Source organism: Leucoraja erinacea, chromosome 7, assembly GCF_028641065.1.
Source record: "Leucoraja erinacea ecotype New England chromosome 7, Leri_hhj_1, whole genome shotgun sequence".
NCBI classification, from domain to species: domain Eukaryota; kingdom Metazoa; phylum Chordata; class Chondrichthyes; order Rajiformes; family Rajidae; genus Leucoraja; species Leucoraja erinaceus.
Window position 1 is genome coordinate 5,060,296 of NC_073383.1, and position 72,089 is coordinate 5,132,384.

The 72,089-nt window shown below is 45.4% G+C and overlaps 1 protein-coding gene across 1 annotated transcript; it reads right to left on the minus strand.

Moving 5' to 3' along the window:
- Positions 1-10,029: 10,029 nt before the first annotated feature.
- On the minus strand, positions 10,030-43,575 carry cops8 (COP9 signalosome subunit 8). The gene is made up of 7 exons (XM_055637676.1): positions 43,421-43,575; positions 42,379-42,449; positions 30,914-30,962; positions 25,392-25,524; positions 13,444-13,551; positions 11,248-11,310; positions 10,030-10,267 (listed from the first exon to the last, which is right to left on the minus strand). Exons 1-7 carry the CDS (start codon positions 43,499-43,501, stop codon positions 10,188-10,190), a joined length of 585 nt encoding a protein of 194 aa, XP_055493651.1. The 5' UTR covers positions 43,502-43,575; the 3' UTR covers positions 10,030-10,187.
- Positions 43,576-72,089: the final 28,514 nt, after the last annotated feature.

Below are 72,089 nucleotides of genomic sequence, written 5' to 3' on the forward strand. Positions count from 1 at the left end.
ATCAATATAAGAATATGTTTCACCAGAGGATTTTTGAAATCTCAGTTTGTGGATTGTCTTCCTGAAGATAACACCAGGAGAGTAAACCGTAAACTCTAAAGTTTGAGAACACTGCCCTCTACATCTCACCTATATATAATTACTCTCAAACCATGGAAGAATGTTTTTTTTAAAAGACGCAATGTGCTAGAGCAGGGGAACCTGCGGCCTTTAGACCGCATGCGGTCTTCTAGGCCATTAAGTGCGGCCTTTTGAATGAATCCAAATTTTTTAGAACAAATCTTTTATTTTTATTAATATGCTTTTGTTCGTCTTTTATTATTTTTATTTTCATCTTAAAATGAACGTATTTAAAATACCAAAGAGTAAAAGAAGATTCAACAAAATAATCCTACATCCCAATTGAAGTTTCTTGTAATGCAGCCTTATTAGATTACAGCTAACTTAATGTGGCCTTCCAACATGCAAAGGTTCCCACCCCTGTGCTGGAGTAATCCCAGCACTTTAGAAACATAGAAACCTAGAAAATAGGTGCAGGAGGAGGCCATTCGGCCTTTCAAGCCAGCACCGCCATTCATTGTGATCATGGCTGATCGTCCCCTATCAATAACCCGTGCCTGCCTTCTCCCCATATCCCTTGATTCCACTAGCCCCTAGAGCTCTATCTAGCTCTATCCAGTGACTTGGGGCTGGGAATTCCACAACTCTCTGAGTGAAAACTTTTTTTCTCACGTCGGTCTTAATTGACCTCCCCTTTATTCTAAGACTGTGGCCCCTGGTTCTGGACTCGCCCAACATTGGGAACATTTTTCCTGCATCTAGCTTGTCCAGTCCTTTTATTATTGTATATGTTTCTATAAGAGCCCCCTCATCCTTCTGGCCTGTGTCACTGTTTGCAAATGAATACATTTGTGTCACTGTTTGCAAATGAATACATTTGTGTCACTGTTTGCAAAGATACTAGTTCAGATAAATGTTCCTTGCAGGATTGTAGTGATCTCCATAGATTTATCATTATGATACAGGAAACATTTAGTTGAAAGTACTCTGACAGCGGCCTCATTGCTGGTCCAGCTGGAATCAAAATAAAGACAGCGCAAGTATGAGAAATAGGTCTCTCAGATTCCAGCGGGGGTGTGCAAATATTGTGCTGTTTGGATGAAACACAGAATGACAGGGGACAGACATGGAGGCTTCCCTGGTATCATTGTTATCTGGTGAATGGTATTCAATCCCAGACAAACTCATTGACTTGGAACATTTAAAACTTGCCAAAAATTAGAGTCAGCAGGGATTTATTAAAGGGAAATCATGCTTGACCAGCTTTTAGTTTACTTAAGTTTAGTTTAGAGATACTATAAAATCATGAGAGATGCGCAGAGTCTCTTGCCCAGAGTAGGGGAATCGAGGACCAGAGGACATAGTTTCAAGGTGAAGGGGTAAAGATTTAATTGAAATCTGAGGGGTAACTTTTTCACACAAAGGGTGGTGGGTGTAAGGAACAAGCTGCCAGAGGAGGTAGTTGAGGCTGGGACTATCCCAACCTTTAAGAAACAGTAAGAAAGGTACATGGATAGGGTAGGTTGGGGGGGATATGGACCAAGCACAGGCAGGTGAGACTAGTGTAGTGGGGACATGTTGGCCAGTGTGGGCAAGTTGGGCCAAAGGGGCTGTTTCCACACTGTATCACTCTATGACTATACAGCGTGGAAACAGCCTCTTGGGCCCACCAAGTCCATGCCGACCAGCAACCCCCGTGCACCAGTTCCATCCTACACGCTAGGGACAATTTACCTACAAACGTGCACGTCTTTGGAATGTGGGAGGAAACCAGAGGACCCAGAGCAAGCCCATGCAGTCACAGGGGGAACAGCCAAACTCCACATAGACAGTACTCATAGTCGGAATCGAACATGGGTCTCTGGCGCTGCAAGGCAGCAACTTTACCACTGCGTCACTGTGCTGCTCATTTGATGAAGTAACAAAAAGTGTGAATGAGGTCTTGGCAAAATATATAAGACTTGTTTGCAAAGTTGAACCCCATGGCAAAGACAGCAGATGTGAACAAACAGAGCAATGTTAATCAGATGCTTTTCAGAATGGAGGAAAGTGTTGCCTCCACGGACTGCAGTCTCTGCCATTTTTTTGTTCAACATTAATTTTTTCCAAAGAGCCATGGCAAATAGTGAAGGTGTTGGTGACAGATGTGATGATAGACTGGAGACAATTCACAATTAATATAGAGAAGTGTGATGTGATACACATGGTAAGAAGAATAAAAGAATATAAACTAAATAGTACAATTGTAAAAGGGTGCAGGGTTGGAGAGACCTGCAAGCATATGCTGTACAAATATTTAAACATGGCTGGAAATATTAACAAGGCTGTACGCAAGCAAGGAATTTCACTGGGACTTGTTACATGTGACATTTAAGTAAAGTATTAATTCATTAAAAAATACAACAAAACTCTATTATTCCAGCACAATTTGGAATTTACTGGTGTCAGGAAAACAAAATATTCAACTAGTCATATCTTCTCCTTCTTTCGTGTGGCGTGCACAGCCTAAAGTTGTTGGACAACTTGTTCGATTTGATCTTCCGTTTGTGCAAGTCGAGTTGATTGCATTAGTCGAAACAGGGCGGACCACGTGAAGGTTGCTATCTTCCACCCCAACCAGTCATATGTTATTCTATCACATTTCTAATTCACCTTTTTTTAATGTAACACAATAGAAAGGCCTAATGAACCACCATAGCCTAAAATATCCATCAGGCGGGAATGAAATGCTCGGAGAAGGAGAAAGAGGTGCAGCGCACAGGCCTTGAACCTGGTGAGACGCAGGAGGAGCCCGGCCAGGACTCACCCCACAGAGCCCAGTCCCTCCACACACTAGAGTCTCCCAACCCCTGCAGAGTGGTTATTAAGATGGCTGATCCGTGGGCGGTTGCTGCTGGGACACAAGTCGGGGCCTGATCAACCCCGGCTGGGTCGCCTGGGCGAGGCTGTCTGATGTCGTGAGACCCGAAACACACGATGACCCCAGATCACATCACTGAGGATGCGTCCCAGCGCATCTAGAAGATGTATATTTTGCACATTAATTCACCTTTTTTTTAAATGAAACTCAATAGAATGATCAATTCTAATGTGAAGAAGAAGTTGATCATGCTTGCAGCCAGGGCAGGAGTTAGGACTTTGTGTTGCAACTATGCTTGTCATTGGTGAGACCACACTTGGAGTGTTAGCCAGTTACAGTCGGCCATCCATTGGATGGATATCGGACTGCCTGGTTTGTGTTATAAAGAAAAGCTGGACAGGTTGGGACTATTTTCCCCCAGAACGTCTGAGGTTGTAGGTGATGTCTGTAAAATCAACGGGTAAGATGGATCGCCAGTCGTTTTCTCAGGGTAGGGATATCACTGCACCATCTCCAGCTGATTCACATCCGTTGTGCAGTGTGGTTACCAATATTGAACACCATACTCCAACTGGAGCCTAACCTAACCTTTGTGCCACTGTAACATGTCCCAATTCCTATACTCAATGCCTTGGCCGATGAAGGCAAGTGGGCCTTACACCTTCCTCACCAACCTGTATTGTGTTCCCATTTTCAGGAAACGATGTAACATAAGTGACTGTGTTCCACAAGTTGTCCGACGTGCCAGTCTGCATATGCCGCGGCTGGTTTAACTTTGCATAATTTCTAATTCCTTCTTCCATTCTCTTGCCCACTTTCCCAATTGATTTGGGATCCTATTGTAACTCAGCAGGTCAGGCAGAGAGATTTTCTTTCTCCTCTCCCACCCGACCCACCTTACAATCAGCCCGAAGGTTTGTGACCCAAAACATCATCTATGTTCTCCCGAGATGCTGCCTTACCCACTGCGTTACTCCAGTGCGTTATGTCCTATTGTGTAAATCAGCTTCTGTAGTCGTTAGTTTCTGCAGACTACATACAAGGTCACAACTGAACAGGAGTGTGTGTGTGGCATGCGGGTGAGACACTCTCCTGGCTGCACTACCGGCTCACCTCTCTTTCCTTTACATTCTGTTTATCCATCAACTATCCTTTGACTTTTTCCCACCATTATCCTCCGCTTCAGTTTCAGAGCTGACAGAGTTTTTTTGGAATGCAGAAGAAAATCACAGATCCCAAAGGAAACATTCATCATGGAGAGGATGTGCAGACTGCAGATGGACAGACTTGAGGTCAGGCTGGAACCTGGACCCTGGAGCTGTGTGGGAACAGCACTAACTGCTGTTCAACTGTGCCATTTGGAATTGGAGTGGGCAGGCAAGCACTGCAATGTTAAATTACAGCTGTTTGCCTATTCAAATGTCAGTACATTTAACCTGGAGGAGCAGTCTGTCTGCAGAGTGTGCACATTTTCTCCCAATCCCCTAATCCTACTCAGTGATGCCTACATTAATGCAATAAAGATCCCTTCTCCCTTCAAGTTATTGCACTTCACAGCAAATTGGAATCTTTATTTCAAATTGATTAGTAGGACTGGATTTTACAATCCCTAAGGTTTTTCACTACAATTGATATTCTTGGGGATGACCACTAGATGATTTTGTTACCCATCAGACACATCTTCAGTTGCGTACCTCAACGTTACTGGGTGTTTCAGCCTTTTATCACAAGACACCCTCAGTCGAGGCAGGGCCACCACAGTGAGATCAGACCTTGGTGTGTGTCTTATGGTTAGCCTCTAGATGGTCACGTGGCAGCCCAGACAGCATCCGATAGATAGACACAAGGAACTGCAGATGCTCGTTTACCAAAAAAGGCCTTAGTGGTTTTTATCTTTAAAATCATGTTAGTCTCCTGTTAGGCAAAACAGACCAATTCTTAATGATTTGATCTTCTTTTATCGACTTTTTACAAGCATATGGTGCAACACAACCTTAGAAATTAAACATTTCAGAACCGGGTGAAGGGTGGATAAAGATATTAAATAGGTATATCTCTCTCAATCTCTTTATTTTTATTTCCTTTCTGTCTCTCTATGTCTTTTTCTTTTTCTTCTCTTTTTTCTACTCTATCCCCTTCTACCTTGTCTTTGGGCTTTCTTTACTATCCTACAAACTAACACTACGGCTTATGATATTCTTTTCTCCTCTATCTTGTCTCATTTTCTGCTCTATTCTGCTAAATTTGAAAATAGAAGTTGTACATGAACTGTATTATCTCATTATGTATTAGATACAGATGTACTACATTATTGTACTTCTAATAATTTTTTTTTTTTAAATCATGTTAGTGGCATTTAAGCCACTTCTGGATAGGCTATATATAAAGTATATATACAGTGAATAGACAATAGGTGCAGGAGTAGGCCATTCGGCCCTTCGAGCCTGCACCGCCATTCAATGTGATCATGGCTGATCATCTCCAATCAGTACCCCGTTCCTGCCTTCTCCCCATATCCCCTGACTCTGCTCATTTTAAGAGCCCTATCTAGCTCTCTCTTGAAAGCATCCAGAGAACCAGCCTCCACCACCCTCTGAGGCAGGGAATTCCACAGACTCACCACTCTCTGTGAGAAAAGGTGTTTCCTCGTCTCCGTTCTATTTAACACTAGAGGGATATGGATTATTTGTAGGCACATGAAAGCTGGCGCTGGCATCATGCTGGGCACAGATATTGTGAGCCATTGTGTACAGCACAGGAACATGCCCACAATGTCTGTGCCCAAACGTGATGCCAAGACCATCACTTTATCTGCATGTAACCCTTAACGCAATATTTTCTGCATATCCATATGCCTATCTAAAATGAATGCCGTTATGTATCTGCTTCAACCACCATCCCTGGCACCAGGCACTCACAATCCTCTGTATAAACATACTTACCTCACACATTTCCTTTAAACTTTACCTCACCTTAAATCTATGCCCTCTACTCTAGTACTTGATTTCTGTAATCTTGGAAAAAGCTTATAACTATCTACCCTATCTACATCAGATCTCCCCGCAATCTCTGGCAATGCAGAGAAAGCAATTAAAGTCTGTCCAACTTTTTGTTGGGATGTTTTTCTTTCCAGATAGCGGTGGTGGGGTCCTAGAATGCACTGCCAGGGGTGATGGTAGAGGCAGATTACATAGTGACATTTAAGAGGCGTTTAGATAGGCACATGGAAGTGCGGGGAATAGAGGGATACGGATCACTTGCACGCAGATGAGATCAGTTTAACTTGGCATCATGTTCGGCACAAACATTGTGGGCTGAGGGGCCCGTTCCTTTGCCTAACTGGTCTATATTCTATAACTAAATTAATAGACGAGTTTTAAAAAGTTTTTAAATTCAAATTTTAAAAGGGGTGCAAGAACAGAAAGAGCTCCTTGTCCGTGTTCACAATCCATTTAAAAAGAACATGGAATTCTTGTCTTAAATTGAAACGATTTCCTTATTAGAATCAAAAAAACTGAAGTTGCTGGAAAAGTAACTTTTCCAGAAACTCCCCCCACCCCCTCCCCCCTCCATTTGCTTTTTATAAAACATAGGCCTCAGCTTGTGCTGAATAGGTATGAAGGGACTGCCCCACTTGGGCGACCTAATTAGCGTGTTTAGAACAGTTTAGGAGAGTTTGAAAAAATAACATGTTGAAGATTCAGATTCAATTCAGATTCAGATTCAATTTTAATTGTCATTGTCAGTGTACAGTACAGAGACAACGAAATGCATTTAGCATCTCCCTGGAAGAGCGACATAGCAAACGATTTGAATAAATAATAATAAGTGTCCGGGGGGTGGGGTGGTGATTGGCAGTCACCGAGGTACGTTGTAGACCTCCTACGACTACGTTGAAGACTAACTACGACTAACTTCGGGAAAACCGAATTGTGGACAGTGAAGATGATCTCCTTCGACCTCCCTTCGACTATGAAGACTATCTACGACTACCTTCGACTACCCTCGATTACCTGCGACTAACATGCCGATCTACTACGACTAAACCTACGAGTAAAAAAAGTATCGATATTTTCCATGGCGACCTTTTTTAACATATTGAAAAAACCGCCGCGACCTAGCTGAGGCCTCGAGTATGCAGAGACCACTCTCGAGCATGAAGGAGATTTACGAAGACCTCCTACGACCTTGTGTCAACAATTCTGCGAGTATGAGTCGCGGGTAAACTCGCGGATTAGGTCGCCCAAGTGAGACTGGCCCTTAAGGCTTCAGGATGCCAAAGTCATGTAGAGTGCAAGTTAGCACAAAATGTGACATATATAATGTGTGTGACTAAAGATTTTAGCTTCTGGAGAGTGTGAAATAGCTGGGGTTATCATCCCCAAAGGGAAAAGGGTTAAGAGAAAATTGAACAGAGATCGTCAAAAACAATGCGTTTAATAACGAGCTACTATTGGGGGCAGAAAGCTTAGTAATCAGTGACAAGCAAACGGAATAATCTAGAAACATAGAAATAAAGTTACAGGAGCAGGCCATTCAGCCAGCCGCCAGCACCACCATTCAATATGATCATGGCTGATCATCTAAAATCAGTACCCCCGTTCCTGGTTTCTTCCCATATCCCTCGATTCCTTTAGCCCTAAGAGCTAAATCTAACTATTGATAAAATCTACCTCACCACAGTGAAATATTGTGTTCAGAAAGCCACGATCTCAACAGGTGGCACAAGTCAAATGATAACTGGATAACTGCCTAAAGGGAAAAACATGAGGGGGGGGGGAAGAGCTTTTGTGGAAGAACTAACTCAGATTGGATAACTCAAACAGCTGGCTAAATGGCACCGTGCTGGAAGGATGTCCAAACCAAATTGCTGTAATCCATTATTTTAAGCTGATGTAATTGTTTACATTGAAAGGGGAATATCAACCTACGATCACAAGTCCCACCACAGCATCACATATGCCAGTTCAAGTACGTGAAGGGGAATGCTTTCTCTACACTCCAACATCAAAACCACTGTTTAAAAAGGTTAAATTCCTCTACACCTCTCCTAAAATTTGGTTATACCTTTCTTTGACTTTGATGCTTGGAGCTCAAACGTAACCTGTTCCAGAAAATTAAAAAATGCTTGTGCTTCGGTGCCAGAAACCAAATGGTAGTTTACTTTGAATAGTGCAAGTCAAGGATACATCAAATTACTGCATGTGTAGTGGGAAAGAACTGCAGGTGTTGGTTTAAATCGGAGATAGACACAAAATGCTTGAGTAACTCAGCGGGCCAGACCGCATCTTTGGGGTCTCGATGCGAAACGTCACCCATTCCTGCTCCCGAGATGCAGCCCGAGTTGCTCTAGTCTATCATCAAATCACTGAACTATGTATTTAGATGGGTTGAAAATTACTCCCCACCATTCAGTTATTCCCTCTTTCGCAACGTACGTACGATTAGTGAGAACATGAAGGTGCAAGTTCCAGGTGGTTACAAATATGAAGAGGTATTGTTTAAAACAGAAATTAAAAGTCAGCAGGCCACATTAAGGAAGCTCCAAGTTGTCCACCACAATATTACTATCAGTCATTATTGCAAGGAGGTTGGAGGCCCAGCAGCTGATGGGAGTCTGCAGCTGACAGGGCCCGCGTGGATACTGCCGAGACTTTGTAACTTAGTCAGCGGCCTTATGTGGCGATTATTTGCATACCGTGGGCATGCAAGCAAAGACTTTCATTGTGACAATATTCATTCATTCATTACATGTTGCTTTTGGGAAGCCACACAAGCAGTACATGTACAGCTTTAATCCCCTCGCCTTAGCAAGAGGATACTTACCTCATGGGGGCTGCTGTTTCACTTCAGGTATCCAGGCATGAGGATCTAGCCTCTCGAAGTTGAAACAGTGACGGCTGATTCCATTCAAATACTTATTCACACATAAGCAAACAATGACTTATGGACAGAAAAGGACAGAATTGAGGCAACGTTGTAATGTATTACTGACTGTCCCGGATTACATTTTATCTCTGCATGCTTCATTGTCACTTTCTCTAGCTGACAATAATCTATTCTACATTTTGCTTGAGCTGCATTTCCTTTGATGTCTCATTTTCACACCTTATCCCACCTTATCTCTGTGGCTCCCCTCTCTCCTCTCAGTCTGAAGAAGGGTCTCGGCCAAAAACATCACCCATTCCTTCTCTCCAGAGATGCTGCCAGTCCCACTGAGCTACGCCAGCATTTGTGGTTTTCTTAATGCAATACTGATGTGTAGGAAGGAACACCGAAGATAGACACAAGATGCTGGAGTAACTCGGCAGGACAGGCAGCATCTCTGTAGTGAATGAATGGGTGAGGTTTTCGGGTCGAGACCCTTCTTCAGACTCTTGTATATTATACTGATGTTAAGGAAAAAACTGAAAAGTGGGGATAAACACAAATGTGAAAATGGTTAAATCTGTAATGGAAATTTGCCTTTTCGATAGACCTGCTCACCTACTTGAAGTAACAGAGAAAGGAGTGGACATGGTGGCCTTTAGTCATCTACATCAACATCAATGGAATGGGCACGCAGCCTGGCTGCAGTGAGTCACCAGTTAATTGACTGCACTTCTTTCAGTTGAGTCTCCTGTTAATAGAACAAGACTGAAAATCCACTCAATAGGTTGAGAACTCTTTTTTTCTGTTAAACAAAACTTTCTCTCATAATGATTTGAGCATTTCTTAAGCACATTAAACCCATTGCTAATCCGCGTACAATATAAACCAAAGCCTTTCAAAATGAACTCAAACTCGTGGCCTGCTAGTCATAGATCCACAAGTTGCTCTGGAACTCAGCGACTAACAACTTGAGGAAAAATACTCTCGTTTAGTTTTATTATAGCATATTAATCATGCACATAATGAAAATAAGCCCTGGTTTCTCCAGAGCAGCGGATCTGGCATGAACTGCGTTCCGCTGACCTTTGTTTTCTTACGAATAAACAGTCCAATTCATTGGGATCAACTGAAAGCAGAGGAGGAAGCTGCAGAATCCATATTGTGGGTGGACTTTTCTTAAAGTCCCGTCAGTAGGATTCCAAGAATAAAAATCTTAACTTTGTGGAGAAGACTAGATATTGCCGGGACAACTTTTTATTTAATGACATTTAATGATATTTACAAGAACATTCGGGATTAAGTTAAAGTCTGCTGGAAATTTCTGCTCATCTGTGTCACACTCAAAAGCAACAAACTGAAATGGCTGGGTTTTCTCTCCTTTGTTGAGGGTAATTTGTCAGTTCTCAAGGAAGGCCACGTAGTCAGTTAGTCTGGCCAACTGTTGTTCATTAGGAATCTGTGGTACTGGAGGAGGTTCTGTTAAAATTAAAAAAGGCAAAAAAAGCACTTTAAATATTTGAGCAAATACTGCATAATGTCAGGGCTCAAATGCATTTTAGTGGGAGCTCAACTCAAACATCCCAAGCACAAGGAGTAGCAAATGATCAGGACAAACAGGTAAAAAATGATCAACAGAAGAAGCACATCTTATGACACATGATTGGTTTTTGCTTTACAAGATTAAAAAAAAAACTTCCTTGCAATCATAAAACAAATTCCATCTGAAAAACATTTGCTGAAGGGTAACCATTTAGATGCTGAAGGAAAATCCATCAATAAAGCATTAAAATACCAAGGGAAAGCTGTATTTAAAAGTCATATAACAGTTAGCTAGTAAACTTGAGAAGGTGCTTGCTTCATTGAATTGCTTTGCAGCCTACCAATGAAATATGACTCCAGGAAGCAAGTCAAACAAAACACATTAAAAAAAAAAAATGGAATTAAGCACAGACATAAGATCAAATGTTAAAAACGAAACCAGGCTATTTCTGTCAACACTTTAGTAAAATAATATAAATTGCATGTTTCTATTTTCTGAAAGATAAATGGGGAAAGGATTTTTCCCCGCTAAAATATCCATTCAAGGCGACATGGTGGCACAACGGTCGAGCCGCTGCCTTATCACGCCAGAGACCCAGGTTCAATCCTAACTACGGGTGCTTGGCTGTACGGAGTTTGTATGTTCGCCCCGTGCCCTGCGTGTGTTTTCTCCGAGATCCTCGGTTTCCTCCCACACACTCCAAAGGCGCACAGGTTTGTAGGTTAATTGGCTTGGTATAAAATGTAAAATTGTCCCTAGTGTGTGTACAGTGCAGCGTTAATGTGCTGGGATCGCTGGTCGGTGCGGACTCAGTGGGCCGAAGGGCCTGTTTTTCCATGCTGAATCTCCAAAATTCAAAAAAAAAAAAATTCCAATACTGAATAGTCCATCGAGAAGAGCAAAAAGCAACACCTACCATTTCTTTTGGGTACAACCATTCGTGTGGAAGGATCAGCCTGCCACCCTTGTTCCAATACGGCTGAAATCAATAAAGAGAAACTAGATTGGAAAGCTTGGAAAAATACCACTTCAAAAACAGCAACATAAAAGCGGAAAAGGCCCAGAAAGAGATCTTATAGTTCTTAATACAACTCAAATCATTTAATTTCCGATTATTTCACATGATATTTAACTACCTGTGGAGGTTAATGCAAAATATATGAAGATGAATGCAGAATTTTATAGGTATGTTGTTATACATCACTATTTTTAACCTATGCCTAAAGAACCTTGTTAATGCATGTATGGATAGTCTATAACGTTCCAATTTGCAAAGCAAGACGGTGGCACAGTAAATACAGCTGCTCCATCGCACCTCATTATCGGGCTAATCCTGCCCTCTAGTGGGGGGTTTTGAACATTCTCCCTGTGATCACACGGATTTCCTCCATTTTAGTCTCTTCCCACATCCCAAAAGCATGCAGGTTGTTAGGGAGTGGTGGGGGGGGGGGGGGGGGGGGGGGGGGGGGGGGGGGGGGGGGGGGGGGGGGGGGTGGGGGGGGGGGGGGGGGGGGGGGGGGGGGGGGGTTCATCTTCCCTCGGTGGGGGAAATGCCCTAGGGGGGGGGGGGGGGGGGGGGGGGGGGGGTGGGGGGGGGGGGTTGAGGGGGGGGTTTTCAGCCAGGGGGGGGGGGGGGGGGGGGGGGGGGGGGGGGGGGGGGGGGGGGGGGGGGGGGTGGGGGGGGGGGGGGGGGGGGGGGGGGGGGGGGGGGGGGGGGGGGGGGGTGGGGGGGGGGGGGGGTGGTGGGGGGGGGGGGGGGGCGGGGGGGGGGGGGGGGGGGGGGGGGGGGGGGGGGGGGGGGAGGAGCGAAAGGGAGGAGGGTCAGGGGGAACCTCGACTCCCCTCTCCACTCTCCTCTTCATATCATCTTCCCTCTTCAACTTGAAATGCCCAGCATTCCTATCTACTCACAGATACAGCTTGAGCCATTCTGTTCCGCCAGGATTGTTTATTTATCCAGATGCCGCCTCAATCTTGTGTCCTCGTGAATTTGTATGGATCAGATTGAATGTTCCGCATGAATTTCCTTGCTTTTTAGGGGGGCTAAATCTGGCAGCCTTTATCGTTTCCTGACGTCTCTCATCTCAATACCATTCTCAGAAACCTCCTCTGCACCCACCCCAAGGCCTCAATATACTTCCTAAGGTAGGATACCTGGCATGATAGCTCAACTAAGACCCAGCCAACAATTCATGCTCTCCTCCTAAACCCAGAAATTCCTCACACAAAACACTCCAACACAGGAACCGGCTCTTCACACTACCTCGATGCTAATCTAAGCTAATTTCACCTGTCTCTCCCTGCCTTCTTAAGAAAACGGGCGCCTTTAAACATTTGTAAACGACCTTCTACATCTATTATCATACCCATTTTAAAATGGACCTATCTATCTTATGTCGTCCCTTCTCATTTTTCTTTAGAAAGTGATTCACTCGAATCTGAAAATTAAAGATGATTTTCTTATAGTCAATTTTATACAAAACCTGTATAAAGTAATTCCCCCTCAAATTTCATGGGATTCATATTTGCTAAAATTTTTAAATGACTGGTTCTTCAAATACTTTTGAAAATTCCTGTTCAGAACATTAGACTACGATCTTCTCAAATGATTATTCAAAAATGATTTCTTCGGTAGATAGACACAAAGTGCTGGAGTAACTCAGCCCGACAGGCAGCACTTCTGCAGAAAAGGAATGGGTAGGAGCGTCACCCAATTCCTTCTCTCCCGACATGCTGCCAGTCACGCTGAGTTACTCCAGCACTTTGTGTTTATCTTCAGTGTAAACCAGCATCTGCAGTTCCTTCCGACATAATGATTTGGTCTGCGATTGTTTTAATCATCCGGCATCCAAAATGGAAGGGCTGGATGGAAACTGATTCTTGGTCACCATCAAAATACATTCCACTTTTAGTATTAAACAATGTAAATATCTTGAAATACATTTTTTTTTAAATACATAAACACTTAAATGTTAAGTCATTCATGCATGGTTTGAGATACGAGCATGGACTGCTGAAGCAGTTAGTGGAGTATTGGCTAAATAATAATTGTATTACATGTTGATTGCATAGCTATGTCTGGTCATGTCTTGGAGTTCATCAGAAATCCTACCTTTGACAGCATCTTCTACCGGAAGCCCAACAAAGGCTGCAAGATCATCGGCACTAATGGAGGTGTAGGCTTGAGCAACAAGGCCAAAGGCGCGTCGTCTTGTAGCATCTTCAAAACAAAATCAATAAAACAATCACAAGACTGTTAATCATGGTGTTTTGTTGACTCATACAGCACAGAAGCAGGCCCTTCGGCCCAACTTGCGCATGCTGACTAAAATGCCCCATCTACTTTCCCACCTGCCTGCCTGTACTTTCGTCCTTTGCGCAGAAACAGGCCCATCGACCCACCAAGTCCGCGCCAACCAGCTATTACCCTGTACATTAACACTATCCTTCAGACTAGGGACAATTTAACCAATGGCAATTAACCTACAAACCTGTACGTCTTTGGAGTGTGGGAGGAAACCAGAGTACCCGGAGAAAACCTATACGTTCACGGGGAGAACTTACAAACTCCGTATAGACAGCACCCGTAGTCAGGATCGAATCCGGGTCTCTGGCAACTCTACCGCTGTGCCACCGTGCCCCTCTAATCGCTCTGAACCTTTCCTAATCAAGTAGCTGTCAAAATGTCTTTTAAATGTTGTTATAGTACCCGCTACTACCCCTCTGGCAGTTCGTTCTATATCCCCGCCATCCTCTGTGGGAAAAAGTTGCCCCTCATGTTCCCATTGAATCATTCTCCTCTCACCTTTAACCTATGTCGTATGTTCTTGATTTCCCTCCTCTGGGTAAGAGACTGTGCATCTAAGTTGTCTATTCTCCTCATGATCTTCTACGCCTCTCTATAAGCTCACCCCTCAGCTTCTTGAGCTCCAAGGAATAAAATCCTCGCCTGCCCAGCCTTTCCCTATAGCTCTGGCAGTTACAAAGTCGGCACTTGATATATTGGACCATCAGTCAGGGTATTGAGCATGGCAGTTGCGGTATTATGTTACAGTTGAACAAAATGTTGGCAAGGCCACATTTGGAGAATTATGTTCACTTTTGGTCACCTTGCTATAGGAAGGATGTCTTTAAGCTGAAGAGGGTAGAGACGTTTTACAAGGATGTGGCCAGGACTCGAGGACCTGAGGCAAAGGAAGAGATTAGGTAAACTAGGTCTTTATTCCTTGAAGCACAAGAGGCTAGGGGGTGATCTTATAGAGGTGGATAAAAGCATGTGGGGAATAGATGAGGTGAATGCACAAAGACTTTTACACAGGGTAGAGGAAGCAAGAACTGGAGGGGATAGGCTTCGGTGAGAGAGGAAAGCTATAATACAAACCTGAGGGGCATCCATTTAACTCAAAGGGTGAAGGGTATATAGAATAAAGTATATAGTAGCAATGTTACAAACTTTTGAGATTTAAAAAATCAAGTCTGCAATTTATCCCATCAGATAAAGCATAACAATAAGTTTAATTTGACACCTAATTCACTTTCATATCTCAAGTAATAAAAAAGTTATGGCCATTTTCATACTCGGAAATTATCATCTTGTTCCCTATTGATTTTCTATGGACATAACAAAAAAGCTGTGATCGTGGACAGTCAAAAGCCCATAACCTTCTTAAAAATTAAGAGAACTGAATGAAATTTTCAGTTATCATAGATTGAAGCATTCTGAAACAAATATAAAATAATCTTACTTGGATGACCTGAAATTTTACTTCGGAGTCACGTGAGTGACTACGTGAAGAACCCACCCAGTGCGCAGGCGCGGCATTACGTCAGCAGCGCAACAGCGGCGGCAGCTGGAGCCAGGCTCTCCAGCTGCAGGATAAAGACAAGACCTCAGGTAAGTGAGTCTTTTGTATTGCAGAGAAGTCGCTAGCATGGCTACCCGCAAGCGACCAACGAAACGGACTGCCTGCCCAACTCCCCCCGAGGAAGGGTCAACATCTGGGCGGCAGCCATTGGCGGCGGAGGAGTTATTTGAACGCTCCCGCACACCCGACCCCGAGCCGCTCCCTGTGCCGCCGACCTCGACGCCTCGCACAGGGAGGAAATCCACCCGTAAAACGGACCGGCCGGTGGTCTCCGACTCGTCGGAGGAACGGGAACGCTCTCCACCGGCTAAACGGGGAGACAGCCGCTTAAGCTGCATGAGGCAGCTCCTCGAGCAGATGCTCGAGCAGGAGATGCAGGCAAGGCATCACCAGGGAGGACGGGCTGAGGCCTCCTCCAAACCATCACCTCACCCCTCTGCTCCCTCCTTGTTTGAGGTCAGCAAGGGAGGCCAGGACTGGGCTGGCCTATCGCAAGGGCAGGCGGACGACTGCACAAGCATGCCAGGGGAGCTGGAGGAAGAAGAGCTGCTGGGTGTGGTTAGCAGATATGCGGCGCCCCCGAGGACCGGAAGGATGCTAGACCCAAAAATGGCGGCTAGCATAAACCGGCTTTCCAATAAGCCACTACAAGAGAAAGTCCTTCAGGAGGCTCTCGATACCTACACGGCGCCCGAGAACTGCGAAGCGCTGCGAGTGAAGACCGTCAACGGCCAGATATGGAGCCAGCTAGGCCAACATATCAGGACACAAGAGCTGAAGATGCAACGCATCCTGAAGCTCCATACCGCAGCCATCACCGCCTTTGCTCGGTCCACGGAGAACACGGACCTCACCACACCTCAACAAGACGTCCTAGCCCTGATGTGTAACACGCATTTTGAAATGAACAACTTGAGGCGTGAAAACATCAGGCCTGCCCTCAACCCCAAATATGCGGGGCTTTGCAAAGCTCCGGCGCCAGAGAAGGAGGCGCTGCTATTTGGGGCTGACTTGGGGAAAAGGCTCAAGGAACTTGAAGAGGCTGCCAAACCTGTAGGCCTCATGAGGGCAGGACCAGGGCCGAGCAGGGCGAAGACACCCAGTTGGCAGCACCCCTCGGCATCCACCAGCAGATACCGGACTGGTGAAAGCCTGGTGACCGCTTCCCACTACCCCCAGAGCTCTTTTTTAGAGCGGGGCCCAGAGCGGAGCCGTGGGAAGATACGCCGCCCCACCACAGCACCAACAAGGACGCCCTCGAGCCAAACCCACCAACGGAGACGCTCCCAGAGATGAACATGGAGGTAGGTGGGTCTGGTTCCTGTCAACATACACAGACAAAGGGTGTTGTACTAACAGGAGGGCGTTTACGTTTCTTTAAACATGTTTGGTGCTCTATCACTAACAACAAATTTATACTCAACAGTATTAGTGGATACAAAATTGAATTCAAATCAGGCATAAAACCGCCGGTTCAGCATATACCCCAAAGGGTATTCCTTCCCACAGAATTAGAAAAAGAGGAAGGACAAGCTGAATTAGAAAGGCTCGTGTCCAAAGGAATCATTGAAAGGACCAGACATGAGCCATTGGAAATGTATCAAAAATATTTATCAGAACCAAAAAAGATGGTGGATGTCGCATCATCATTGACTTGACATCACTAAATCAATCTGTTGAGTATCAACATTTCAAAATGGAGACATTTGTCACTGCCAGACAACTGATCTCCAAGGGATACTTCATGGCAAGCATAGACATTAAAGATGCTTACTATTTAGTACCCATTCATAAGGATCATTTTAGATATCTGAAATTTATCTGGATGGGGCAACTATGGCAGTATAGAGCACTACCCAATGGTTTAACGACAGCTCCCAGATTATTCACTAAAATCCTTAAAGTGGCCATGAAAAAATTGAGAGAACAAAAACACTTAGTCATGGCTTATTTGGACGATGTTCTCATAATGGGGAGAACCAGGGAACTAGCTGTCGCAGCAGTTTCAGCTACTAAACAGCTCCTTGAAACATTGGGATTTGTTCTACACCCAGATAAATCAATATTGAAGCCAACAACTAACATGGACTATCTAGGCTTCACCATCGATTCTATCCATATGACTGTCACTCTGCCAAGGGATAAAAAGGCTGCATTAGCGCAAGCATGCAATAATCTAATCACAGAAACACAACCAAGGATCCGGCATGTTGCCAGAGTCATTGGGAGTATAGTAGCAGCATTTCCAGCTGCACAATATGGTCCCTTGCATTATCAAAATTTACAGAGAGCAAGGACATATGCACTACGTCAAAGTAGGGGGCATTATGATCGAACCATGGATTTACCCGCTGAGGCCATATCAGAACTTCAGTGGTGGGTAGATAACATTTGGCACAGTTACAGTCCTATTGCCGTCACTAATCCTAACATAGTCATTACGACGGATGCCAGTGCTTTAGGCTGGGGAGCTACTAACTCTATATCCAGCACAGGTGGCAGATGGACTAATTCAGAGACATCGCTACTACACTCACTAGGCATAAATTATTTGGAGATGCTGGCCGCCTTTTATGGGCTAAAAGCATATGCATCCAATATGCGGCACGTGCATGTCAGGTTAATGATTGACAATACAACGGTGGTGGCTTACATCAAGCACATGGGTGGCATAAAATCAGTATCATGCGACAAATTGGCTACTATAATCTGGCAATGGTGTGTCGAGAGACATATTTGGTTATCAGCTGCCTATTTACCAGGTAAGCTAAACACAGTGGCGGACACCAGGTCACGGAAATTCAATGATAACATCGAATGGATGTTAGACCCAAAAATATTTGCAAAAATTGTTAAGCAATATGGTACGCCAGATATAGATTTGTTTGCGTCTAGATTGAATCACCAGTTACCCATGTATGTGGCTTGGGAACCAGACCCAGAGGCAGCAGCGGTAGATGCCTTCACGCTGGATTGGGGAAATTTCTTCTTCTATGCTTTCCCTCCCTTCTGCCTCATCAGCCGGGTACTCCAGAAAATACAGGCAGACTCAGCTTCAGGTATTTTGGTCGTACCCGACTGGCCTACCCAACCATGGTTCCCAGTTTTCCACGACATGGTGGTAGAGTCACCTATGGTTTTTCACAGTCACCCACAATTATTGACTCACCCGGTATCCGGCATAAGTCATCCATGCCATCAAAATTTGAAACTCCTGGTTTGTAGGTTCTAACCAGGCCTTACCAGGGATTGGGGTTATCAGAACGAACAATCACCACCATGTCGGCGTCCCTGCGAGACTCAACCAAGAAACAGTACTTGACATATATCAAGAAATGGGAGCAGTACTGCTTGGATGCAGGGACATCATACAAGACAGCCTCGATCACGGACGTGTTGGAATTCCTGGCCCACTTACACCATGACCAAAAGATGAGCTACAGTGCCGTCAATGCAGCACGAAGCGCCCTGTCTGCCTATCTCATGCCCACAGGACACCATAGCATCGGGTCCCACCCGCTAGTCATAAAACTCCTCAAAGGGATTTACAATAATAAACCCCCTACACCCAGGTATACCCATGTATGGGACATAAGTGTAGTCTTATCACACCTTAGAGGTTGGCCTCCGGTGGGATCCCTTAGTCTAGAGCAATCCACACTCAAGACCCTCATGCTTATGGCGCTCGTCTCTGCACAAAGGGTCCAGTCGCTTCATCAACTAAGACTGGACAACATGGTAACCACCCCAGACTGCATCACATTCACTATGCCGGGGTTGGTGAAACAAAGCAGGCCAGGTATGCCCAACTCGCCGTTAATCTTCCGGGCCTATCCTCCAGAACCTAGGCTGTGTGTAGTGACCCATTTATACAACTACGTAGACACAACCCATACGCTTAGAGGGAGTGAAAAAGCCTTATGGGTCAGCCACAAGAAGCCTTTTGGACGGGTAACCAGCCAGACTATATCTAGGTGGTTGAAACAGGTCCTGAAAGCCGCGGGAATTAACACGGATGTCTTTAAATCCCATTCCATCAGGGCAGCATCTACGTCAGCGGCGGAACGGATGGATGTTCCCATAGACCACATCCTAAGTACAGCGGGATGGTCAAGGGAATCAACGTTCCGGAAATTCTACCACAAACCGCTGATGGAGAAAGACTTGTTTGCGGACAAAATTTTAGAATCTGCAAACTTATAATTTAAGCCCAGGGGAGCTATTTTTGTTATTGTTTAAATAAACATTTTTGTTTTCAAAAAACTAACAAATTCGTTGGTCTTTAGATACCACTTCCTCCCTCGATAACTTCGGCAGTGAGTGATATAGCTGTTACACGGTTTGAAATCACAGACCTTTGAAGTCTTCACGTAGTCACTCACGTGACTCCGAAGTAAAATAGTGAGATTAAACGAGTACTTACCAGTGCGAAGTTTGATCTGTATTTTATGAGGAGTTACGATGAGGGATTACGTGCCCTCCGCTCCCACCCTCATTGTATAGATCAAACTCGAGCTGATGTCTCTTTAATCTTTACTATCTTTACTTCAAATATTGTGTCTACCTGTGATTCCACACCGCTGCTTGGAAGTATGCCGCGCCTGCGCACTGGGTGGGTTCTTCACGTAATCCCTCATCGTAACTCCTCATAAAATACAGATCAAACTTCGCACTGGTAAGTACTCGTTTAATCTCACTATTAAAGGGTTCCTGTGAACGCGCTGGTTTAGAACGTTCACATTGCGCTGGATTTGTGCCCCAAATGCCCAGAAAAATACTGTGGGATATAAAGAGCCCAAAATGAACTACTCGCTATAGAAAACTTTATATACAGGGTTCTTAAGAAGCCCCATTTAGTGTAAAAATGAGGTACATACCTTTAATTGTTTGCTTTATAAAACCCTGGGGCTGCGAGAGGTTGCGAGTTTAGAGAGTGATTTTTAAACTACTATAACTATTATACTAGGCCATAAAAACTAATAATACCTTTTGCGACAGGGTCTTTCAGCGATTTTCCGTTAATGATTTACTAGGCTGAACATTTTCGATTGCAACAGCCTAGTAAAAATCGCGTTTTAAACCCGCCCCCTCTAAACAGCGCCAAAATCGCGCACACGGGGTAGGGCAGATGCTCAGCCACGCTTCAGGTAGGTTTTGTAACATACCTATATATAGGTAGTTATAACAACAACATTTAAAGGGCACTTAGACAGGTACATGGATAGGAAAGCTTGAAAGGGATATAGGCCCAATATGGGCAAATGTGAGCAGTTTACGTTGATGCGTGGATGAAGTGGGCGAAGTGGGTGAATAGGCACGTTTCAATGCTTAGAACTCTAAGTCGGAACAGTCAGCCAGGCTTGGTCCACAGCAGGTCATGTCTTACAAACCGACAGGGGGGCATGGTGCCACAGCAGAAGAGTTGCTGCCTTACAGTGCCAAACACCCAGGTTCCATCCGTTTGTATGTTCTCCCCGTGACCTGCGCGGGTTTTCTCCGGGAGCTCCGGTTTCCTCCCACACACCAAAGACGTACAGGTGTGTAGGTTAATTGGCTTGGCAAAATTGTAAATTGTTCTTCAGATTGTGTTTGTGTGCGGGGATCGCTGGTCGGCGCAGGCTCAGCGGGTCAAAGGGCCTGTTTCCGCGCTGTATCTCTAAACTAAGCTAAACCTGCCTTGAGTTTCATTAGGAGGTAATCCACAAGGGCAAAGCTGTGGATGTTGTCTCCAGGGATTCCACTAAGTCGTTAGATAAAGTCCCTCATGAACGGCTGATCCAGAAGATTACAATGCATGGGACTAATAGTGACTTTGCATACCAGTCTGGTTTACCCATAGAAGACATAAGGTTGTGGTTGAAGGGTGTTATTCTGGCTGGAAGTCTGAGACTTGTGGGGTTCCACAGAGATCTCTGCTTGGACCTCTGTTATTTGGGATTATATGTAAACAACTTTGATGGAAATTCATATAGGTGGATGGACTGGTACTACATTTGTAGACACCGTCAAAATTGGTCAGCGAGGACAGCTGTCAAAGTACGCAACTTGATGCAGATCAGCTACAGATATGGGTGGAGATGTAGCAGATGGAGTTTGATCTGAACAAGTGCAAAGTGTTGGACTCGGGTCGAATGCAAGGGGAATGTCAATTCAAGTTAATGTTAATTCGTCTGACAGCATTGATGAATAGGGGAATCGTGAAGTCCAATTTCATAGCTCTCTGAAAATGGCAACACAAGTAGAGAGAGTGGCAAAGAATAACATGGTATACGCTTGCCTTCATTGGTATTCAGTGTAAGAGTCAGGGTATTGAGTATTGACTGCCTGTCCCAATGAGCTACTCCAGCATTTTGTCTCTATCCATTGAGTATAAGAGTCAGAAGGTCAGGTTGCAGCTTTATAGGACTTTATTCAGGCCACATCTAGAGTATTGCATTACAGGAGGGATGTGGAGGACTTGTAGAGGGTTCAGAAGAGGTTTATCAGAATGCTGCCTGGATGAGAGGGTATCATGAGGGGTGGTCTTATAGAGGTAACAAGATGATTAGATGGGGTAAATGCATATATTTATTTATGCATTTTAGGGGAATAGAGAATCAGAAGACACAGGTTTAAGGTGGGGGGGTGGGGAGATTTAATGGGAACCTGAGGGGCAACTTGTTTTATTACACAAAGGGTGGCAGTTGTACAGAACGAGTTGCCAGAAGAGGTACTTGAGGCAGGTACTATCACAAAGTTTAAGAAACATTTAGACAGAAACATGGGCAGGATAGACTTAAAGGGATATGGGCTAGGTGGGACTAGTGTAGATGGGGCAAGTTGGGCTGAAGGGCCTGTTTTCACGCTCCATGACTCTAAGGGCTCATATGGTGAAGCTCAAGAATGTACATACACTACATCTGTAGCCACCAAAATGTGGGCATGAAATCACATGCAGGGTCTGATTGCCCTTCATCAATTATGTCTCCAGCGATCAGATCAAGATGTCACTGTCAGGGTCATCGCATCTGGTGCGCAAAAGCAAATCTGCACCCATAGAAGCAGCATACAGACAATTCCAGCCCACAAAGTGAAATCTGGGACCTGGAACTTCAGGACCCTCAGCCAGAGACCCGAAAGCCACTCTGCTATCATAAAGCTTTGACATTGGTGTTGGAGACTACATTGTGAGAGGTACTGTAGATTGATGGTGCATGTGAGCCAATCACACACAAGCCAGCACCACTAACTCCACCCCTCCATAACACATTATACAAATGCCCCATTCCCAGCACCTCAGTTCGAGCAGCCAGGATGTATTGATAACCTGTTGTCCTAAGTGCTGCTAAGTGCTCATTAAAGATGTGTTTAAATCACACAATGACTTTGGCTCGTGTTAACATGGTGTCAGAAGTGGGATCCGAACCCACACCTCCAATCGGAGACCAGAATGGCCCTCGGTGTCGACCTCATCCCCAGTAAGCAACTGCGTACCCTGGCCGCGCACGCTGCCACTGACGATACGCTTCAAACCCTCTCCTCCATCATCAAAACAGGCTGGCCTGACAAACGATCCGACACAGAGGTACAGAGGTACAGCCATACTTCCTGGTACGTGATGAACTTGTGGTACAGGATGGTGTTGTGGTTAAGCTGGTGATACCCTCATCGTTGCGAGATGAATACTTCAAAGAAGCACACAGCGGTCACCCAGGGGCCGATTCCACACTGGCACGCGCTCGTGATCTGTTCTACTGGCCGGGGATGGCCACGTACATCCGGGACCGCAAAGCCTCCTGCGCCACTTGCAACAACCTTGCGCCTCATCAGCAGGAGGCAGCCCCTTCTGCAACAACCACCACCAGGACGTCGCTGGATGCAGACATTTTCGAATGGTGCGGAAAGCACTACCTCGTTCTGGTCGATTCCTTTTCTAACTGGTTTGAACTTGACGAACTGACCTCCCTCACGTCTGAGATGGTCATCAAGAAGCTGAAGAGACACTTCTCCACCTATGGCGTTCCTGTTTGGCTGAGAACCGACAATGGTCGGCAGTTCACCAGCCACATGTTCCAGCTTTTCGCAGACCGATGGAACGTCCAGCACGTCACGAGCAGTCCCGAGTATCCACAGAGTAATGGACTCGTTGAACGCGCTGTCAGAAGTGCCAAGCACTTGCTGGAGGGAGCACGCATTTCAAAGTCGGACGTCTACCTCGATCTCCTGAACCTCAGAAACATTGCCAGGGACGGTACAACACCTGATGTCGAGATTGACGAGGTCTCCGGTCCCCACCGCACAACACCAGCTGGTCCCTCGCGCGTTGGAGTCTGCCACTATCCAGAAACGTCTCCAAGAGAGGGAGAACATCCAGAAACAATCATACGACAGCTCCAGGAGACAACTCGAGCCTGTACAGCCGGGCCAGGTCATCCGTCTACAAACTTCGACTGCACATTGCCGTCTGGGTACTGTTGTCAGCCCGACTGATGAGCCACGATCCTACATGGTGGACTGTGAGGGAGCGGTGGTCCAATGCTCTGCCGCTCCAGTTCCAGACGCCTTCTGCGATGTCTCCTACCCGTACCAGCATGCCTTACACCTCTCCTCGTCCCTCGGTCTCCACTAACCACGGGGTCTCACCCAACGCACGTTTCCCTTTTCGGTCCCCGCAAGCCTCTCCCGCGTCATTCTCGCCTCCTGGATCTCCGTCCCATCTTTCAGGAGAGGGAGGGGAGGGTTGGGCCCGCACGCGCTCGGGCCTGGTTAGCAGACCACCAGACAGATGTGGCAAGTATGTTGAACTCCATGGCATGGGTGCCCTTTCCACACTTAATCCCAAGGGAAAAGGATGTAGATTGATGGTGCATGTGAGCCAATCATACACAAGCCAGCACCACTAACTCCACCCCTCCATAACACTTATACTAACGCCCCATTCACGGCACCTCAGTTCGAGCAGCCAGGATGTATTGATAACCTGTTGTCCTAAGTGCTGCTCAGTGCTCATTAAAGATGTGTTTAAATCACACAATGACTTTGGCTCGTGTGTCCAGGATGTCACGGACAGAGTGCAGAAAATCCTCAAAGATGGAGGTGAACATCCGGAAGTGGTAGTGACTTCAGAGAGCTCGGAAAAATGCTGAAAAGCAGGACCTCCGGGTGGTTATCTCCGGTTTGCTTCCTGTTCCTCATGCTGGCGAAAGCAGGAACAGGGAGATACAGGACCTGAATGTGTGGCTGAGGAACTGGTGCAGGGATTTGGATTCTTAGACCACTGGGATCTGTTTTGGAGTAAGGGGGAACTGCAGGTGGGGGACCAGCATTCTGGCAGGCAGGTTTGCCACTGCTACACGGGTGGTTTTAAACTGAGTAAGGGGGGTGGGGTGTCAAATGGGATAGTCAAGGACAGAGTTAAAGGGAAAGAAAGTAAAGGGATAGTTAATGACTAATGGATAGACAAGAACCAGGAGCCACAGTCTTAGAATAAAGGGGAAGCCATTTAACACTGAGGTTAGATCAAACTTTTTCACTCGGAGAGTTGTGAATTTGTGGAATTCCCTGCCACAGAGGGCAGTGGAGGCCAAATTACTGGATGGATTTAAGAGAGAGTTAGATCGAGCTCTAGGGACTAGTGGAATCAAGGGATATGGGGAGAAGGCAGGCACGGGTTATTGATTGGGGACGATCAGCCATGATCACAATGAATGGTGGTGCTGGCTCGAAGGGCCGAAGGGCCTCCTCCTGCACCTATTTAAAAAAAAAGGAAAAAAGAGTCCATCTTCTGGGGCACAAGAGTCGAGAGTTATGTTTTATTGCCATATGTCCTGAAACAGAACATTTGGAAATTCTTACTTGCAGCCACACAAAAAGATATGGAAACACACTACTCGGTAAAGCCCATTGGATCTCCAAACTAAACTAAAATGACAATGTTTACATATTCTGTTGTGTAGAACTTAATTGTTCCGTCTGGAACATACAACAATAAAACACTCCTTTCCAAGACTAGCTCCCCTTTTTGGCTGGAGTTCTGTGGAGCTAGATTTTCAATTTAGCCTCAGATAAGTGGAAAATCTCAGTTGACAAACTATCTCTTTTCCACAATCCGTTTGTTAGACTCGCACATTTTTGTTCCAAATTTCAGATTCGCCGCCAAAATATTTATTCCCCCCCCCCCCCCCCCCCCCCCCCCAAACACTGGTAACGATCTTACCTCTTAGTTCCTCCATTATAGGCTGGATGGTATCAGACCATTGATGCGAGCTAATTACTGTGTAAATTCCCGGGAAATCTCTTTGCCAGACACGCTGCCCCACGGACCATATTGCCCCGAGCTCAGGATTAGCCTAAAAGATGAGAGAGAAAGAGACAGTTAAAATATGCAGGAAGGTACGCCAAAGGATTGCGTTACATAACGCACAACAAAACATCAAAGCCTCCGAGTGGGCGACACTCGACTTCATTCTGCCTTCATATTTGTGGTAAATAACACACAAAGAACTGGTAGAACTCAGTAGGTCAAGCAACATCTCTGGAGATCATGGACAGGTGAAGTTTCATGCGGGGCCAATCTTCAGACTGATTGTGGTGGAGGGTGTGAAGATGGAAGGTTGGGGCATGACTAAGTCCAGCAAATGATAGGTGGACATAAGTGAAGGGGGGGGGCGGGGGTTGATAGCTAGTTGGTGGGACAAAGGCCAGTAAGTTGGTTATTGGTAAGTTGGATGGAATCAAGATATTTGGAGAAGAGTCCTGTGGGGCAGCAGCGGCCAGAAACAATGGAACTGCCAGGCCAGTGCGGTTTGTGGATTCTGGGAAGAGGATAGAAGCGGGCAGTGCAGGGCTGGGGAGCTATTAGGTTGTAGGCTGTGGAGGAGAGATTGCCGCAGATGATGATATCAAGAACACTCTGGGAGATGATGGTCTAGTGTTCGCCTGTAGGCCATGACCAAGATGAAGAGTCCGAGAGCTGGAATGAAGAGTCCAAGAGCTGGCGCCTGGACTCGGGGTGGTAGGGGTCAGCCTGCCAGATTACAATAGCACCTCCCTTGATGGTGGGTTTGATAACCATGGCGTTGTTACTGAGCGAGCAGTGGGCTGCGCATTCAGAGGGGGTGAGATTAGAATTGGTAAGGGGAGTGGAGACGTCAAGATAGTCGAAGATGTGTCTCAACCAAAAACGCAACCCAATCCTTCTCTCCACTGAGTTGTTAACATCCAGCATTTTGTGCAGTTTAAACCAGCATCTGCAATTCCTTCCTACACATCAAGACAGTCGATGTTGTGCCAGCAACAATAGTTCAGAAATCAAAAGCTCCAAAGAGAGCAGAGCAAGGCAGGGAAAGTCCATGAGGAGGAGGAATGTTGGCGACAGAAGTGGTCATTACTGGGAGGCAACAGAAGAGCTCAACATTATGACAGGCTCAGAACACGTTGAGGTATAGGCAGAGGGACACAAAGGCAATGTCCCAGCTAAGGTAAACAAAAATGCTGGAGAAACTCAGCGGGTGAGGCAGCATCTATGGAACGTTTCGGGTCGAGACCCTTCTTCAGACTGATGTGGGGTGGGGGGGGGGGGGGGGGGGAGAAGAAAAAGAAGAGGCGGAGACAGTGGGCTGTGGGAGAGCTGGGGGGGGGAGGGGAAGGAGAGAGAATGCAAGGACTACCTGAAATTGGAGAAGTCAATGTTCATACCGCTGGGGTGTAAACTACTCAAGCAACATATGAGGTGCTGCTCCTCCAATTTGCTGTGGGACTCACTCTGGCGGAGCCCCAGGAAAGAAAAGTCGGATACGGAATGGGAGCGGGAGTTGAAGGGCTGAGGCGCTGGGAGGTATGGGTTGGTTAATGCGAACTGTGCGGAGGTGTTGGGTGAAGCAATCGCCAAGCCTGCGCTTGGTCTCACCGATGTAGAGGAGTTAACACCTAGAGCAGCGGATGCAATAGATGAGGTTGGAGGAGGTGCAGGTGAACCCCTGCCTCACCTGGAAAGACTGCTTGGGTCCTTGGATGAAGTCGAAGGGGGAGGTAAAGCCACAAGAGTAGCATTCCTGTGGTTGCAAGGGAAAGTACCTGGTTTGGGTGGGAAGGGACGAATTGACCAAAGGAATCTTCATTCTGCATCCGAGAGTAGGAGGTATGGGGCAGATGGTGAAAACCAAATAGGGGTAAGGACTGTGGTCACACCTGGGCTCGGAGGAGAGCAGAGGGTGGAGTGGGGAAGGTTCTGTGGGTGGATGAGGGGGGCTCAAGAGTTAAGGGTGGTGCAGGGGTGGCATAGAGGAGAAATGACACGGTTGGCATAGAGGGGAAGGGCAGCATGAGCCAGTGGGGTGTCAGTAGTGAGGTCCAGATGGAAATGGGGAGCAGTAGGACCCGGGAGAATCCAGATGATATTCTAGTGATGTTATCAACATTTTGCAGATAAAATTCTGCAGTTGGGCAATGTGTGTTTGGTGCTAGCTTATTACTTGTACATTCGGACAAATTTCCCAGTGTCTATTGAACTGAGTGCCAAGTACTTCAATGAAAACAACTTTTTGTATTCAGATACTCCTTGAAAGAGGAAATTAACATCCCAAGATGTTCCACAGACGTAATATCACATCAAATTAGATGTCGGCTGCAGAAGGAAATATTTGGAGTGATGAAAATATTGTCAAAATGTCAGGTTTTAAGAAGAATCATAAAGGAGGATAAAGTAGAATATTAACAGGCAGGATAATGTAGGGAATTCCAACACTGATGGTTTAGATAGTTTAAGGACAATCGCCAATAGCAAAGAGATTAAACCTGGGAAAGATTAGGAAATTAGAAATTTAACAATACAGATGTTTGTTAAAGATTATACAACCGGAGAGCTCAATTAAGTCGAAATGAAGCCTTGGAGCAATAGTTAGCATCTTCCCAAAAATCCTTAGATTCTAATAAAACACAGGATGACTGGAAAAATGCCAGCATAACATCTCTTCATTAAAACTGGGAAGCTAAAAAAAACATATCTATGGGCTGATTAGTCTTACATCTAATCTTGGAAAAATTTTAAAATAGACAATAGACAGTAGGTGCAGGAGTAGGCCATCGGTCCTTCGAGCCAGCACCGCCATTCAATGTGATCATGGCTGATCATCTCCAATCACTACCCCGTTCCTGCTTTCTCCCCATATCCGCTGACTCCGCTATCTTTAAGAGCCCAATCTAGCTCTCTCTTGAAAGTATCCAGAGAACCGGCCTCCACCGCCCTCTGAGGCAGAGAATTCCACAGACTCACAACTCTCTGTGAGATAAAGTGTTTCCTTATCTCCGTTCTAAATGGCTTACCCCTTATTCTTAAACTGTGGCCCCTGGTTCTGGACTCCCCCAACATCGGGAACATGTTTCCTGCCTCTAGCGTGTCCAAACCCTTAACAATCTTATATGTTTCAATAAGATCTCCTCTCATCCTTCTAAACTCCAGAGTGTACAAGCCCAGCTGCTCCATTCTCTCAGCATTTGACAGTCCCGCCATCCCGGGAATGAACCTTGTGAACCTACGCTGCACTCCCTCAATAGCAAGAATAGCAAACAATTTTTTTTTAAAGAAGTCTCAACCTGAGTGGATAAGAGAATCAGCAGAAGCATTTTATAGACTCCCATCTCAACCATAACCCATTGATGCCTACATTCTATTTTCCATTAACCAATCCTCAATACGTGTCAGTATATTTGTCCCATTCCACATGCTCTAATTTGCCTAATAACCTCGTAGGGTATCTTATCAAAGGAATTTTCAAAGTTTAAATACCATAATCCTACTTATCTATTCTGCTTGGTCCAACCTCAAAAAATATAATATAGCAAAGAGAAGCAGGAATTAAGGTGACTGCCCTCACGAGCTTGCTCCAACATTCAGTATTCTGGCTGATCCAATCTTCATCACAACCCTACTTGAAGAAAGGTCTCGACCCGAAACCTCGCCCATTCCTTCTCCCCAGAGATGCTGCCTGTCCCAGCTGAGTTACTCCACCATTTTGTAACTACCTTCGGTGGACTATCAGTCTGGTGAAGGGTCTCAACTCGAAACGTCACCCATTCCTTCTCTCCAGAGATGCTGCCTGTCCCAGCTGAGTTATTCCAGCATTTTGTGACTACCTTCTCATCATCTACTTATACCTTTATGGTTCAACTGTCTGCAAATCTCAGCCTCAACAGTTCATTGGGATAGTTTTCCAATGAAAAAAAAAGCAGCTCCTCATTTCAGTCTTAAAATGGGGGCCGCCTATTCTAAATACTCCTTCTAAAAGGAGCAACCAAGTGAGGAAACTCCCTCAGAATTGGTTGCATTCATACATAAAAAAACACTAGAAGCAGAATTAATCGACTTGAAAATTTTAATAATGTATGATTGATGTATATTAAAAGTTTTTTTACTATAATATGTAACTTAACTATACTTTACCATATGTTTGATTCTAATAAAAATATATTTTTTTAAAATACAAAATAAAAGAATTGGTTGCATTCATTGCATTGGATCGCCCTTAATGCAAGAATCTCCTTTACTGAACGATGGAAACCAAAACTGTTTGCAGTATTCCAGGTCTACTTGTGACAGTGACATGCAAAATAGCTTTAAAACTTTTACACCCCACACTGCTTGCACCAAAGGCCAACAATCATATAGTCTTCCTCATAACTTGCTGCACTTGCATGCTAACCCATTTCATCCACCAAGCCATCCATATCCCTCTGCACTGCAACATTAGTTAAGTAATAATTTCCTTTGCCTACATGGATAACCTAGATTTCCTAATTCCACTCATCTGTTAATTCTGTGGATCCTATTATTATTTTCTAAGTGCCCTACCGCCATTTCTTTATTATCAGATTTGAGGTTTAGTACTACGACTGGTACATGGCCAACTTGATAGCAGTCTTCTATTTTCTCAGTCCCTCCGTTATTAAATAGTGGGTTACATTTGACATCTTCAATTTATGGGGACCTTCCACGGTGAACTTTGGACAGTGAAAGCCAGTGCATCAGCTACTTCCATGGCCAAATCTTTCAAAACATTGAGATGCATGTCATCAGCTTTCAGTCTTGATAATTTTTCCCAATACATTTATTATAACTAGTATTTCAGCTTCCCGATCACTCTCAAACTTGTTCTCTACCCCTTCCAGGATTTATGTTTCCTCCAGGAAATAAAGTATTTAATCTTTCGGTTCCATATCCACATTCCACAATATAATTTCTTAAATCTCAGTCAACAGACTATAGACAATAGTAGGCCATTCGGCCCTTTAAGCCAGCATTTGTTACTGACTCGAGGAACTGCAGATGCTGGTTTACAAAATAGTGCTGGGGTAACTTAGCAGGTCAAAGAGATGTTTTGAGTCAGAACCATTCTTCAGACATTGCTGGATCACTTTTACTGTTGGGTTTTGGGATCTTTAGTGTAAGCTCTGCATTAATTCTTTAAATGATTGCCATCGTGTGTTTACCGTCATATCTCGTATGTTAACAGCCAGATTATGTCACAATCCTTGTATCAAGCCATGATTTCCTTTGTTTAAACTAATAACATTAACCAATTTTGACTATGAAGTTTCTTGTATATTGTAATGTTGCTCAGTCTAAAGTTTTATTTAACTGTGTGCTAATTAAGTGCCTCATTACACACTAAAGGTATCATACACATGCAATCTATTTTTTTAGACTAACAGCAGTGCAGAAAGAAATGCTAGTGTGCTCACAGTTTTGATGGCTTGGGGTATTCTCTTCCAGAGATATCTTGCTGTATTCCTGGAATAATGAACAGAAACAGCATGTTGTTTGATGCATCATTTGTACCTTGCAAACAACTAAAGCACAAAATACACAGCAGTACAGTAAACCAACGTTTGACAGACTTCATTATAACAGACTTTGGTGATAGAGGACGAAATCTGTTGTAATCAAGGCGACCATTCATATGGGGCAGTTCAGGAAGCATTGGCCTTTTATACGGTTATGAAAACTCCAGGATTGAAAATAGTTGAACAGCCTCATACAATGGAGATTTACTGTGTGTCTGATAGTCAACCTCCACCAGTAGACATACAATCAGGAGGAATGAAGAGGTGCAGTAGACCCAGGACCAATGAACGGGTTGGTACTTGAGCAAGATAAAGACAGGCTGAAAGAATTCCCATCTCATGACTGGTGGAACGATCATTCAGCATGAACAACCCCTTCACAGTTGGAAATATTTGGATCCCACCATTAGTCAAATCTTCTCAGTCCACCCCTTTCTACCTTCTGCAGAGATCGTTCCCTCCGCAACTCCCTGCTTAACTCATCCCTTCCCACCCAAACCACCTCCTCCCAGGTACCTTCAGGAGATGCAACACCTGACCCTAGAGCTCCTCCCTCGATTCTTCCAGGGATGCCCAATAGTCCTTTCAGATTAGGCAGAGATTAACTTGCACCTCCTCCAACTTCGATTGTATCTATTGCTCCAGGTGTGGACTCTTAGCATCGGCGAGACCAAGCACAGACCGGCCGATTGCTTTGCTGAACTCCTTCACTCAGTCCGCCTGGGCCGACATGATCTCTTGGTTGCCAAACACTTTAATTCCCCTTCCCACACTGACCTTTCTGTCCTGGGCCTCTTCCATTGCCAGCGAGGCCACATGCAAATTAGAGGAATAGCACCTCAGATTTCTCGTGATCATCTTGATTTCTCTAACTTCAAGTAACCCTTGCACCGCCTCTCACTCTGTCTCTCCCCCACCTTAGTCATTGTATTAGTTTCACTGGCATCCAGGTGAATTTCATTGTCTCAACCCAAGGAAGTGCATGAATGATCAATATAGACAATAGACACTTTGGTGGCAAAAACAGGAAAGTAGACTATTATCTGGATGGTGGCCGATTAGGAAAAGGGTAGATGCAATGAGACCTGGGTGTCATGGTACACCAGTCATTGAAAGTAGGCACGCAGGTGCAGCAGGCAGTGAAAAAAGTGAATGGTATGTTAGCATTCATAGCAAAAGGATTTGAGTATAGGAGCAGGGAGGTTCTACTGCAGTTGTACAGGGTCTTGGTGAGGCCACGCCTGGAGTATTGCATACAGTTTTGGTCTCCTAATCTGAGGAAAGACATTCTTGCCATAGAGGGAGTACAGAGAAGGTTCACCAGACTGATTCCTGGGATGTCAGGACTTTCATATGAAGAAAGACTGGATAGACTCGGCTTGTACTCACTAGAATTTACAACATTGAGGGGGGATCTTATAGAAACTTACAAAATTCTTAAGGGGTTGGACAGGCTAGATGCAGGAAGATTGTTCCCGATGTTGGGGAAGTCCAGAACAAGGGGTCACAGTTTAAGGATAAGGGGAAAATCTTTTAGGACCGAGATAAGAAAAACATTTTTCACACAGAGAGCGGTAAATCTCTGGAATACAGGATACTGAGTTGGATGATCAGCCATGATCATATTGAATGGCGGTGCAGACTCGAAGGGCCAAATGGCCTACTCCTGCACCTATTTTCTATGTTTAGACTATAGGTGCAGGAGTAGGCCATTTGGCCCTTCGAGCCAGCTCCGCCATTCAATGTGATCATGGCTGATCATCCCCAATCAGTATCCTGTTCCTGCCTTTTCCCCATAACCCCTGACCCCGCTATCTTTAAGAGCCCTATCCAGCTCTTGAAAGCGTCAACCCTTTGAGGCAGAGAATTCCACAGACTCACAACTCTCTGTGAGAAAAAGCGTTTCCTCATCTCCGTTCTAAATGGCTTACCCCTTATTCTTAAACTGTGGCCCCTGGTTCTGGATGTTGGAATCAAGACAGGGAATATTGAGGAATGTAGAGAAAGGCAGATTAGAAGGACCAAAAAGGGGCCGTGCAATAACTTTGGTGAGTTGGATTAAAGAAAATCTCAAAGCATTTCACACCGACATAAATAACAAACCACGCAGGAAGTAGGGCCGCTGAAGGATAATGGACTGAATTTGAGCTTGGAGTCTGAGGATGCTAGCGAGGTACTTTGCAACTGTTTCCACGAAGGAGGACAGCAAGATCAGTGTGAAGAACACTTGTGTTTACTTTAGTTTACCGAGGTACAGTGAAAAGCTTCTGCTGCGTGCCAACCAGCCAGCGGAATGACAATACATGATTACAATCGAGCCATTCACAGTGTACAGGTAAAGTAAGAAACCTTGTTGTAGTAGGGATTTAAAAGCGTGGAGTGATAGTAATATGTGATTGTAGATCTGACTAGCACGTAAATAGTCGCCTGGGTTGGGTGCCATCTTGTAGTACGAGGTCATTAAGGTGGATCCAAAATTATTGAGAGGTGCAAGAAAGGAGATTACCGGAGTTCGACAAAGATCTTTGCATCTTATCTTGCCCGAGGCATGATTCCAGAGGCCTGGAGTGTAGCTATTGTTCCTTTATTTAAGAAGGGAAGTAGAGAGAATCCAAGGAAGTATAGGTTGGTGCATCTCACGTCCATGATACTGAAGCTATTGGACAGGACTCTTTGGGATAGGATTTATTACCATTTGGAAGGAAATGGGTTAACTGGGGACAGTCAGCATGGGTTTGTGCATGGCAGGTCATATCTTACTAACCTGAAGTGGTGACGAAAGTGGAGTGAGGATCGATGTGGGTAGGGCTGTGAAAGTTGTCTGCATAGATTTTACTAAGACATTAGATAAAGTTGCTCATGATAGGCTGATCCAGAAGATTATGATGCAGAGGATTAACAGTGAGTGGATCGTATGGATTCAGAACTGGCTGACTGAAAGAAGACAAAGGGTTGTGGGTGACGTATGTGCTGGAGGACTGTGACCAGTGGAATTCCACAGGGATCTATGCTGGGACCTCTGTTGTTAGTTGGACGTAAACGTAGACAGGTTGGATAGCAAGTTTTCACATAGCACCAGGATCCCAAGGCGCCAACCCAAGTTATCCCCTAATAACTACAAATTCAGCCATAGTGTGCCTATCACCTGCTTGCACCTCTGCCTTGAAACTTCCAACCGTCTGGAGTGGTTTTGATGGTATAGAAGGATACAAATTTGTCTCACACTTCCTCGAAGTGCATGTTATCCTAGCCCATTTTAAATCTTCCCACAGTGCTCTATCAATAACGTTGCTATCACTTCCCGAGTCTACTATCATGTCTACTTCCACACCTTCAATTCTCACCGCCACCTTTGTGTGCTTATTGTTGATAGCAAAAGCAAATCCTGCATCCATCCGTGTCTCGTCACTCGAACATTCATCAACTTGCCGTAAATTTTGATAGTATCCACCTCTCTGCCCTCTTCCTCCAAATCTATGTGTTTTTCCATCATCTCTCTTTGGTTTGCCTGGGACTCGACACTTCTTTGCAAAATGGTCTTCCCCCCACACACACTTTCTGCACATTTGGCCCTTGGCAGCATAATTCCTTGGCAAAATGTCAAAAATTCCCACATCTAACACACAGTCATCTCCAGCTTTGGAATGACCCTCACCACATCCATGTCCCTTGCAACTGCCAGTAGAACATCTTGTTAACGTGGCTTCCTCCATCCAATCGCATGGTCTGAAACTGGGTCTCTATGGCTTCAAATGAACTGGCAATTTTCAGTTTCCCCTAATGTTAGCGTGTCACATTTCTCCATCAACTTGCCAGACACGCTTTAATACAATTTAAAGTCTTACACAGATTACATGACTCCAAAATAAAACTAAATAGAATCTTCCCACATATTTCTCCTATTTGTGATAAATGTCTGCATCTAGAGGCCAATTTAACACATACTTTTGCAAATTGTACAAAAATTAAAAATATCTGGACTGATATTTTTGGAATAATTTCTGAAGTTGTTAATACTAAATTGGATCCAGACTCAAAATTAATAATACTTGGGATATCAGAACAAAGTTTAACACTCACAAGCCAAAGAAACTGCCTAATATTAATATTTTGGAAAGGCCCTATAACCCCCACAATTAAAATGTGGATTGTGGAAATGTCGGAGACCCTACATGTAGAAAGAATTAGACTTGTCTTAATGGACAAACAAGAACTTTTTGTTAAAATATGGGCTCCATTCATTAACTATTTGAAGGGATAGATTGGCCCTGCACGAAAACCCAACTGAAGCTTAAACTCAGGATTAGATGAAAAGTCATACTTTGTCATCTACGAACCTATCTCCAATGACGTATTATAAGTAATTCATTCCATCTTTTCTCTTTTTTGATATTTGTAATTCATTTTTCTCTTTCTCTCTCTTTCTATCTATATAAAAAAACACTAGAAGCAGAATTAATCGACAGTTGAAAATGTTAATAATGTACGAGTGTTGTATATGAAAAGTTTTTTTTACTATAATATGTAACTACACTTTACCATAATATGTTTGCTTCTAATAAAAATATATTTTTTAAACTTGTGTTTTAAGTCATTTGATTTGTAACTTTGTACAACCTGATCCCCGATTTGATTCTCCAATTCAGCTCCATAGTTACAGCCTTCTGAAACTTGACGCAATCTTGTGACAAACTGAGCAATGCTTTCCCCCTCTCATAGCGTTGATTGCCAGAATACATGTAATTGAAATGTAGCATTTGTTTGCACCACATAATGGTTCTTCAAAGCAGCAACAGCTCTGGAAGTGTTTAAAAGTCTCCCAAACTGAAGTTCCAGCACTGTACATAGAAACATAGATAATAGATGCAGGAGGAGGCCATTAAGCCCTTCGAGCCTGCACCTCCATTCATTGCGATCATGGCTGATCGTCCCCAATCAATAACCCATGACTGCCTTCCCCCCATATCCCTTGAGCCCCTAGAGCTCGATCTAACTCTCTCTTAAATCCATCCAGTGATTTGGCCTCCACTGCCCTCTGTGGCAGGGAATTCCACAAATTCATAACGCTCTGGGTGAAAGTTTTTTTTCTCACATCAGTCTTAAATGGCCTCCCCTTTATTATAAGACTGTGGCCCCTGGTTCTGGACACTCCCAACATTGGGAACATTTTTCCTGCATCTAGCTTGTCTGCTCTTTTTATAATTTTATATGTTTCTACAAGATATCCCCTCATCCTTCTAAACTCCAGTGAATAAAATCCCAATCTTTCCTCATATGACAGTCCCGCCATCCCAGGGATCAAGCTTGTGAACCTACACTGCAGTGCCTCAATCACAAGGATGTCCTTCCTCAAATTAGGAGACCAAAACTGCATGCAATACTCCAGATGTGGTATTATCAGAGCCCTATACAACTGCAGAAGAACCTATACTGAAATCTATACTGAAACTCCTATACTGAAATCGTCTTGTTATGAAGGCCAACGTTCCATTAGCTTTCCATTACAATAGCAGTGCTCTCCGTCCGTCGTGTGAGCAACACCGGCGTTGCTCCTTCAACAAGCAGACCTAAGCTATCTGCGTAGGAGTCAAAATTCCTCCATCCATGCCTCAAACTTTGCACTCACAACACTCGCCTCCCCACTCGGGTTGAATAAATTCAAACTTCTAATTACAGCTGCTTTGGGAAATGCCATATCGGTTTCAAAAGTTGAACTAAACAATTACGAGTTCATCCTTGTCGCCAAAGTCAGATCCTCGTCTTGATCTGAATATAATAAACACACTTCAAGGCCACTGAACATAAACACTTTATTTTATTCGTCCTTCATTCCTTTACATCCTGACAACATATGTCCCCTGACCTTTCTGACTCATAGTGACATGACATGTCAGTGGTCAAGGGAAGGCCTGAATAAAGTATATAAAAATTATAAGAGGCATAGATTGGGTAAACAATCAGAACCCTTTTCCTAGGATTTAAAAAAATCAAATACTAGAGGGTATAGCTACAACATGACAGGGTCAAATTTTGATGGACGTATGGGACAGGTTTATGTTTTATACGGAGGTTGGCTGGTGAGTGCCTGGAATGACTGCCAGGGATGGTGGTTGAGGCAGATATGATAGTGTCATTTCAGAAAGTTTATGGGTATGTAGGAAATGGAGGAATATGGATTGTGTTCGGGCAGATCTGTTGGGCTTGACACCATGTTCGACGTAGACATTGTGTGCCAAAGGGCCTCGTCATGTGCTGAACTATTCTACGTTCTATGGAGAGGTGATGCTTTGGGTCGGCCCCTCCTTTACGCGTGTCAGAGGTTATGGGGAGAAGGCAAGAAAATGGAAGAGATAGATCAGCCACAATTGAATGGCAGAGTAGATTTGATGGGCCGAATGGTCGACTTCTGCTCCTATCACATGATCTTAAGATGTTCTGACTGATTGTGGTGGGGCAGAAAGCTGGGAAAGAGGTTGGAGCCCAGGCCAAAACCTGACAAATGATAAATGGATATAGGTGAAGGGGTGGGTTGGTTGCCACATGAATGATTTAAAACCTAGTAACCTCGTGAGGTTCCAGAAAATTCAAATTGAGAAATCCCAATTTGATTTGATTCAATTTATTGTCATTGCACTTTTCAGTGCAACAAAATGGTTTAGCCTGCAGTCATAACATGGAATAAATAACAAACACTCAACACAGTTTAAAGTCCCAAAGTTATTGTCTCTTCCCTCCTTGCTCTCCCTCTGCGCTGAGGCAATCCAAGCCTCCAATGTTGTGACCCCGCCGGGTGATGGTAATTATGTTCCGCGGCTGAATCCGTGCTCCGCAAACGGGCCGGTTCAAACTCCGCGGCCCGGGGCGGTCGAAGCTGCCAAAGCTGCCATCCTCCAGTCCAGCGGACGCAGCTGTAGTCGCGGGAGCTCTGGAAAACAGGACTCGAGCTCCCGATAACGCTGTCCACTGGCCCGCGGCCGAGCCTCCAAAGTCGGGTCGGAAGTTGGGTCGCACCACAACCACAGCCCCGAAGTCGGCCAGCCTCGTCTTAGTAAGTCCTGGCTCTGCCTCCGCAGCCTCGAGGTCGGTCCCAGTTGGAGGCCGCCAGCTCCGCGATAGGCCTCAGCGCAGACGGACACGGACATGGGGGATACGGCAAGAAAGGTCGCATCCCCCCCGAAGGAAGTCAAAAAACATGTTACACCCACCCCCTCCCACACATACGCAACAAAATAAACCAAAATAAACTGTAAAAACGGGACAAGAGAAAACAAAAACAGAAAAGACAAACGGACTGCAGGAGAGCCGCAGCTGCAAGGCAGCGCCACCACTTCCAATGACTATAGCATTTTAATTAAGTATTTGAAAATCGTCTGTCCTTGCCTTTTTCATGAATAGTAGTAATGGTGCGGGAGTTGTGGAACAGAAATAAGCAGTTGCAATAGGTAGGATATTTCTTGTCCACTCCCTACACACTAGGGGGAAATTTACAGAGCCCAAATAACCTCCAAACCTACACATTTTGGGGCTGTGGGAGGAAACTGGGGCACCCAGAGAAAACCAATGCATCACAGGGATAATGCGCAAACCCCACACATACAAGGTCCGGATCAAACCCGGGTTTTCTGGTGCTGTTAGGCCATAGTTCAACCAGCTCTGCTGCCCTTTAATCCGAGCAAGTGCGAGATGTTTTACTTTTTGGAAGATTGAATACAAAGGGAAAAGATGCATTAGTGACAAGATCCTTAACCGTATTGATGCACAGTGGGATCTTGGGGTCCAAGTCCGTAGCTGAAAGTGGGAACACAAGTGGACGGTGATAAAGGCGGCATAAAGTATGCCTGCCTTGATCTGTCAGGGCATCGAGTATAAGTCAGGATGTCATGATGCATCCCTCGAGGACTTTGGTTGGGCCACATTTCCAGTTCTATTTGCCCCATTACAAGAAGGATGTGGAGGCATTGAAGAGAGTGCAGAAGAAGTTCACTGGAATACTGTGTGGTTTCGAGAGAATTACCTATAAGGAGAGATTGAACAAATGGATTGTTTTCTGCAGCCAGAGGAAGACCTGACAGAAGTATATAAAATTATGAGAGGCACAGATAGGGAGACAGACAGAACCTTTTTCCCCCCCCACGGTGAAAAGGTCAAAGGAGATGTGTGGCGCAAATTTTATTATTCCAGAGAGTAATGGTTGCCTGAACGCACTGCATGTGGCGATGGTGGAGGCAAATACAATCATGACATTTAAGAGGCTTTTGGATAAACACATGGATATGAAGGGAATGGAGAGATATGGATCACATGCAGGCAAAGGAGATTAGCGTAACCTTTCAAAATTGATCGGCACAGACACAGTACGCCAAAGGTCTTGACATCTGCTGCAGGCACAAGGAACCGCAGATGCGAGAATCTTGAGTAAAATTTGAAACTGAAGGACCCCAGCCGAAAACATCACTTATCCGCTCCAGAGATGCTGCCTGAACCGCTGAGTTACACCAGAACTATGTGCTTTACTAACTGTAACTATGCTGTGCTGTTCCATGTGCAATGAATATTGCAAGTCAATAAATATGAACATATCAATTTACAGAAAAACCTTTTTAATCTGACCCAATTGGGCCTTTGGTTTCAGTTTAGTTTAGAGATACAGCACGGAAACAGACCCTTCGGCTCATTAAGTCTGCACCGACCAGCCATCCCCGCACATTAACAATATCCTACACCCACTAGGGACAATTTTTACACTTATAACAAGCCAATTCACCTGCAAACCTGTACGTCTTTGGAGTGTGGGAGGAAACCGAAGATCTTGGAGAAAACCTATGCAGGTCAAGGGGAGAACGTACAAACTCTGTGCAGACAGCACCCATGGTCCGGATCAAACAGGGGTCTCTGGTGGTGTAAGGCAGCAACTCTACCGCTGCTCCACCATGCCACCAGTTTAGGTTTAAGTTTTTTATTATTATTATTATGTGTACCAAGGTACAGCGGAAAGTGTAGGAAGGAACTGCAGATGCTGGTTTAAACCGAAGATAGACCCAAAATGCTGGAGTAACTCACCGGGACAGGCAGCATCGCTGGATAGAAGGAATAGCTGACGTTTTGGGTCAAGACCCTTCTTCATCTGTCTGAAGAAGGGTCCTGACCTGAAATGTCATCCATTCCTTCTCAACAAATACTTACTCCAGCATTTTGTATCTATCTAAGGTACAGTGAAAATTTGTGTTTAGCATGCACATACTACACGTAAAAACAATTTAATCAAACTTAAGTACAATAGATAGTGTGCAAAACATAGTTATGCATTATATATTTAACTCACTTTTTCATTAAATGTTATAGATTAGAACAATGAATTTTCCAGTGAATCAGGAGGAGAATCAGGAAGAGGGTGCAGGAGGTGAGTGGTCTGGGAAGGTGATCTTTCACCTGCAGAATCATTGAAGAAAATGATTTTTTGGGACTGATTTGCCTGGCCTGATTGATCATAGGCGATAGGAGCAGAATTAGGCCTCTCGGCCCATCAAGTCCTCTCCATCATTCAATCATGGCTGGTGTAACTCCATTTGTCACAGTGCTCAGCAACTGCGGCTCTGTCTTAGCCCTTCAATATGGAAACGGGGGTCAAACAGGGATGCATCATCGCACCCACCCTGTTTGTCGTTTTCATCACTGCCATATTTCACCTCATAGGTGAAGAGCTGCCACAGGGGATCCCAACCTCTACAATACTGACGGTGGGCTCTTCAGCCTTAAGAGGTTGAAGGCCAAGAGCAAAGTCAGTAACACAACCATCATGGAGTTTCAGTACGCGGACGACTGTGCCATTGCAGCACACTCTGCAGAAGACATCCAGGGCATCCTGAATGCCTTTGTCAAGGTATACAGAGCCATGGGCCTAGCCTTAAATATCAAGAAGACCCAGGTCCTACATCAACCTCCACCCAACTAGCCGTCTACCCAACCCACTATAAAAGTGGACGACACCACTCTTAAAAACGTTGCCCACTTCCCCAACCTTGGCAGCATTCTTTCCTCAAAAGCTGACATCGACTCTGAGGTCAACCATCGCCTGAGTTGTGTCAGCGGAGCCTACGCCAGATTCAGGAAAAGAGTCTTTGAAGACCGAGAACTAAAGGCCCAAACAAAACTGCTGGTCTACAGAGCCGTTGACCTCTCCACCTTGTTGTATGGAGCCGAGTCATGGACCACCTACAGCAGGCACCTGAGAGCCCTGGAACAGTACCATCAAAGATCCTTACGAAAGATTCTGAGGATCAGCTGGGAGAAAAACGCACCAACATCAGTGTTTTGGAGGAAGCCAACATGACCAGCATCACCACCACAATAATGCAGCACCCACTTCAATGGACTGGCCATGCCATCCGCATGTGCAACACACGTCTCCCTAAACAAATCCTGTACTCTCAATTGAAGGAAGACTGGCGAGCCCCCAGCGGGCCAAAGAAACGCTTCAAGGACAACATCAAGAACAGTCTGAAGAAATTCCACATCACATCGAGCAACTGGGAGCAAATTACACAGGACAGGAGCTCCTGGAGGAAATCCATGCAGGATGGAGCTGCACTTCACGGAATGGAACTACACCGTGTCGCAGAGACAAAGCGAAAGCACCGTAAGGAGAGAAAGGGGCTCAACGGCTACCAACCACCGCCAGTCTCCACTGCCCATGTTGCACCAAGGTGTGTGGATCGCGGATCGGCCTCTACAGACATCTGCAAACCCACAAGTAGACGACCCTATGGAGAGGAGAGGGCAGTCACACTCATTTCGAGTGACCGCCGATGATGATGATGAACTCCATTCTCCTGCCTTCTCCCCATAGCTCAACACCACCCATAGCAATCAAGAATCTATATCTCTGCCTTAAAAATCTGTTGACTTGGCCTCCACAGCCTTCAGTGGCAACAAAATCCACAGATCTACCATTCTCTGACTAAAGAATGAGTAGACCTCCTCGCTCGCAGAGGTCAAAGGTGCTTTCTAAAATACACCTGTTTGGTAAGCTGTATATATTCTTTGTCCTTTCGGTTCGTTCGTAATAGCCAATGAACCACCAATAGTTGAATTACAGATTATTGGAGTTCTGTTATCCTAATTCAATATGATTTGTAAATATTGGAATATACAACCTAAATAAGTCAAAACATAAAATGATACAAAAGTTTCAAAATATATTATAAACTGTATACTTAGGATGGATAGAGTGCAAAGAAGTTAATTAGACCTCAAAAGGCTTTTAAAAATCTTGATAATGAAAATGTTCTCAATTACTTGCTCCTAGTACAGAGGAAAATAACGATGATTTTATGTGTGCATTTAGTTCATCTGTCAGTACTCACATGTCATTGTGCAGGAGATATAAAGCAAGCAGTTGGGCATAAACCTGAGGCGTTGCTATTCCACCAGGAGCCTGCAAATTCAAGATAAAGGGGTGTGAAGATCAGTGAAAAATGAAATTACTTATTACATGCAGCCAAATGAAGAGGAAAGAGGTCCGAAATAATGCAAGATCAATCACCAGGGAAGGGGAGTGTTGGTGGAGTGGTGGAGGGGAGAGGGAGGGAGGAGAGGGGAAATAGTGGAGATGAGGGAAGAGGGATGATGGAACAGGGGAGAGATGGGGGAGGGAGAGGGAAGAAGAGGGGGGAGAGGGGAAGGGGGGAGAGGGGGGGGAGAGGGGAGAAGTTAGGGAGAGGGGAGAAGTGGGGGAGAAGGGGGGGAGAGAAGTGGGGGAGAGGGTAGATGGGGGGAGGGGAGGGAGAGAGGAGAGGGGGGGGAGAGGGGAGATGGGGGAAGAGGGTGATGGAACGGGAGAGATGGGGGAGGGAGGGGAGGGAGAGGGGGGGGAGAAGGGCTGTGAGGGGAGAGAAGGGGGGGGGGTAAGGGGGGAAGAGGGTAGAAAGGGGGAAGAGGGGAGAAGGGGGGGGGAGAGAGGGAGAGGGGAAGAAGGGGCGAAGAGAGGGGAGAAGGGGGGATAAGGGAGGAGAGGGGAGAGGGAATAAATGGGGAGGGAAGAAGAGGTATGAGGGGACATGGGGGAGGGAGCGGAGGGGAGAAGGGGAGAGAGGGGAGAGGGATGTTTTTATGTTTCTACGGGTTATTGATTGGGGATGATCAGCCATGATCACAATGAATGGCGGTGCTGGCTCGAAGGGCTGAATGGCCTCCGAGTGCACCTATTGTCTATGGATGAGGCGACATGGGAGAGATGGGGAGAGAGCGGAGAAGGGGGGGGGGGGTGAGGATAGAGGGGGCAGAGGGTGAGGGTAGAGGGAGGGGGAGAGGGAAGAAGGAGGCAAGGTGAGAGGGACGAGGGAAGGGAGGGGAGTGGAGAGGACAGAGAGTGCGTGTGTGTGGGGGGGTGGAGATGCGGGCCCTCACATCCAGCTCCTGGGTCTCGCACTGCTCCAGGAGTTTGCTGAAACCCACAGATTTCCCGGTCGCCATCACCACCGCCGGCATCTTGTCTTGTCTGCCCGCGCCTGACGCTGCTGCTGCTCCTCCTCTATCTGTGTGTGTCTCTCTCTATCTGTGTCTCTGCTTCCACTTGCAGGCCGCAGCCAGCGAGGGAGGGAGGGGGCAGCGCCGCCCTGGCGCCGGGAGGTCGCCCTGCAGCCAAGGTTGGTGATCAGCTGAAATCAAGTAGGCCCCAAGTAATAACACCAAGCTGGAGTATAGAAACATAGAAACATAGAAACATAGAAATTAGGTGCAGGAGTAGGCCATTCGGCCCTTCGAGCCTGCACCGCCATTCAATATGATCATGGCTGATCATCCAACTCAGTTTCCCGTACCTGCCTTCTCTCCATACCCCCTGATCCCCTTAGCCACAAGGGCCACATCTAACTCCCTCTTAAATATAGCCAATGAACTGTGGCCTCAACTACCCTCTGTGGCAGAGAGTTCCACAGATTCACCACTCTCTGTGTGAAAAAAGTTCTCCTCATCTCGGTTTTAAAGGATTTCCCCCTTATCCTTAAGCTGTGACCCCTTGTCCTGGACTTCCCCAACATCGGGAACAATCTTCCTGCATCTAGCCTGTCCAACCCCTTAAGAATTTTGTAAGTTTCTATAAGATCCCCTCTCAATCTCCTAAATTCTAGAGAGTATAAACCAAGTCTATCCAGTCTTTCTTCATAAGACAGTCCTGACATCCCAGGAATCAGTCTGGTGAACCTTCTCTGCACTCCCTCTATGGCAATAATGTCCTTCCTCAGATTTGGAGACCAAAACTGCACGTAATACTCCAGGTGTGGTCTCACCAAGACCCTGTACAACTGCAGAACAAATGAATGAAAGATATGCAAAAAAGTTAATGGGCCTGTCCCATTTAGGCGACTCTTTAGACTCTTTAGGGACTGATTGGGGATGATCAGCCATGATCACATTGAATGGCGGTGCTGGCTCGAAGGGTCGAATGGCCTACTCAAGTCAAGTCAAGTCTCCTGCACATATTGTCTATTGTCTATTGTCTATTGTCTATTGACTGCCAGGGACCAGTTTTACTGGAATTCACCCTACAACACCCTGCAGTAACCTACAACAACCTACGACAGCAAAAATTGTCCCCACTGTCACCGAAAAATTTTCAACATGTTGAAAATTTTGCAGCAGTCGCCCAAAATAATCGCCTAAGTGGGACAGGCCCATTAACGATGATGAAGCCATTGTTAGCTGTGTGGTCACAAAATGCTGGAGTTATTCAGCGGGACAGGCAGCATCTCTGGAGAAAGAGCCTGAAGAAGGGTCTTGACCAAAACATCACCTATTCCTTCTCTCCAGAGGAGCTGGAGTCCCGCTGAGTTACTCCAACATTTTGTGTCTATCTTCGATTTAAACTGGCATCTGCAGTTCATTCCTACATGTTGTTAGCTGTGTGTTCGGTGTAAACGAGTTAAGGACAATGAGACTCAATAAGACATCTTCGGCCTACAGCTAAAATAAAACAATTCCTCCAGTTTGATGACCATGAAAAGATCATCCACACATTTATCTCCTCCCGCCTAGATTACTGCAACTCCCTTTACACTGGCATCAGCCAATCTTCCCTGTCCCGCCTGCAACTGGTCCAAAACGCCGCAGCGAGACTCTTGACGGGCACCCGAAAAAGGGACGACATCACCCCGATCCTGGCCTCTCTCCACTGGCTCCCTGTGTGGTTCCGAATAAATTTCAAGATCCTCCTTTATGTCTACAAAGCCCTCAATGGGCTTGCCCCCACCTACATTAAAAGTCTGCTCACCCACCACACCACCTCCAGGTCCCTCAGATCGGCCGACTTGGGGTTTCTGAACATCCCACGGTCTGGGCATAAGCTCAGGGGTGACCGCGCCTTTGCGGTTGCAGCTCCTAGACTATGGAACAGCACCCCTCTTCCCATCAGAACTGCCCCCTCCATTGACTCTTTTAAGTCGAGACTAAAAACTCATTTGTACTCCCAAGCCTTTCTTGACGTCCTCTGAGCGAGGGCTATATGTATAGTTTGTTTGGTATGCTATTCTTATAGCAATGTAAAGCACTTTGGCCAACGAGAGTTGTTTTTTAAATGTGCTATAGAAATATTTGTGACTCAGGCCCATACGAAGCTTTTCAAAAAGTTGGGTGGCATGACAGGATTACAAAAAACATAATGTGAAATAATGTACGCGCTGCACACATCACGTGCGCGAAGCGTGAAGTCCCTTGATGCCAGGGTTTTTAGATGTTCTCTGGTGCATTCTGAGCCTTATTTTGGAGCATTTTTGCACCAAATTTATGACCAATATTTCAGAAATGAACAGGAACCTGAGAGGTAGCTTTTTCACACAAAGGGTGCTGGGTGTATGTAACGAGGTGCCAGAGGAGGTAGTTAAGGCTGGGACTATCCTACTGTTTAAGAGACATTTGGACACATAGATGGATAGGTCAGATTTAGATGGCTATGGGCCAGACGCGTGTGAGTGGGACAGTAGAGCAGATTTGAAAGAGGAGTGAAATGTAAATGCGGAGAGAGGTTTATGGGTGGAAAGGAACATAGGACAGGAGGGGGAAGATTGGGCTTGGGCAGATGGGTGAAGGGAAAATAGTCACAAAGTGCTGGAGTAACTCAGTGGGTCAGGCAGCATCTGCGGAGAATATGAATAGGCGATGTTTCACAGAGTGCTGGAGTAACTCAGCGGGTCAGGCAGCATCTGTGGAGAACATGGATAGGTGACATGTCACAGAGTGCTGGAGTAACTCAGTGAGTCAGGCAGCATCTCTGGAGAAATGGTATAGATTATATTTTGGGTCAAGACCGTTCTTCAGTAATATTCATGATGTGACATGCATAGACATTCCTGAATGTTACCCAAACCATCGTGAGCCACTGACAGGACACAAGCTTTGGGACACAGTGTGAAGCTGTTGCCATCTGTCCCAGCCTGGTAAAAACCTGGATGGAGTGGATGCGGAAAGGATGTTTCCACTAGTGGGAGAGCCTAGGACCAGTGGCCACAGCCTCAGAATTAAAAGACATTCCTTTAGGAAGGAGATGAGCAGGAATGTTTTAAACCAGAGGGTGATGAACTGTGGAATTCATTGCCACAGACAGCTGAGGTCAAGTCAATGGACATTTTTCAGGAGGAGATTGATAGATTCTTGATTGATACAGGTGTCAGAGGTAATGGGGAGAAGGCAGGAGAATGGGTTTGAGAGGGAAAGATAGTCATATTGATACAGTGTGGAAACAGGCCCTTTGGCCCAGCATGCCCCATCTGCACTAGTCCCACCTGCCCACGTTTGATCCATATCCCTCCGAACCTGTCCTATCCGTGTGTACCTGCCTAACTGTTTCTTAAATGTTGCTATAGTCCCTGCCTCAACTACCTCCTCTGGCAGCTTGTTCCATACACCTACCACCCTTTGTGTGAAAAACATACCCCACAGATTCCTATTAAATCTTTTGCCCTTCACCTTAAACTTATGTCCTCTGCTCCTCGATTCACTTACTCTGGGCAAAAGACTCAACCATATCTATTCAAATCATGATTTTATACACCTCTATTAGATCATTCCTCATCCTCCTGTGCTCCATGAAATAGTCCCAGCCTACTCAACCTCTCCCTATAGCTCTGGCCCTCTAGTGCAGGCAACATCCTCATAAATCTTCACTGTACCCTTTCCAGTTTGATAACATATTTCCTATAACATGGTGCCCAGAACTGAACACAACACTCTGAATGCGGCCTCACCAACCTCTTATGCAACTGCAACATGACTTCCCAACTTCTATACTCAGCCTGGCCTGCTGAGTTACTCCAGCACTCTGTGAAACGTCACAGAACAGGGCAAGGTTAACAAGTTTGCTGATGATACAGAAGTGAGTGGTTTTGCAGATAGTGAAGATGGTTGTGAAAGATTGCAGCAGGATCTGGATCAATTAGCCAGGTCGGCAGAGGAATGGTTGATGGTTGCATGGTTCCTTGAAGGTCGTGTCGCAGGTATATCAGGTGGTCAAAAAGTATTTTGGCACTTTGGCCTTCATCAGTCAGAGTATTGAGTATAGAAGTTGGGAGGTCATGTTGCAGTTGTATGAGACTTTGGTGAGACCGCATTTAGAATATTGTGTTCAGTTCTGGGCACCATGTTATAGGAAATATGTCAAACTGAAAAGAGTACAGAGATCCCATCCTGGATTAGTCCAATCAGGGTTGTGTCATCCGCAAACTTGAGAAGCTTGACAGAGGTGCAGTCATTGGTGTGGTGAGAGTAGAGGCGAGGGGACAGTACGCATCTTGTGGTGCTCCTATGCTGAGCGTATGCGGGTCCGAGATATGCTTTCCTGCCTCACAGGCTGCTTCCTCTCTGTCAGAAAGCTGGTGATCCACCGACAGAAGGGTTCAGGCACAGTCAACTCAGAAAGTTTGCAGCGTAGTAGCTCTGGCACAATGGTGTTGAATGCAGAGCAAAAATCAATAAAACAAAATCCTCGCATAGGTTCCCTGGCGGTCTAGACGCTGGAGGATGAAGTGCAGGCCCAGATTGACTGGATCATCCACAGATCTATTGGCCCAATATGCAAAATGCAGAGGGTCCAGCAGAGGGATTGTGATATTTTTCAGCTTGGCCAGCACAAGCCTTTCAATGGTCTTCATGACTACAGAGGTCAGTGCGACAGGCCTGTAGTCATTAAGACCAGCAATCCTTACCTTTTTGGGTACAAAGGAAATTGCGGGAGCCCTGGTTGAAATTTACAAGTCATCCTTAAATACAGGAGAGGTGCAAGAAGACTGGAGGGTGGCAAATGTTGTGCCTCTTTTCAAGAAGGGCTGCAGGGAAAATGCAGGGAACTATAGGCCGGTGAGCTTAACATCTGAAGTTGGAAATTTACTAGAGAGTATTCTGAGGGATAGGGCATACAGGCATTTGTATAGGCAAGGGCTGATTAGGGATAGTCAGCATGGTTTTGTATATGGGATGTTATGTCTCACAACTCTGGGCTTTTCCATACTTGACCAAAAGCGTCGATGAGGGCAGAGCTGAAGATGTTGTACAATGGATGTCAGTAAGGCAATCACAAGGTTCTGCATGGTAGGCTGCTCTGGAAGGTTAGATCACATGGGATCCAAGGAGAGATAACTGAATGGATAGCAAATTGGTTTCAGCGAAGGAAGCAGAGGGTGATGGTGGAAGTTGCTGCTCGGACTGGATGCCTGTGACTAGTGGTGTGCCCCAGGGTTCAGTGCTGGGCCCATTACTGTTTGTCAACTACATCAATGAATTGGATGAGAACATACAGGGCAAGATTAGCAAGTTTGCTGATGATACAAAAGTGGGTGGTTTTGCAGATGGTGAAGATGGTTGTGAACGATTGCAGTAGGATCTGGATCAATTGGCCAGGTGGGCTGAGAAATGGTTGACGGAATTTAATGCAAAGAAGTGTGAGTTCTTACATTTTGGGACTTCTAACAAGGGAAGGACCTACACAGTAAATGATAGGCCTCTGGGTAGTGTTGTAGAGCAGAGGGGTCTAGGAGTGCAAGTGCATGGTTCCTTGTAGGTCAAGTCACAGGGTAGTTAAGGTGGTCAAAAAGGCTTTTGGCACATTGGCCTTCATCAGTCAGTATTTAGTATAGAAGTTGGGAGGTCATGTTGCAGTTGTATAAGACGTTGGTGAGACTGAATTTAGAATATTGTGTTCAGATCTGGACCCATGTGTTAGGAAACATATTGTCAAGCTTGAAGGGGTTCAGAGAATGTTAATGCGGATGTTGGCAGGACTAGAGGGTGTGAGCTATAGGGAGAGGTTGAGGAGGCTGGGTCTCTATTCCTTGGAGCACAGAGTGATCTTGTAGAGGTATACAAAATCATGAGAGGAATAGATCTGGTAGAAACAGAAAGTATCTTGCCCAGAGTAGGGGAATCGAGGAACAGCAGACATAGGTTCAAGGTGAAGGGGAAAAGATTTAATGGGAATCTGAGGGATAACCTATTCACACAAAGGGTGGTGGGTGTATGGAACAAGCTGCCAGAGGAGGTAGTTGAGGATGGCACTATCCCACAGTTTAAGAAACTGTTAGAGAGTTACATGGATAGGATAAGTTTGCAGGGATATGGATCAAGCGCAGGCAGGACTAGTGTAGCTGGGACATGTTGGCCGGTGTGGGTATGTTGGGCCAAAGGGCCTGTTTCCACACTGTATCACTCTGACTATGACTCTGTCAATGGTTTGCATGCATGCTTAAGTAATTTGAGTGTGAATAAAGTTTAGAAGTGAACACAGTCTAAACCTTGTTCTAAACCTTGGTTTCTAGACTTTTATTCCACTCGTTAGTTGATACCCTATAGAGGTAAAAGGGTCTTCTTCTTCTTGGTTGCTTGGTCCTCCAAATATTCCAACTGGAATTTAAACTGGAGGTGGTGAAGGGGGGGATTAAGCCAGAAAGGGTAATACAAAACATAACAATAATAAAGATCTTTAACATAAAAACATCCACCCACAATGGTTTCCATTATGAGGGAAGGCACAATGTCCAGTCCCCATCTCCAGTTCACCCATAGTCGGGCCTATTGAGGCCTCCACGGTTGCCTCCACGGAGGCCCGATGTTCCAGGCCGTTCTCGCCGGGTGATGTTGCTCCGGCATCGGGAGAGTCCTCTCAGCGGCTTGGGACACCTGGAACGGCCGCTTCCTTACCGGAGACCGCGGCTTCCGAAGCCGACAAGGCCGCGCCGGTTGGAGCTCCACCACTGGCGATCTCATCGAGAGATCCCACGCTCCCGTTGTTAAGTTCAGCGCCGTCGCCCGCGGCTGGCCGCTCCACAGACCTGCAGCTCCGCAATGTTTTTTTCTCGACGGTCTTCAGTTCACCGGAGCTCCAGCGCGATGACCCAGGCAAGGCATCGCCCGCTCTGCTCCGCGATAGCGCTCCAGCGCTGTGCCGCCGCCGAAGCCGAGGTGCTGGGCGGTCCCTCAGGAAAACGCCGCTCCAGGCCCGCTGGTAGGCCGCGAGGACAGGTCGACGGTGCAGCCCGGAGAAAAGCTGCTTCTCCACACATAAAAAGTCTAGACCTCCTAAAAACAAAACACTAAAACTCACTAAAAATAAAAAAAAGAGTGGAAAAGACGGACAGCTGCTGGCTAGGCAGCCATACACAGGACCAATTGGAGTATTACGTCAACAGTACCCCTGAGCAAACATTGGACTTTGTCTTTGTTAGCTGTGAGGAGGATGCTAGGAGGCTGCAAGGTGACTTGGATAGGCTGGGTGCGTGGGCAAATGCATGGCAGATGCAGTATAATGTGGATAAATGTGAGGGTATCCACTTTGGTGGCAAAGATATGAAAGTAGGCTTTTATCTGAATGGTGGCCGATTAGGAAAAGGGGAGATGCAACGAGACCTGGTTGTCATGGTACACCAGTCATTGAAAGTAGGCATGCAGGTACAGCAGGCAGTGAAGAGAGCGAATGGTATGTTAGCATTCATAGCAAAAGGATTTGCGTATAGGAACAGGGAGGTTCTACTGCAGTTGTACAGGGTCTTGGTGTGACCACACCTGGAGTATTGCGTACAGTTTTGGTCTCCTAATCTGAGGAAAGACATTCTTGCCATAGAGGGAGTACAGAGAAGGTTCACCAGACTGATTCCTGGGATGTCAGGACTTTCATGTGAAGAAAAACTGGATAGACTCGGCTTGTACTCGCTAGAATTTAGAAGATTGAGGGGGTATCTTATAGAAACTTACAAAATTCTTAAGGGGTTGGACAGGCTAGATGCAGGAAGATTGTTCCCGATGTTGGGGAAGTCCAGAACAAGTGGTCACAGTTTAAGAATAAGGGGGAAATCTTTTAGGACCGAGTTGAGAAAAACATTTTTCACACAGAGAGTGGTGAATCTCTGGAATTCTCGTCCACAGAAGGTAGTTGAGGCCAGTTCATTGGCTATATTTAAGAGGGAGTTAGATGTGGCCCTTGTGGCTAAAGGGATCAGGGGGTATGAGGAGAAGGCAGGTACAGGATACTGAGTTGGATGATCAGCCATGATCATATTGAATGGCGGTGCAGGCTCAAAGGGCCGAATGGCCTACTCCTGCACCTATTTTTCATGTTTCAATCTTGCTCTCAGAGGTTGTCTGTGTGGAGTTTGCATGTTATTCCTGTGACCGTGTGGATTTCCTCCCGGTGCTCCGATTTCCTCCCACATCCCAAATAAACGTGCAGGTTTGCAGATTAGTTGGTGACTGTAAAATTTCCCCCTGACCTGTAGAAAGTGCATGAGAATATGCGATAACATAGAACTAGTGTGAATGAGTGGGAAGGAACAGCAGATGCGGGTTTTAACCGAGAATAGACACAAAAAGCTGGAGTAACTCAGCGGGTCAGACAGCATCTCTGGGGAGAAGGGATAGGTGATGCTTTGGGTCGAGACCCTTCTTCAGTCTGAGAGTCAGGGGAAAGGGAAACGAGAGATATAAACAGTGATGTAGAGAGGTGTAGAACAAATGAATAATAGATTCGCAAAGAAGTAACGATGATAAAGGACAATGAGACTTAACAAGACGACTGAAGCCGGTAATGACAGTGGCGGACTGGCCAGGGTGTCAGCTTGCTCGATGGCAAGTGGGCCCCTGATGAAGTGGGACCCCTATATCAAGTGGGCCCCTGATGAAGTGGGCCCCTGTTGTCTCCTGGCAACCAATATTTTTAGACCCAGTCCGCCACTGGGTTATGACATGGGTGGGGGAGGGGTGGAGAGAGAGAGGATGCAAGGGTTACTTAAAGTTAGAGAAATCAATATTCATGCCACTGGGCTGTAAGGTACACAAAAATGCTGGAGAAACTCAGCGGGTGCGGCAGCATCTATGGAGCGAAGGTGATAGGCAACATTTCGGGCAGAAACACTTCTTCAGACTCTACAAACTTTGCCTATCTCCTTCGCTCCATAGATGCTGCTGCACCCGCTGAGTTTCTCCAGCATTTATGCGTACCTTCGATTTTCCAGCATCTGCAGTTCCTTTTTAAACACTGGGTTGTAAGGTGTTGGAAAGAGGTTTAAATTGAAGGTAGACACAAACTGCTGAAGTAGCTCAGCGGGACAGGCAGCATCTCTGGAGAGAAGGAATGGGTGACGTTTCAGGTCGAGACCGTTCTTCAGACTGAAGACTTAGTTGTAAGCTGCCCAAGCGAAATATGAGTCGCTGTTCCTCCAATTTGCATTTTGTAAGCTGTGCGATGGATGGCCGACATGAATTTGGTGGGCTAAAGCACCTTTCCATATTAAACCTATATACCAAAGATACTAGAGCAGTTAGTATCCTCTAGTATCTTTGCTTTATACTGATGGGCAGCCTGCCCAGCAATACAACCAGGGGTAGAAAAGACACTGTCAACTGGAAGGGGCAGGAAGAGGCTGTTACAGGTAGGGGGCAGTGCATCCTGAATGTTGGTGGCAGAAAAGGAGTATTGTCCGTGGATATGAATCCATTTCCACAACAGGAACCACCACCAGATGGAGCCATCTGACCAGTTTATATAATTCACAACTTTCCCTTCTCTCATTTTATGTCATTTTACCAGTGATTTCAAGTTTAAGTTTGTTGTGTAGGAAGTAACCACAGATGCTGGTTTACACCGATGAGAGAACACAAAATGCTGGAGTATCTCAGCGGGACAGGCAGCATCTCTGGCGAGAAGGAATAGGTGGCGTTTTTCGGCTCAGACTGATAGTCAGGAGAGAGGGAGATACAGATATATGGAAGGGCAAGGTGTGAACATGACAGAAAGGCGGATGATGCTCAAGGAAATGTAGAATGGTTCAGATAAACAATTATAATGGTGTGGGAACAATTACATATCTTGCTTGCAGCAACATTGCAGGAACATAGAAAGACAAACTCACAATAAGCAAAACTATATATATTAAAAAACATAACATTCTAAAAGAAAGAAGCCTTTGTCAAACATAGAAACATAGAAAATGGGTGCAGGAGGAGGGCATTTGACTCTACGAGCCTGCACCGCTATTCATTGTGATCATGGCTTATCATCCACAATCAGTACCCCGTTCCTGCCTTCTCCCCATATACCTTGATTCCGCTAGCCTCTAGAGCTGTATCTTACTTTCTTTTAAATGTATCCAGTGAATTGGCCGCCACTGCCCTCTATGGCAGAGAATTCCACAAATTCACAACTTTCTGGGTGATACAGGTTTTTTCTCATCTCAGTTTTAAATGACCTCCCTTTTATTCTTGGACTGTGGCCCCTGGTTCTGGACTCCCCCAACATTGGGAACAATTATCCTGCATCTAGCTTGTCCAGTCCTTTTATTATTTTATAACTTTCTATAAGATTCACTCTCATCCTTCTAAATTCCAGTGAGTACAAACCCAGTCTTTGCAATCTTTCCTTGTATGACGGTCCCGCCATCCTGGGGATTAACCTTGTGTACCTACACTGCACTGCCTCAATAGCAAGCATGTCCTTCCTCAAATTAGGAGACCACAACTGCACACAATACTCTAGATGTGGTCTCACCAGGGCCCTGCAGAAGGACCTCTTTACTCCTATACTTAAATCCTTACTCCTATACTCAAAAAATATATAATAATACAAAAACATAATTGGAAAAAAAGAGGTCAGCTGGCATTTTCTGATGTTGAGGTGGGTTTAGGATTGTGTGGGTAGGTTCAAGAACCTGATAGTTGTATGAAAATAGCTGTTCCTGAGCTTGGTAGAGTGGAAATTCAGGCTGCTGTACCCATTGCCCGCTGATAACAGTGAGAAGAGGGAAACCTGAATGGTGGCCTCCTTGATAACAGATTCAGCATTCTTGAGGCAGCGCTTCCTGGAGATGTTCCCGATGGAGCTGTGCCCATGGGTGCAGCGCAAAGTACCTAGAGACCAAGAAAGTCATAAAATGATACATAGTAGAAACAGGCCCTTCGGCCCAACTCGCCCACACATGCCAACAATGTCGCAGCTACCCTAGTCCCACTTGCCTGCGCTTGGTCCATAACCCTCCAAACTTGTCCTATCCATGTACCTGTCCAACTGTTTCTTAAACGATGGGATAGTCCCAGCCTCAACTACCTCCTCTGGCAGCTTGTTCCATATACCCACCACCACCCTTTGTGTGAACGAGTAACTCCTCGGATTCCTGTTAAATCTTTTCTTCCTTCACCTTGAACCTATGTCCTCTGGTCCTCGATTCCGCTACTCTGGGTAAAAGACTCTATGCATCTACCCGATCTATTCCTCTCATGATTTTGTACACCTCTATAAGATCTCCCCTCATCTTCCTACGCTCCATGGAATAGAGACTCTACCTACTCAACCTTTCCCTATAGCTCACACCCTCTAGTCCTGGCAACATCCTCGTAAATCTTCTGTGAACCCTTTCAAGCTTGACAACATCTTTCCTATAACATGGTGCCCAGAACTGAACACAATATTCTAAATGCAGTCTCACCAACGTCTTATACAACTGCAACATGACCTCCCAACTTCTATACTCAATACTCTGACTGATGAAGGCCAAAGTGCCAAAAGCCTTTTTGATCACCTTATCTGCCTGCGACTCGACCTTCAAGGAGCCATGCACCTGTATACCTAGATCCCCCTGCTCTACAACACTACCCAGATGCCGACCTGGGAATAGGAGGGGCTGCGTTGGAAGGGGTGGCGAGGGGGAATGGTCTCCCCAGAAACCAGAGGGGATGGGAAAACGCAATCGGTGGGGGTTCATGTTGAAGGTGGCGGACCCGGAATGTGTGAACTAAACTAAACTGAAGCTATACGCATGTGAGAAAGATTTTACTGCAGTGGCATAAGCAGGATTATAATTTTCCAAGTCTCTGTCTTGATGTGGGAGGTCATGTGCCAGCGGTACTGGTGGCAAAAACGGGGCAGAAAGCAGACTATTATCTAAATGGTGGCCGATTGGGAAAGGGGGAGATGCAGCGAGACCTGGGTGTCATGGTACACCAGTCATTGAAGGTAGGCATGCAGGTGCAGCAGGCAGTAAAGAAAGCGAATGGTATGTTAGCTTTCATTGCAAAAGGATTTGAGTATAGGAGCAGGGAGGTTCTACTGCAGTTGTACAGGGTCTTGGTGAGACCACACCTGGAGTATTGCGTACAGTTTTGGTCTCCAAATCTGAGGAAGGACATTATTGCCATAGAGGGAGGGCAGAGACGGTTCACCAGACTGATTCCTGGGATGGCAGGACTGTCTTATGAAGAAAGACTGGATAGACTTGGTTTATACTCTCTAGAATTTAGGAGATTGAGAGGGGATCTTATAGAAACTTACAAAATTCTTAAGGGGTGGGACAGGCTAGATGCAGGAAGTTTGCTCCCGATGTTGGGGAAGTCCAGGACAAGGGGTCACAGCTTAAGGATAAGGGGGAAATCCTTTAAAACCGAGATGAGAAGAACCTTTTTCACACAGAGAGTGGTGAATCTCTGGAACTCTCTGCCACAGAGGGTAGTTGAGGCCAGTTCATTGGCTATATTTAAGAGGGAGTTAGATGTGGCCCTTGTGGCTAAGGGAATCAGGGGGTATGGAGAGAAGGCAGGTACGGGATACTGAGTTGGATGCTCGAAGGGCCGAATGGCCTACTCCTGCACCTAATTTCTATGTTTCTATGTTTCTATGTTTGTGATGGTGAGAGATGGTCCGTGTGAATGTTTACTTTAGTTTAGAGATACAGCGCAGAAACAGACACTTTCTGCCCACCGTGTCTGAGCCGACCAGTGATCCCCGCACGTTAATATTATCCTACACATACAAGGGACAATTTATAATTACACCAAGCCAATTAACCTACAAACCTGTACGTCTTTGGAGTGTGGGAGGGAACCAGAGTTCCCGGAGAAACCCCACACAGGTCACAGGGAGAACGTGCAAACTCTGTACAGACAAGCATCTGTGGTCAGGATCAAACCTGCGTCTCTGTTATAGCCCTGTCCCACTGTACGAGTTCATTCCAAGAGCTCTCCTGAGTTTAAAAAAAAATCAAATTTGTGGTAAGCACGAAGAATGAACGTAGCGGGTACGTCGGAGCTCGGGGACGTCTCTTAGCGGCTCGTAACGGCAGGTACTCGGGAAGACTCGCTAACGGCAGGTAAGCACGTGAAGACTCGTGAAGATTTTTCAACGTGTTGAAAAATGTCCACGAGAGCCTCGAGTACCGACGAGTGGCCAATACCGTAAATCTCCGAGTTCGAATCAGGGCAAACTCGGGAGAGCTCTTGCAATTAACTCGTACCGTGGGACAGGGCTTTAAGGCAGCAACTCTACCAATGTGCCACTGTGCTGCCCATGTGAGAACATAGAACTTAGAACATTCAAATGCAAAACAAGGCAATCTTGACATTATTCTATCTCGCGTGGCGGCACCTGGTGACAACTCAAGGTCACAACGAATCATCGGCTCAAGAGGACGGTGTCTTAGTGGGGGAGATGCGAGTCACGGGGATGTTATCAGAGTTGTTATTTAAGGCCAGGCAACGCCCGTGTCAGCTGAGGTGTAGGGAGCTGTATTGGAGAAGAATAAACGCGTCTAATGCACACAACTCGTGTCCGACTAGTTTTTGGCTGGACTCCTGCGAGCCTCCACCACACTCACCTTTCAAGCGGCCCACGTCACCATCCCAATTCCAAGCTGATCAGACGCCTCCCATTTACTGCAACATATCTACGCTACTAGCGGGTAGGGAGTGTGGGTGACCCACTGTTATCTCTTTACAGAAATGTAAACGAGCCACCCTATTAGTTTGTACTATTTCATGTTTACATTTACCAATCCACCCTTCAACATATTCCAAAACAGGAGATAAGAACATCTAATCTTCTTTGCTGTTTCCCACGGATTCTCTTCTACACCTGATCAGGACAATTCTCTTCTCCAATACACCCTTTTGTTACCTTGTTCAATTCCAATTAAATAAAGAAGGATATTAATTTGTCTTCCACATGGGGGAACTCTTGTCCTTGTTGCACCTGGGGAGGAAGGGGAGGGAGAGCAGAGCTATGGGGCAAAGAGGAGATGCAGGTGAGGGACCCATCTATGACAGCTGGAGGTACCCACCTTCACTAAAGAATGACGGCATCTTGGAAGTCCTCGAATGGATGGCCTCGTACTGGGAGAAGATGCGGCAAAGACAGATGGGTTGAGTTGAGGATAGTGTCTTTGCTAAAGGCAGGGTGGAAGAGAGTGCAGTCCGGATAACTGTGGCAGTCACAAGGTTTGTCGAGGACATCAGCCACTAGTCTGCCCCCTGTGATGGAGCCAGGGAGATCAAGAAAGGGGAATGATGTATCGGAGATGGTCCAAGTGAATTTGAGGGGGAGTTTGAAGTTAGTGGTGAAGTTAATAAAACCAATGAGTTCTGCAATATTGCAGGAGGCAGCTCCAATGCAGTTGTCGATACAGTGGAGAAAGAGTCGGTGGATGGTACCAGCGTATGTTTGGAACTAGGATTGTTCGACACAAAGTGCTGGAGTAACTCAGTGGGTGAGGCAGCATCCCTGGAGAGAAGGAATAGGCGACGTTTCGGTGTCGAGACCCTTCTTCAGACTGATGTCTGGGGAGGGGGAGGGGGCGGGATAAAGATAGATTGTAGTCGGAGACAGTAAGACTAGTGGGAGAACTGGGAAGGGGTTCAAGGGGAAGGAGGGAGAAAGCAAGGGCTATCTGAAGTTAGAGTAGTCAATGTTCATACTGCTGGGGTGTAAACTAACCAAGCAAAATATGAGGTGCTGTTCCTCCAATTCAAGCAAAATATTTTGCTTGGGAAGTTTACTCTTCAGCGGTATGAACATTGACTTCTCTAACTTCAGATAGCCCTTGCTTTCTCTCTCCATCCCCTTCCCCTTCCCAGTTCTCCCAGTCTCTTAAACTTTGCAATATTACGTGCTCCTGGTCCCTCAACACCTCCAGGCTGACCAAAAAGGCGCAGCAGCGCCTTTACTTCCTGAGGAGGCTCAAGAAATCTCACCTGTCCCCCCAGATCCTGACCAACTTTTACCGCTGTACCATCGAAAGCATCCTGACCACCTGCTTCACGGTATGGTACAGCATTTGCACCGTAGCGGACAGGAAGGCACTACAACGGGTGGTGAAAACCGCGCAGTACATCATCGGTGCCCCGCTCCCTGCCATGGATGCCCTCCACCGAAAACGGTGTCTGAGACGGGCTGGGAAGATCATTAAAGACCCCTCCCACCCCAACCATGGACTGTTTGCCCTCCTCCCATCAGGGAGGCGGTACAGGAGCCTCAGGTCACGTACTAGTAGGATGAGGAACAGCTTCTACAATAATACAATCACATTGCTGAACTCGGAGTCCCGCCGATAGATTTCTCCAGTCCCTCAGTCCACATTGCTTGATTATTCTGTATTTTTATTTCCATATTGCACTATTACTACGGACTGACGCTAAACTGCATTTCGTTGTACCCATACTTGTATTTGTGCAATGACATTAAAGTTGAATTGAATTGAATTCAACTACCTCCTGCGGCAGCTCATTCCACATACCCACCACCCTTTGTGTAAAAAAGTTACCCCTCAGATTTCTATTAAATCTTTACCCCCCTCACCTTAAACCTATGTCCTCAGGTTTTCAATTCCCCTACCCTGGGCTTGAGACACTCACTTGGTCTATTCCTCTCATGATTTTGCACACTATAAGATCACCCCTCATCTGCCTGCGCTCCAAGGAACAGAGTCCCAGCCTCTAGACTCAACCTGTCCCTAAAGCTCAGGCCTTCGAGTCCTGGAAACATTCTTGTAAATCTTCTCTGCACCCTTCCCAACTTGACAACATCTTTCCTACAAAATGGTACCCAAAACTGAACACAATACTCTACATATGGCCTCAGCAACGTCTTATAAAACAGCAACATGACCTCTCAATATCTATACTCAATACGCTGACTGAATCCAGCTTTATTAACCACCCTATCTACCTGATTGTGGACTTTGGAAGGGACCCACAATCCCATTTATATCAACGGTGGAAATGGTCAAGAGCTTCAAATTCCTGGGCGTGCACATTTCCGAAGATCTTTCCTGGTCCCAGAACACTGATGCAATCATAAAGAAAGCACATCAGTGCCTCTACTTCCTGAGAAGACTACGGAGAGTCGGTATGTCAAGGATGACTCTCTCTAACTTCTACAGGTGCACAGTAGAGAGCATGATGACTGGTTGCATCGTGGCTTGGTTCGGCAACCTGAGCGCCCAGGAGTGGAAAAGGCTGCAAAAAGTTGTAAACACTGCCCAGTCCATCATCGGCTCTGACCTCCCCACCATCGAAGAGATCTATTGCAGTCGCTGCCTCAAAAAGGCTGTCAGCATCATCAAGCACCCACACCATCCTGGCCACACACTCATCTCCCTGCTTCCATCGGGCAGAAGGTGCAGGAGCCTGAAATCTGTTACATCCAGGTTCAGGAACAGCTACCTCTCCACAGCCATCAGGCTATTAAACTCACCAACAAACAGACTCTGAACTATAACAGCCTATTGCACTTTATCTGCATATTTATGTGTACATTGAGCTGAACTGTTCTGTATTTTTCTTATAATATTCTGTTGTGCTGCAGCAAGCAAGAATTTCATTGTCCTATCTGGGACACATGACAATAAACTCTCTTGACTTGACTTCTTGACCTGAGACCCCACTTTTAAGGAACTATGCACCTGCACTCCTAGATCCCTCTGCTCTACAACCCTCCCCAGAGCCCTACCATTCACTGTGTCGATCCTGCCAATGTTAGACTTCTCCAAATCAACACCTTGCACTTATCTGTATTAAGCACTATTAACCATTCCTCAGCCCACCTTCCCAACCAATCAAGATCCTGCTGCAATTTTGACAACTATCTTCACTACCGGCAAAACTCCCCACTTTTGTGTCATCTTGCTAATCTTGCCATGTATGTTCTCATCCAAATCATTGATGTAGATGACAAACAGTAATGGGCCCAGCACCGAACCCTGAGGCACACCACTAGCCACAGTATTCCAGTCCGAAATACAATCTTGCACCATCAACTTCTGCTTCCTTCCCTAAGGCCAATTTTCTATCCATTCAACTACTGCAGCTCTCCTTGGATCCCATGCTGTTTAAACTTCCAGAGCAGCCCACCATGCAGATCCTTGTCCAATGCCTCGCTGAAGTCCATCATCTACAACTCTGCCTTCTCTGTGACCATTTTGGTCACATCTTCAAAAACTCAATCAGAATCGCGGGACATGACCTCCCACATACAAAACCATATTCACTATCCCTAATCAGTACTTGTCCATCTAAATGCATGTATATCTTATACCACAGAATACTCTCTGGTAACTTTCCGACCACAGCTGTTAAACTCACAGGCCTGTAGTTCCCAGCCTTATCCCGTTCAGCCTTTCTCGAATAGAGTCTGCCACAGAAGCAAGTGGAGGCCAATTATCTGGATGCTCTCAAGGGATAGTTAGATAGAGTTGTTAAAGATAGCCGAGTAAGGGGTTATGGTGAGAAAGCAGAAATGGGGTACTGATTGTGGATGATCAGCCAGATCACAGTGAATGGCGGTGCTGGCTCGAAGGGCCGAATGGCCTCCTCCTGCACCCCTGCACCAGGGGTCAGAGATTATCTAGCCCGCTCACTTCCTGGCCCTTGCAGTGTACAGTGTACAATGGAGGGAAGGTTGCAGCCAATAACTTTCTCAGCTGATCGATCGATGATCTGCAGCCTCCGGATGTCGTGCTTGGTGGCTGAGCCAAACCAGACCATGATGGAGAAAGTGAGGACAGACTTTCTATAGTTGGAGGTGCTGAAGGTTCCGACCTGTATGTAGGTAGACAAATCTCCCGGGCCTGATCAGATACATCCGACGACACTAGGAATCTAGAGTCATGTTCGTAACGATAGATTCATAACGTGCGGAAACAGACTCTTTGGCCCAACCTACCCACATGGACCTACAATTGCTCCTGCACTTTCCTCTCTAGCTTCCCACAGTGTCATTGGATATATCTGATCAGGGTTGAGAGGAAGTTTCAGGTGACCTGGCTGAGATTAACGAGTCGTCATTAAATACAATACGGGTGAGGTGCCGGAAGACTGGAAGATGGCAAATTACACCAAGCAAATTAGCCTACGTCTTTGGAGTGTGGGAGGAAACCGGAGATCCGGGAGGAAACCAACGCAGGCCACTGGACGAATGTACAAACTCCGTACAGACAAGCACCCGTAGTCAGGATCGAACCCTGATCTCTGGCGCTGTGATAGCCCTGTCCCACGGTACGAGTTCATTCCAAGAGCTATCCTGAGTTTGCCCTGATCGAACTCGGAGATTTAGCGTAATGGCTCTCGTGGACATTTTTCAACATGTTGAAAAATCTCCACGGGTCTTCCCATGCTTACCTGCCGATAGCGAGTCTTCCTGTCGTTAGTGTTATGAGCCGCTACGAGACGTCCCCGAGCTCCGACGTACCCGCTACATTCATTCTCCGTGCTTACCACGAGTTTGATTTTTATTAAACTCCGGAGAGCTCTTGGAATTAACTCGTACCGTGGGACAGTGCTTTAAGGCAGCAGCTCTACCGCTGTGCCACCGTACCACTCAGTTGTGGAGCTTCTTTATGATGCCCACCTCGCTATCTCTGCACTCCCTACCCCGCCCCAACATAGGACCATGTTTGACTGATACTTTCCCACCATAGGTTTTATTCCCATGTTCAAATTTGATCAGTTAAAACTGAAAGCTTTATACACTAGAACCACTTAAAAAGTCTAGCAAACCCTGACCTCTTTTAACCAGAGATAATGTATATAAATCCTTTTGCTGCATGCCAATACAGAAACTGCTATGATTTCACATCACCATCAAGGCTTGTGAACTATCCCACGAGTCAAGTTATATTAAATTCCAAATCCCACTGGGATTACAGTAAATACATCTTTTATCTGAGCAGTGACAGATGAGAGGAGGAGATAATGAGGTGCTTGAAGTTGCAAGGGTGAAATAGAGGACAACATTGAAATAGTCTTATCGGATAAAGAACACTGCATCTGAGTAATTCATTATTTTCTGCATTGTGGCATTATTAATTTTGAAACTGCTTTGTCAATGGTAAATCCCCTAAATTTACCTTTCACTATGATGCAATTCATAATATGCCAGAGATGTGAAATCACCCTGAACCTTTGACCGACATTTTGCTGTTTCTAGTTCTCTTGTAATAGTAACAAATAATCATAGAAACATAGAAACGTAGAAAGATCCTAGCCTTAATCATATCTTGATTGCCTACAAATAAAGATCTAGATGCAATGTGAATGGAAGGGATATTTATCTGTTGATGGGGGATTTTTTGATGTAATTCCCAAGGGATACACAGAGCCAGAGGAGACCACTGACATCCATTCAGCACGTGTTGGAGGTTGGTGGGGAGGGAAGGGGGAGTTAGTATTTCAGTCATTGCTTTGCTTAAAATACACACCATATCATAGAAACATAGAAAATAGGTGCAGGAGTGGGCAATTCAGCTCTTCGAGCCAGCACCGCCATTCAATATAATCGCAGCTATTTACAATATATATTAATGATTTAGATGAAGGGATTACAAGTAACATTAGCAAATTTGTAGCTGACACAAAGCTGGGGGGCAGTGTGAACTGTGAGGAGGATGCTATGAGAATGCAGGGTGACTTGGACAGGTTGGGTGAGTGGGCAGATGCATGGCATCTGTGGATAATGTGGATAAATGTGAGGTTATCCACTTTGGTAGCAAACACAGTAAGGCAGATTATTATCTAAATGGTGTCAAGTTGGGAAAAGGGGAAGTACAACAAGATCTGGGGTTCTTGTTCATCAGTCAATGAAAGTAAGCATGCAGGTACAGCAGGCAGTGAAGAAAGCGAATGGCATGTTGGCCTTCATAACAAGAGTATAGGAGCAAAGAGGTCCTTCTGCAGTTGTACAGGGCCCTAGTGAGACCACACCTGGAATATTGTGTGCAGTTTTGGTCTCCAAATTGGAATTCTTGCTATTGAGGGCGTGCAGCATAGGTTCACAAGGTTAATTCCCGGGAAGGCGGGACTGTCATGTGCTGAGAGAATGGAGCGGCTGGGCTTGTATGCTGTGGAATTTAGAAGATGAGAGGGGGTCTTATTGAAACATATAAGATTATTAAGGGTTTAGACATGCTGGCGGCAGGAAACATGTTCCCGATGTTGTGGGAGTCCAGAACCAGGGGCAACAGATTAAGAATAAGGGGTAAACCATTTAGAACGGAGATGAGGAAACACTTTTTCACACAGAGAATTGTGAGTCTGTGGAGGCCGGTTCTCTGCATTCTTTCAAGAGAGAGCTAGATAGGGCTCTTAAAGATAGCGGAGTCAGAGGATATAGGGAGAAGACAGGAATGGGGTACTGATTGTGGATGATCAGCCATGACCACATTGAATGGCGGTGCTGGTTCGAAGGGCCGAATGGCCTACTCCTGCACCTATTGTCTATTATCTATTGTCTATTGATCATCCAAAATTAGAACCCTGTTCCTGCTTTTACCCCATATCCCTTGATTCTCTTAGCCCTAAGAACTAAATCTTACTCTCTCTTGATTACATCCAGTGAATTGGCCTCCACTGCCTTCTGTGGCAGAGAATTCCACAGATTCACAACTCTCTGGGTGAAAAAGTATGTCCTCATCTCAGTCCGAAATGGCCAACCCCTTATTCTTACACTGTGACCCCTGGTTCTGGACCCCCCCAACATTGGGAAACAATTTTCCTGCATCTACCATCTCCAATCCTCTAAGAATTTTATATGTTTTGATAAAATGGGGGATATCTTGAATTGCTTGAATTGCTTGAATTGCTTGAATATTCTCATTAAAACAGATAGGTGGAAAATAACAGAAGCAAGGTACACAAAGTGGCCAGCGAGTGGCGCTGTACATGGCATCCTCGCCAACGGCCTGTCTCGTCCCTTACTTCATTTGTTGTTTTTAGTCTGTGTTAATTGTATGTTTATGTTTTTGTATTACATGAGGGTGAGGGGAGAGGTTGGAGGAAACTTTTTTTTAATCTCTTCCCTCGACGGAGATGCAACTTTTTCATCGTATTTCCGATCTCACTGCGACTGATTATCGTGGAGCAGGCGGTCCCTTTGTTAGGGATCAACTTCGGGAGCCCCACCCACAGGAGCTTAGACCGCCCCGATCGCAGGAGTCATGATCGCCCCGATGCGGGGGCTTCGATCGCCGACTGCGGAAGCTTTGATCGCCGCGACTGCGGATGGTTCGATCGCCCCGACAATGCGGGAGAAAAAGAGGAAAGGAGGTATACGTTATTTGCCTTCCATCACAGTGGGGAATGTGAGGTCGGCAAAAAAAACAATATGGACCTGCTCCCTGCGCTGGTGAGGACTCGGAGGGAGTGCTGTGGGTGCAGTGATCTCGATTTTTGCGGGGACATCACTCCACGTGGACATCCCAGAGTCTGGTGCGAGTGTGGACGGCTTTCTGACTGTTCAGGCGGACAGGGACTGCATTGAGAGTGACAGCGGTCGATACAACATCATGGTGAAGGAGCGTGTGTGTGGGGCCCGGACATTGAACTGATGGCTGTGGGTCTCCGCTTATGCTGTGTGCCCTGGTGGCTGTTTAAGTCTATGTGTAATCTTTATGTAGTTATGTATTTTGTTGCTTTTTTTTGTTTTTGACTGTATAGTAAATCAATTTCACTGTACCTCAGTACATAAGACAAAAAAATGGACCATTGCACCATTGAACAATTTTGCATACGAGACATATCGACCCTCATGTACTTCCTACCTTACAGGAGATGGGTAAGGTCCTCAATGAGTATTTCTCATGAGGACTGGGGAACTTTGGGTAGTCAATGGAAGTGTCTTGGGAGCAGTCAGTGTTATAGAAACATAGAAAATAGGTGCAGGAGTAGGCCATTCGGCCCTTCGAGCCTGCACCGACATTCAATATGATCATGGCTGATCATCCAACTCAGTATCCTGTACCTGCCTTCTCTCCATACCCCCTGATCCCTTTAGCCACAAGGGCCATATCTAACTCCCTCTTAAATATAGCCAATGAACTGTGGCCTCAACTACCTTCTGTGGTAGAGAATTCCACAGATTCACCACTCTGTGTGAAAAATGTTTTTCTCATCTCGGTCCTAAAAGATTTCCCCCTTATCCTTAAACTGTGACCCCTTGTTCTGGACTTCCCCAACATCGGGAACAATCTTCCTGCATCTAGCCTGTCCAACCCCTTAAGAATTTTGTAAGTTTCTATAAGATTCCCCCTCAATCTTCTAAATTCTAGCGAGTACAATCCGAGTCTATCCAGTCTTTCTTCATATGAAAGTCCTGACATCCCAGGAATCAGTCTGGTGAACCTTCTCTGTACTCCCTCTATGGCAAGAATGTCTTTCCTCAGATTAGGAGACCAAAACTGTATGCAATACTCTAGGTGTGGTCTCACCAAGACCCTGTACAACTGCAGTAGAGCCTCCCTGCTCCTATACTCAAATCCTTTTGCTATGGTTGAGGAGGTGATGAAGGACCTGACGTGTATGAAGGTAGACAAATCCCCCAGGCCTGATCAGGTATATCCGAGGACACTGTAGGAAGCTAATCTCTTTGTTAAATATCCTTTCCTTAATAAACAGACTGATGAACATGCAGGTGGCTGCAGCTAATAAAACCACGGCCTCAAACATCCAGTGACCCAGGTTCAATCCTGGCCTCTGATGATTGACACAAAAAGCTGGAGTAACACAGTAGGTCAGGCAGCATCTCTGGAGAAAAGGAATAGGTGATGTTTCGGGTCGAGACCCCTTCTTCAAACTGAGAGTCAGTGTCCTTTGACACTGTGTGCATGAAATTTGCACATTCCCCCTGTGTTTATTTTCTCAGAATCCCCACTTTCCTCCCATACCTTAAAGAATTGAAGGTTGATCGATTAGCTGGCCACTGTGATGTAACCATATAATAACCATATAACAATTACAGCACGGAAACAGGCCATCTCGGCCCTAAAAGTCCGTGCCGAACAACTTTTTTTCTCCTTAGTCCCACCTGCCTGCACTCATGCCATAACCCTCCATTCCCTTCTCATCCATATGCCTATCCAATTTATTTTTAAATGATACCAATGAACCTGCCTCCACCACTTCCACTGGAAGCTCATTCCACACCGCTACCACTTTCTGAGTAAAGAAGTTCCCCCTCATATTACCCCTAAACTTCTGTCCCTTAATTCTGAAGTCATGTCCTCTTGTTTGAATCTTCCCTATTCTCAAAGGGAAAAGCTTGTCACATCAACTCTGTCTATCCCTCTCATCATTTTAAAGACCTCTATCAAGTCCCCCCTTAACCTTCTGCGCTCCAGAGAATAAAGACCTAACTTATTCAACCTATCTCTGTAACTTAGTTGTTGAAACCCAGGCAACATTCTAGTAAATCTCCTCTGTACTCTCTCTATTTTGTTGACATCCTTCCTATAATTGGGCGACCAAAATTGTACACCATACTCCAGATTTGGTCTCACCAATGCCTTGTACAATTTTATACCCCAGCTTCTATACTCAATGCTCTGATTTATAAAGGCTAGCATACCAAAAGCTTTCTTTACCACCCTATCTATATGAGATTCCACCTTCAAGGAACTATGCACGGTTATTCCCAGGTCCCTCTGTTCAACTGTATTCTTCAATTCCCTACCATTTACCATGTATGTGATGTGATGTGCATGTAAGTGGTAGAATAGGGCAGTAGCAGGGGAAAACAAAGTGGGGTTTGTGTGGATGCTGCTTGCTTCTTCTTCTTATCGAGTCCACACACAAGATTGGAAATAGTTCAGCCAGAGCTGAACACACTTCTCGGCATCTGTGTACAATGGTGTCTGTCTTGTCACATCTTGTGCGTGGTGGTGGAAAGATTGGTGGACCCAGGGCCGCGAGGTGAACGCTCTTTCCTTGACCCCATGGTTTTGCTGACCTGCACGGACCTGGTGGGCTCCAGGTTGGTAACAACTAGTAACAAAGGCGACTCTCTCTGTGATAGAATGAAGCATGAACTCAATGGTCCAATGCAGAGCAGACTGGATAACATCAATGATAAAATGATTAAATGCAAAGACAGAAATAAACCTTTCCAAAACTGTGTGAATGCAGATGATGCCATCCCAGAAAATCGTTCTAGCAGTTCCAACGGAAGCTCCTTCAATGAGATGTTCCTGAGATTGCTGGCAGCCTGACCAGTGCAAACAGAAGTCTGCTCGCTATACGTATCAGACGGGAATAAAATCAAAGAGGTTCAAGAGAACCCAGCTTGGGAAAGGTCAGAAGTCTTCTTTTTGTTTCTGACTTGAGAGAATTGGGACTACACAGCTGACCAAAGGAATGTTTGGTGCTGAGCTCCTGAAATGGAAAGTGACCCATGTGCAGCCATTGCACTGGGAGAAAAATGATGACACAACATCTATCAGTGTGAGTGAGCCATACTCAGGGTGTTAGGTACTCTTGCCACTTGCTTAGTCAGCGTTGCCATACTCATGCTTTGCCAGTTCAGCTGGAAGTGGAAATTATCTCACGATGTGCGACTGAACTCCAAAGAGGTGTTGTATGTGGAGAGGATGTTTCCACTGGTGGGAGAGTCTGGGACCAGAGGACATAGCCGCAGATTTAAAGGACATTCTTTTAGGAAGGAGATGAGGAGAAATTTCTTTAGTCAGAGGGTGGTGATTTTAGTGGAATTCTTTGCCATTGCCAGTTGTGGAGGTCAAGTCAATGGATATTTTTAAGGCAGGGATAGATAGATTCTTTATTAGTACAAGTGTCAGAGGTTATGGGAGAAGGCAAGAGATTGGGGTTTGGAGGGAGAGATATATCAGCCATGGCAGAGTAGACTTGATGGGCCGAATAGCTTAATTCTACTCCTATCACTTATGACCTTATGAGGTAAAGGAATAGTCCTTGTGGCTAAAGGGATCAGGGGGTATGGAGAGAAGGCAGGTACAGGATACTGAGTTGGATGATCAGCCATGATCATATTGAATGGAGGTGCAGGCTCGAAGGGCCGAATGGCCTATTCATGCACCTATTTTCTATGTTTCTATGCAATAGCTTCTGGTTTTGTTCTTTACATTTGATCCAAAATTCACCTCAAAATATCTTGGGCTTAATGCAGCATGACAGAAGTAAACGTCTAATCAAATTGATTTCAGGTGCTAACAAATGCACGTTTTGTAAAGCCTTCAATTCACGTGGCTGGACAGGTTTTTTTTCATTCACATTCTACTGATCTGTATGATGTAGGAATTTGATGTCAACTGATTTTGTTGACAGTTTTTCAACCGCATTTCATGTGCGTGCACTGCATAAAACGCATGGAGGTGTAATGATCCCAGCTGGAGAAACTAGCAGGAAACAAGGAACTGCAGGGTGCTGGAATCTTGATCAAAACACAGAGTGCGGGAGGAATTCAGCGGGTCAGGCAGCATCTGGGGAGGGAATGGATAGGTGACGTTTTGGATCGGGGCTGAGGAAGGGTCCCGAGCGGAAACGTAACTAGTCCATTCCCTCCCCAAATGCTGATCTGCCGAGTTCCTCCAGCTAACAAAGATACAAAGATACAAAGATTCCTCGTATGAGGCAGAGGCAGTCTGCGAGTTTGACCAGACCGAAAGGCCACATCAGGGAGAATGGTCCTGTGAAAGTCGAAGGATAGGATGTGTGCCTTGGATAAACAGTTCTACCTCCACATGTGGGCTCATTCCTGAAAAACTTTCCAAGACAATTGAGAGTCATGACATGAAATCAACTGAACAGAAAATAGCCAATCATGTTGTTACTTGAGGGCAGAGCACCAAGGCAAATTCCTTGTATGTGAATACTTGGCCAATAAACTTACTCACTTACTTACTTACTTATTAAGTAATAGGAGCAGAATTAAGCCATCCGGCCCATCAAGTCTACTCCACCATTCAATCATGGCTGATCTATCTCTCCGTCCTAACCCAATTCTCCCACCTTCTCCCCATAACCTCTGACACCCGTATTAATCAAGAATCTATCTATCTTCTTTGCTTTAAAAATATCCATTAACTTGGCCTCTACAGCCTTCTGTGGCAAAGAATTCCACAGATTCACACCCTCTGACTAAATAAATTATTTCTCATCTTCCTAAAGGAACGTCCTTTAATCCTGAGGCTATGACCTCTAGTCCTAGACTCTTCCGCTAATGGAAACATCCCCTCCACATCCACTCTATCCAAGCCTCTCACGATTCAATACGTTTCAATGAGGTCTCCCCTCTTTCTGCTGTACTCCAGCGAGTACCGTCCCAGTGCTGTCTTCCACCAGTTGGAAGAATGGACTCGAGCTGATACATTGTCTGTCCATTTCTCTCCACAGATGTTACCTGTCTCATTGAGCTGCTCTAGCAGTTTTGTTGTGATTACTCATTGAAGTTGGTATTGACTGCCCCAATTTTGGTCTCTGCGAGACATATCGTGTCTGCAGTATCGTTTATCAGGCATACAAATGGTTTTGTATGACAAGGTCAGCTCTATTGCAAGTCTAGTGGAAGGAGAACTATCATTGCAAGCTTCTGACGCAGTCTGAGGAAGGGTTTCGGCCTGAAACGTCGCCTATTTCCTTCGCTCCATAGATGCTGCTGCAACCGCTGAGTTTCTCCAGCACTTTTGTGTACCTTCGATCTTCCAGCATCTGCAGTTCCCTCTTGAACAACATATCATTGCAAGCTTTCTACCCTATTAACATCTCACTGCTGATATCTCTTGCTCTCTCGAAGGCCATCCTTTGGTTTTCATTGTGGATTGAATGTCATTGGTGTTGTAGTGCCAAGCAGAAGCAGACGATATCATATCGTCCACCAAGATGAAGTCTAATCACTTGCATGGTCTGCTGTAATGTTGCACATACAAGCATTAAGGACACGAAGAACATAAAACAATGAGAGATAGGAGCAGGATTCAGCCACTAAAACCTAATACTGATATATTAATTTATAATATTTATTTTTATAATACTATTCTGTGCAATATCTTATATTCTGACAATGACCTTTTGAGTCCAATATCTTATATTATGGTAAGGGTGCATACGCAGGCATAATGTGTATGCGTGGGTGAATCTGTGTGTATATGTCACAGTATGTGCACGTGAGTGTATGAACAATTTTTATTTTTCTTACTTTAAAAACATTTTTTATTGTTATTTTGTTATCTTGTACATTTCTCTCTCTCCATCCACAAGTCCAACCTCCGCAGTTTTGGGGACAGAGCCTTCTCCAGGGCAGCTCCCAGGCTGTGGAACTCCCTCCCCCAACTGATCTGCAATTCCGTGTCCCTCACCCTCTTCCAGTCCCGCCTCAAGACCCATCTCTTCACCTCTGCCTATCCTTAGCCCACGTCCCCCCCCTTTTCATCTGTGCATTAATTGCCTCATATTGTGTTTTGAATTGTATTCTGTCTTTACCTTGTGTACTAGTCATGTCTCTACTATTTATTTCTTTCCCCTTACAAAAATTTAGCAGGTAGAGGAAAAACATGTAAGGTGTCCTTGAGACTCTTGAAAGGCGCCCATAAATAAAATTTATTATTATTATTACATTTGAGCTCCGCTCAGGCAGTGTGCCTGAATTCCGTTGTATGCACCACTACAATGACAATAAGGCTATAAATAAATAAACACATCAATAAACAAACAAATAAATAAATAAACAGATAAACAAATAAATAAATCTAAAAACCCTTGTACATTTTCATCATGTAAATAAATAGATAACTAGATAGGACAAACAAATAAATAAAGATACATAGGTTAAATGAAACGACTGATGTTAAACCCTATGCAACTATCATACAGGGATTGGACGTCGTCAACTGTCAGCTTGGTCTTTTCCTGCAATAGTTATGTTATCAAGATAAGGGAAAGTATCTTTAAGGTTTTCCTATTCAACAAGTTTGTCCATCTCTCTCTGAAAATCAGCCACGCCATTAGTTACCGCAAAATGAACTCTGCAGTAGTGATAAAATTTTCCATTTGCTTCAAATGCAGTCTAATTCTTATCTGATTCCTTCAAAGGAATTTGGTAGTAAGCATTTTTTAAGTCAAAAGTAGAGAATATCTTATACTTAGCTAATGTATTGATAATCTCTTCTATTCGAGGTAATGGATATGCATCAAGCTCCGTGAACTGGTTTATAGTTTGAGAGTAATCAATGCAGAGTTTAATACATTAAATGAGGCTAAGTCAATAACATCAGTATCATCAATTAATATTCTTGGTTATTGGGTTGGAAATGATATAATCAAGCCTGATCCAGAAAGACTCTGCCCACTCCAAGTGATACCTGTTCCAGCTGCATTAAACTCTCTATGAAGGGTTCTTGAGATGTTTGCATATTATGCTAAATGGATACCAAAATTCAACCTTTGATTAGAGCAAAATCTTTCCCCCTTGACTCTACAGCAATTGGTGCCTTTACTTCTTTAAAGAAACAATTAGAATCTGCGACATTGCACGCCATCGATGAGGATC

Bases quoted from the DNA above. Each gene is read 5' to 3' on its own strand.
- cops8 (XM_055637676.1), bottom strand. From the start codon at position 43,501: ATGCCGGCGGTGGTGATGGCGACCGGGAAATCTGTGGGTTTCAGCAAA. The intron at 30,963-42,378 runs GTGAGTACTGAC...TCATTATTCCAG, and splicing joins TATCTCCTGCACAATGACAT to GAATACAGCAAGATATCTCT. The intron at 10,268-11,247 runs GTAGGTGTTGCT...TAATTTTAACAG, and splicing joins GGTTGTACCCAAAAGAAATG to AACCTCCTCCAGTACCACAG.